The sequence below is a fragment of the Macadamia integrifolia genome, unplaced genomic scaffold, assembly GCF_013358625.1.
Source record: "Macadamia integrifolia cultivar HAES 741 unplaced genomic scaffold, SCU_Mint_v3 scaffold1194, whole genome shotgun sequence".
NCBI lineage: Eukaryota > Viridiplantae > Streptophyta > Magnoliopsida > Proteales > Proteaceae > Macadamia > Macadamia integrifolia.
In genome coordinates this window covers 12,069-84,157 of record NW_024868116.1, presented here as the reverse complement: position 1 = coordinate 84,157, position 72,089 = coordinate 12,069, and the positions used below count along the sequence as shown (strand labels likewise).

At 37.6% G+C, this 72,089-nt stretch overlaps 3 protein-coding genes across 5 annotated transcripts in view; 1 reads left to right on the top strand and 2 right to left on the bottom strand.

Annotated features, from left to right (window-relative positions):
• The window catches only part of LOC122063116 (translocase of chloroplast 34-like), a 31,002-nt gene extending 16,761 nt beyond the window's left edge, over positions 1–14,241 (bottom strand). The window contains exons 1-5 of one of the 2 annotated variants that reach the window (XM_042626801.1): positions 14,108–14,241; positions 13,895–14,005; positions 13,670–13,777; positions 13,422–13,546; positions 12,978–13,242 (exon numbers count right to left, since the gene is read on the bottom strand). In XM_042626801.1, coding sequence (XP_042482735.1) covers positions 12,978–13,242; positions 13,422–13,546; positions 13,670–13,777; positions 13,895–13,993 — 597 coding nt within the window. In that variant the 5' untranslated portion in view covers positions 13,994–14,005; positions 14,108–14,241. Of the gene's footprint in view, positions 1–12,977; positions 13,243–13,421; positions 13,547–13,669; positions 13,778–13,894; positions 14,010–14,107 lie in introns of both variants that reach the window. The other variant, XM_042626802.1, reaches the window with a different exon arrangement.
• Positions 14,242–31,157: 16,916 nt separating this feature from the next.
• LOC122063106 (zinc finger transcription factor YY1-like) lies at positions 31,158–59,870 on the top strand. 2 transcript variants are annotated; one of them, XR_006135200.1, is made up of 8 exons: positions 31,158–31,423; positions 31,982–32,040; positions 37,204–37,415; positions 55,280–55,369; positions 56,614–56,757; positions 57,944–58,469; positions 58,867–58,918; positions 59,023–59,870. XR_006135200.1 is itself a non-coding variant. In XM_042626781.1 (6 exons), the coding sequence occupies exons 1-6, from the start codon at positions 31,338–31,340 to the stop codon at positions 58,466–58,468; spliced, it is 1,116 nt and encodes a 371-aa protein (XP_042482715.1). In that variant the 5' UTR covers positions 31,159–31,337; the 3' UTR covers positions 58,469–58,716. The 2 variants fall into 2 exon arrangements, 1 of the variants encoding a protein (XP_042482715.1); XM_042626781.1 differs by lacking the exons at positions 58,867–58,918; positions 59,023–59,870 and having other exon boundaries at positions 31,159–31,423; positions 57,944–58,716.
• Positions 59,871–69,608: 9,738 nt separating this feature from the next.
• LOC122063110 overlaps positions 69,609–72,089 on the bottom strand; it is a 3,278-nt gene continuing 797 nt past the window's right edge. Inside the window, exons 1-2 of the mRNA XM_042626789.1 lie at positions 70,306–72,089; positions 69,609–70,215 (exon numbers count right to left, since the gene is read on the bottom strand). The exon at positions 70,306–72,089 is cut by the window's right edge and continues 797 nt beyond it. Of these exons, the coding sequence (XP_042482723.1) occupies positions 69,719–70,215; positions 70,306–70,414 (606 nt within the window). The 5' untranslated portion in view covers positions 70,415–72,089 and the 3' untranslated portion in view covers positions 69,609–69,718. The remainder of the gene's footprint in view (positions 70,216–70,305) is intronic.

Sequence of the window (72,089 nt, the reverse complement as noted above, 5' to 3'; positions counted from 1 at the left end):
CCTACAAGAAAAACTTTCTAGTCTCCACACATGTTGTCGAGGGCTTGCTGATAGTAATAACACCTTCTATAATAAGTTGTTAAACATGATAGCATCTACAAAAGGTGGATCAGAAGTGGAAACACATGTGGACCAACTAGCAATGGCAACAACGGAAGACAAAAGGATCATCGATCAAGTAATGATGGACATCAGTGCAGTGCCAGTAGTTCACCATCATGAGTTCGTTCTCCCCCATGATTTTCCGGACTCAAATGCACCTCTGAAGTTTTATATCTTGGATTTTGTTCGTGTTGTAAACAATGAGCAATTCACCCCCCTCATGAGCTTTTATTGTTACCTTCCTACAAAACTAGTGGATGAGTTTTTCTCAACATAGGGGAGTTGATGCAAATGCACACCCGTGGGCCGATCCATATCCATCTAGGTATCCAGACAGGGATGAACCGGATCCATATTTGAGTTTTGGGTCTAATAGAATTTTTGTAGCATTTTTTATTTAGGAAAACATCTTTATTTTATTTTATTCTGTTTATTTTAGGAAGTTGAGTACGTAGGATTTAAAAGAGTAGAGTCGGTTTGCTTTGTTAGGTAGTTTCCTATTTCAGCTGATTTCCTTTTTTATGTCTTTATTTTCCTATATAATGGTTGTAACCGATGGACAAATGAGAGAATGAAAATATGAATTGAGTTTGTGTAGTTTGAGAGCTTGCGGGTTGCATGTGTTTCTCTTCCTCCCCCCCCCCCCCCCCCTTTCGTTGTGTGAGTCCTCTCTCCCTCCCCTGCAACTCTGAGTCATCTCAGGGAGTCTTCCCTACCCATACTGGCCCTACATCAATTCCTTTAAAAATTAGATCAGAAAATAGGTTGAAGGATTAGAAAAAAAAACCAGAAACCGAGAAATTCAATTTGATAAAGTCAGAGAATTCTGAAACTATAATCAATAGATTATTTCAGCAGTAGAATAAGCTTGAAAAGTTTGATAAAGTCCAATGGTTGGATTGTGAGATCGGGAACAATCCTTCTACAAGTAAGGAGACTTGAAAGTAATAACAGAACAGCATATTCACCCATAAAAATAACAGAACAGCAGTAACTCGATTTACCTAACCTGAAATCATATCAGTATTATTGGGAACTATTAGAATGACAGAACTGGATTTTATACATAGCGGCAGAACATGAACTAAGGACGAACAGATCTGAGAAAATTTGGTAGAACTAGTATGGCCGCAGGGTATGGAAGCTTTCAGATCTGAGTTCAGAAATTCAGACATCAAAACCAGTGACCAATATAGTAATTTGGAAGCAAACAGATCAGCAATAAGGATATATCAGTAGTAGAATCAGAATAGTAATCATAGATATCACAGGCAACAGAATATGGGACACCAATATCACCTGAAACTTGATTGAGAGATAGAAGGATAGAGAGATAAGTTAGAAAGCAGGCTAAGAATCCACCTGAACCACACCTAGAATCCATCGGGTAAACACTCCTGAATCCACAGAAGTAGCACTGAATCCAAAGCACAAAATTTCAGAAAACTAAGCCGCTTGGCTCTTAAAATTGATGGGATGGCCTGATTGCCTGAAGGCCTTGACATATATTTATAGCTTCTCCAAAAACCAATGAATGACTGATTAGAGCTCTTACATCATCCAACTCATACGAAAACAGCTCCAATCCAATCTATTACATCACCCAGCCAATAAAAATCTTAATGCAATCTGGTTCCACAAATCTTAATTAGAAGAAGTATATGAAGTTAAACTGCAGAAATTGATACAGGTATGAGGAAGAGAAGAAAGGTCCAGCCAGCCCGTCCAAAAAGAAAAAATTCAGATATCTTAGGGGTGAGATGGAATACAGCTTATGGTATCCTAAGACTAGAACTTTACACTCACAGCATTCTCAGATACGGATTGGGTGGGCTGTGTGGATGACAGGAAGAGCACTAGTGGTGGTGCGTTCTATTTCGGGAAGAGTCTAGTTGCATGGCACAGCAAGAAACAGGAATCAGTTTCCTTATCTATAGCAGAGGCCGAATACATTGCAGTTGCAGGAAGTTGTACACAGGTGATATAGATGAAGAGACAGAATGTTATGCTTTTAAACCCAGCCTTTTGTCCACTATTGTAGGCTAGTTTTAGGCCCATTACTACATATTTTTAGTCTTCATGTGGGCGACTTTAATAGCTTCTGCTTTATTGTAGATTCTCTATGCAGTAATAGTTGTCTAATTTAGTGATTGTCTCTATTTTGTTAAGTACTGACAGCTACAAATTAGATTCTGTTTTCTTTTCAGTTTCTAAATTGAGGAGATCTCCTTCCTATAGTTGTCAAGGCATTGCCTAGGCGACGACTAGGCGTCCAGATGGTTTTCCTAGGGCCTAGGCGACAGTCCATTTGTTGCACTACATGTCGCCTTGTGTTTTGACACTATTTATGCTAAATATCATTTACGTATATTATTCATAAATAAGCAAATACCCCCTATTTGAATCCAATAAAAATAGTTTAAAAATCAAATTCCAAAATGATAAAAAGTCAACCTCCCAATCCAACAACAAAAACCTGATTTTGGTTATAGGGGCGATTTTCAACTTTTAAATGCTGGGGTTTTTCTCAATTATGAAAAATTTATAAATTCTATCATGTTAAAACATTGCTAGAAACCAAAAGTCCGATAAAATAATCTTTTGTTTTGATATCCATAAATTATTTTCATTCAGGCGATTTTAACAGTATTCGTGCACTTAAAAATAAGTTTGACTAGAGCATAACTTTGTCATTTCAACTCAGATTTAAGTAATTTTAGACTTGCTGAAAAGCTGGTTTTATGTTATAACTAACACAAAAAGTTTCATGTAAAAATTAAATCATTTGACCAGTCAAACTTATTATAGAAGTTGATTTTTAAAACAATAAAATCATTTTACAAAAGCATTTCTCTAAATGTTGATTTTTTATAACTTAATATGAATTAATGTTAATTTCTTATGATTTACTATGGCTAAATGTTGATTTTTAATGACTTGATGTTGTTTAATCTTGATTTTTTATGATACAAGGTATATATAACTTACTGAATAATGTTTGAAAATAGAGAAAATAAAAAATAACACTTGGTCGCCTTGGTCGCCTTGTTCACCTTAAGACGAGCGCCTTATCGCCTAAGAGCTTAGACAATCCTCCACCGTGATGGGATAGCCTTAGGGAAGAAGGGAAGAACTAGAATAGAAGGGGAAGGAAGGGATCACACAATCAGATATTGCACAAATCCAACCAGGGAGGGGGAAATCGCATAAAGAAAAGGGGAAGGGGAGTCACACACAGCCCTAAGGCTCTCAACATTAACTCAATTCATCATTCTTCAAATATGTCCATTGAAAGTACATATGCTCCTCTACATAGAGAGAGATGAATAGGAATCATAACATAATTAGGAGCTAGTCTTTAAGTAGGACTAAACAATACCTAATAGGAGTTGGACTCCAACATGGAGTAGGACTACAACTCTAACATGGAGTAGGACTAATTAACTAGTCATTCACTAATAGGGAAACCTAAATTGACTAGGCAACTGAAATAACAAAGGAAATAGACTCATAATAGGACTCTAACTAAGCTAATGAATTAAATCCCGTTTTTTTATTTTCTACACATATCTTAGGCCCATTAAAATGGTTTATTACAAAGAAAACTCATAGGATCAAAGGCCCAACACATACATAACCCAACCCGAGGCTTATTTATAATAAAATAAGCCCATTAAGTGACTTATCTACATCAATTCCCCCGATGTTGAGAAAAACTCAACCGCGAGTTTTGTAGAACGGGAGAATCAACACCAATCGATCAATATCCATCTTAGTCTGTATGAAGTCACCATCAAAACCAAGATCGAATGCTATGAAATCCATGATGCGAAGTTCATAGGTGAAGTAGTGACTTGAAAAAATAAAATCGATTGGTTCATTGAAGAGATCAACCGATTTAAATTTTTCCCCAAGTTGATCTTTAACTTCCAACGGTGTCATCTTATCTTCTACCATTGGTGATTCATCTTCTGGTTCGTCTACTTGTTGTTCAACGACTGAGATCACATAGTTGAAGGTAGAGTGGGCTTTGATATCCGTGCAATGAGGTTGAGCCTCATCAAGCTTCTCTTGCATCAATTGCATCTGTTGACGGATATGATCACAAGAAACTAACCCGCACAATTTATAAGCCCCAAAAAAGACAAATAAGACCACGAAACAAGGGAATAAGACCCTCAAATAAACCCCCAAGGATACAGTACCAATATAAGAGCAAAACCAACCCAAAACCCAACCCGATAGGAGAGAGAAAAGCCTACAATATGGCTGAAGAGAGAGAGAGATGCGGCCAGGTCTGTAGGACTCCAACTGAGTTGCACTTTTACGCGTAGGTAGCCCCTAGGGAAGGTAAAAAAACCTAAAAATTTGAGACTTTTAACTGATGGTTAATGAGATATTTACCTTCTTGATTTTCAGACCTAAGATAGAGAATCTGAAGATTTCTACAGGAATAGCAACTGGGTGATCTGAACATCTTTAAGAAGAGGATTAAGTAATCCTATCGTGCCTTCTAAACAACCCTTAGCAGTAGCTCCTTGATCAAATTCACAATAGAGGAGATAAGAGAGATCTCATAATGAAAAGGGGGAAGGGGAGTCACACACAGCCCTAAAGCTCTCAAACATTAACTCCATTCATCATTCTTCAAATCTGTCCATTGAAAGTACATATGCTCCTCTATATATAGAGGGTTGAATAGGAATCATAACATAATTAGGAGCTAGTCTTTAATAGGACTAGACAATACCTAATAAGAGTTGGACCCCAACATGGAGTAGGACTAGAACTCTAATATAGAGTAGGACTAATTAACTAGTCATTCACTAATAGGGAAACCTAAACTGACTAGGAAACTAAAATAACCAAGGAAATAGACTCATAATATGACTCTAACTAAGCTAATGAATTAAATCCCGTTTTCCTATTTTCTACCCATATCTTAGGCCCATTAAAGTGGTCCATTACAAAGAAAACTCATGAAATCAAAGGCCCAACACATACATAACCCAACCCAAGGCTTATTTGCAATAAAATAAGCCTATGAAGTGACTTATCTACATCACACCGCCTTGGTTCGCCTTACCGCCGTGACAACTATGCTCCTTCCCCATGCAAGTTCTTTCCTCTATTCTGTTTGTACTTTCTTTGCTTTTCTGTTCACCAATTCATGTACCTCTTCATCAAGGTACAGACTTATTGTAATGCAGGAACACCTTTCTAAGGTCCTCCTCCAAATCCCCCCCCAACCGTCTCAGAGGCAATGTATTGTTCTGTTGAGGACTTCAGAAGTAGTCTATTGTTTGCTGCTAATTTCCCTTTGCTGATACAGATCTGGAAAATTCATTAGACTGCATACACCTCCCATCGATCCACTGCTTTGGGGTAGTTATTGCTGCCACAGCCCTGCCTCCTTTACTTCCTATTTCTTGTTTCTTTTCATCTCCCCAGCCACTTGCTATTTCTGTCCTTATTAAAGGGAAGGGAAGTGAAATTTTCATACTTTAAAAAGAAATGTTTATAATCATTACCCCATATAATTATATAAACTACTTATTTTTTAACCATATTTAGTAATGACATATATTACATGTAATTTTTATTTTACATAATATAGCAGAGGGTTTTGGATGCAAAGCAAAGTGAAATTTTATAACCATATATGGAATGATTTGAAGTTAATGTTAAAGTCACATGGATAATGATTACATATGTTTCGTTTTTAAGTATGAAAATTTCACTTCCCTTCCCTTTAATTCCCCTTACAATCAAACATTGCCTTAGTTTCTCACTTTCTAAACTTGGATTTTCATTGGTTACTTTTCTAAACTGTGCAACTTTCTATTTTGATCTTGGGCAAAAGAACCGTGCCAGTCTGGCACAGGAAACACCAGTGACCAGACTTGCAGGCCAATGAGAGCACAGGCAGGAGAATCTTCAGCACACACGGGTGGGGGCAGCACGGTCTGCTGTGTCTGGGCATTTCCTGCGCCAGACTGGGTTCTTTTTCCCTTTGATTTTTTTTATTTTATATTAGTTGTCATTCTGTCTTGCAATAACTGTTTATTCCTTATTTCTAAATCGGCTTTGGAGACTTTCTATTTTCATATCAGGGCCTCAACTTCAGATCCAGCCATTGGATCTTGACCTGATTTTGAGGGTTTGTTCCCCATCTCAACATGGACACTCAATCAGAGTCCTGCCCTCGTCAGGTTGAGCTGCTGCTGGATATAGAAAATCTCTTAATTCTGGTTTCCATTTGGAATCCTAATCTCTACCTTTGAGTTAACTTAGGATCCCATTAGAACAGGCCAGGACATGAATGTGATAATTATGCAACGACTTGACATATTTTGAAGAACAGAACAAGGTCCAGAAAAGAGAACGATGACTATGAAGCTTGTTGGCAGAGGGGGGGAAATCTGATGTACCCAATCTAAGAACAGAATCTGATGTACTGGTCATATAACTTAACAGAGACTAAAAAATACCAACAGAAACAAAGATGAAGCAATAAAGAAGCAGAACATAACTGATTATGATACTTTATTTCAAAACAGACTAGTAGATGAGAGAACCAAACTCAGAATGCATGGTCTCATATTTCCGCTACCAAGAATACAGTTTTAATGTATACTGACCTGTTATTGATACCCAGTTGCAGGAAAAACTCTTCAGATCCTTGCGGGAGGTCTAATCTGGATTCTGGACAGCGAGCAGTCCACTGTATTGTTGCAGAAAATCAAAGAACAGAGGAGAAAAGGGCAAGGAGAATCCTGCTAAGTGCTAAAAGAGGCATCACAGGTTGGAAAGAAAACAGGGAGAAGTATGGAGAGGAAGGGGGAGGGAAAGAGAGAGAGAGAGAAGGGGGGATGAACAGTATTGTGAGAGGAGAAAGGATGGTCCAGTTGGTTCTTAAACTAAACAATCCAGATTCTCATTACAATCGATGGGGGTTGTTCACACTCTTTTAAATAAAAAATGGAATAGAATTCTAACTAGTATTAACCAGAAATAATAAAATAACACTCCTAAACTTGATTTGGACCAAAACCAGCCCCACTTTTAATGGCAGCTAACAAAAGAAATAAGACTAAAAATTGCAAATAAACCCCCTGAACTTTTAAGAATTTCAATCCCAAAAAAAATTACTTTGCAACTTATCCCCAATGGACCTTGGGCTTGGGAAATGGACTGGAAAGTTTAGGCTTTGGCTTCCAAAGATTAAAATTTGCGAATAACCCCCTAAAATTTTAAGAATCACAACTGTGTGAATTGAATGTGTATATGTTGCTTGTAGTCAGCTGGCAGAAATCTCCAGTCCATGGGCCTCTCTCATTTCAGCTTAGATTTTAACCAACTCAATAACTTGGAGTCTGATTCTGCTGTTGGTATTTTAACCACCAAATCCAAGTTATTCCCTTCAATTTGGTTTCAGCAAACAAGAGTTTCCTGACCTCACTAAGGCCATGCCATCAAAAGAACTCTAAGCTATGAGTCCAGTCAAGAACTATTATGGACTGTCATCCCCATAACAATCTGGAGGGTCCAGTTTGGCTCCTCTTTCAGCTCCAAAAGGAGGCTTGTCAAGAGGTTGATCAATCCCATATAGCAGTGGTGGTGTAGGGACATTGTGAGATGCACCTTGTCAAGAGCCTCCCTTTGAAATTTTTCAGGTCACACTGGTTAGGAGGAATGGGAGTTGTTGGTAGAGGTTAGCTGTGAGGAAAGCTAGAAGGCTGAGGAATGGAATTGAGAGAGTCCACAAACTGAATTGGACTCTTTCCATTGTTGGGAGGTGCTAGGCTATTAATGGTAACTTAAAGGGATCTCATCATGGCCTGAAAAGAGATGACATTAGTGTTGAGGTTGTCAACACTAGCCCGAAGTGAGCTGCTAGTTGCTTTTTGGGAGCTAACCCATTCTGTAAGATGGGCCATTTCAGCCCTCCTCTCCTACTTGCAGGAGCTAAGCTGTTGATTTACCTCACTATTGACCACCATGGTTAATAGGTAGATTTTTAGTATTTTAGCTCAATGCCGGACAGAACAGCACATCAAAATAAGAGTACCAAACGAAGAAAAGAAAGAGGGGAAGAATGAGATAACCAAAACAGCAAGGTGACCAAAGGCTCTAATACCAAATAATGCAGTCTGGTTTCACAAATCCTAATAAGAAGTAAGTGAAGTTCAACTGCAGAATAGGGCCAGGAAATGAATGGGATAGATATTCAATGGCTTGACAGATTATGAAGAACAGAACTAGATTCCAGCAAAGAGAACGATGACAATGAAGCTTGTTAGGAGAGAAAATAGATCTGATGAAACAAATCTAAGAACAGAATCTCATGTACTGATCTTTATAACTTAAACACAGAATAAAATAATACCAACAGAAATAAGGATGAAGCAATAAAAGAAAGAACAAAACAGAATATGATATTTGATTTCAAAACAGATTAATAGATGAGAGAACAGAACTCAGAATGCAGGGTTTCAAATTTCTTTTAACAGGATAAAAGGAGGTACCCAGTGCATGAGGCTCCTGCCACTGCAGGGTCTAGGGAGGGTAATAATGTACTCAGCCTTAGAAGCAACCTTACCGTTGCGCCGAGGTCCACCCTCTATTTCTGACAACAGAATAAAATCTTACTATATACTGACCAGAACTGGACCTGACCTTAGTTGCAGCTAACAAAAAGATACGGACTAAAAAATGTAACTAAACCCCCCCCCCCAAATTTTAAGAATTATAATTAGCCTTACAATTAGCCACTCAAAATAATAACACAAAACCCCAAACTGAAATTTACTTTGCAATTTGCCACAGATGGGCCTAGGGCTTGGAAATGGACAGGAATGTTTAGGCTTTGGCTTCTAAATACTGTCATGCCATTCTTGGCAGACCTAGGCTACTGCATCAAGCTCTAAACTGACCTAAAGATTAAACAACCAATAAGAAAAAGATAGCTAACTCGGACTGGGATAAATATTCATGATCCAAGATAAGCTTCCGAATTTTAAAAATAATAAATAAATAAACTTCTAGAATCTGACAAGGCTTCTAAGATAACGATGGTAGAAGCTGGAAACCTCAATAACCGCATACTGTCACGTGGGCTTTCATGCTGGCTGTGGTGGCTGTGATGTCACAGACAGATTTAAAATCTGATTTCTGCATCCAGAACCTTTATTCTGCAGCATATAAGATTGAATTTGGCTCTGAGAATTGGTATGTGGACCATCCAGACCTTACCGTATCTATACAACAGTCGGAATTGTCACACCATTCCACCATGTGGGAGAATAAAGGGGACGTCATCAAGACGATTCTCTACATTGGTCTGTGTAAAAACGACCAAGCATCCCACCTAGCTTAAACCATGTTTAAAAATGACTAAGCATCCCACCTATTTTCAGAAATTTCATTTTTTTTTTTTAACTGAGTCGAGATGACCTATGAAATACAAAAAGGGAATTATCTCGGTCGAAATTTCAGCGAGATACCGAAATGTACCACCCATGCCTTATAAATACCCAATCTCATGAGTCAAAATTTCAGCTCCACCTCGACTGTCTTGGAAAAATTTCGGCTCCTCCTTGCTTTAACTCACAAAATCACTCCATTGTCAACTAATTTGCCACATCATCACATCTATTGCCTTGAAGATCACTCCAAGTTGAAGATCTACACATTTCAAGCTTTGGAAAGGTAAACCACTTTTCCCCAAAACCATCTTTTTTAATTAGTAACATAAATACATATTGGTTAGGGCTAGATTTTTATATGTTAGACACGAGAGACCGATCTATGACCTCCCAGAGTCGATTTTTTTTTTTTGTTCATAAATATTTTTTTATTTTTCTGGTTTAAAAATATATTTTCCATCAACATAAAATGTATTTTTTTTATGGTTAACATAGGCTTGATGAAACTCAATTATATATATGTTATCACCATTGGCTGATCTACGACTCTATCAGATTGAAATTTTTTTCCACCCAGCAAATATTTATTTTAATTTTTGAAAAATATGATAAATAGATTAATAATTTTAAAAAAAAAAAAAAAAAGGAAAAATATTCTGTTTTGATTTTAAAAATAAAGGAAACTAATATGTTTGGGACTTGGGATATTGCCATTTGAGACTTTGAGATTAAGAGTAAGACGCTCAGTGGATGACTTTAATTGGGACTTGTGAGTTAGGGAGTTGAATAGAATATTACTCTAGTACTCTAAATATTAGTTAATTAATGTTGAGGTATTTTTTTATAATGGCTTAGATGCATTATTTACTTGTTTTACCATCAAATTATATCTTGTTCAAGCAATATTTCATAAAATCTCTAAAACAGTTCGATGGTTGCTGCCAAACAAGGGTACAACTCTAAAACACTGCCATATTCTAATATTTTTGCAAATTTTAAGTTCTAAGCATGTTTATTAACCTTAAAACCAACTCCCCACCAAGTTTCAGGTCATCATATGGCCGTTTGACCACCAAAACAGGCAACCGAGTCACAATACAAAAAAAAAAAACTCGCCGAAATTTCGGTGTTTACCGATATGAAACGAGATTTCGAACCTTGGCTTAAACTGGAATCCCACCAGCCATTATTGGCATCCCACCAGTAGATTAATGTATCTCACAGCAGCATTTTGAATCCCACAAAATATTAAAGTAGCAAAAAACCAACTTATTCAAGAGTAGAACCCTTACCCTTTTACATTCTTTTGTAGAGTTGAGTAGTTCAGTTTCAAACTCTTTGTAGTAAACATATGCTAAGAAGGAAATCAAAAGCAAGAAAGAAAAAAGATGCTCTCCGAACTGTGGGTGTGATGCAGATAAATCACTTAAAAGGTTTATTTCATTGGAAATAAGCCTTGGGTTGGATTATGTAGGTTGGGCCTTTGATCTCATGGGTTTTCTTTGTAATAAGCCACTTTAATGGAGTCTTATTTTCTTTGTTAAAAAAAAAATGAGATTTAATTCATTAGTTTAGTTAGAGTCTTGCTTTGAGTCTATTTTCTTTGTTAGTTTAATTTCCTAGCCAGTTCAGATTTCCCAATTAGTTAAGGATAGGGTTAGGCCTTTTCTTTTTAGTGTTAGAGTCTATTTTGAACCTTCTATATAAGTTTGTAAAGGGCTACTAAATAGGACAAAAATTTCATTGAATGACATTTTCTCTTGTTGTTTGCAAAGATTTGCCTAAGAAATGTTGTATTCATCAACTGGGATAGTTGAGGGTGAGAGACCCAGACTGAGATAGCCATTCCCCTACCCCCATTGTTCCCTCCCTTCTTTCTTCTTCTTCTTCTTCTATTATCATTCTTCATCCATTACCAAGTAAGCATTATTCTTAACTTTATTCAACTAGAATCATAATTTCTAGAAGGTTGGATGTCGCATGTTTTTCGGATTAAGCAATTCAACCATCCGATCATCTTGAAATTTTGATCATGCGTTCATCATCCTTAATCTGGAACCCAATTCAAATTTGATTCAATTCCAATGGTCGGATCAGGAGATATTTTGATTATACCAATACTGCCCCGACCGTCATTAGAACACTATTTGGGCCTTCAATCTTCCATAACCGATTCTGTTAGCAGGTTCTAATTAAGCTACTGATATTGAATTACGCCATATCTTAAATAGAAACTTAATTTCATATTCTGAACCCTAATTTATGTGGTTAAATTACTGTTTTACCCCTTCCCTAGAGTAGTCAGAATCCCTCCAGAATCTGGAATTTTATTATCTGTTTTCAATCCTGTTTCGTTCTACTTAGACAAGTAACTATCAAAACAACTAGATATGAAAGAGAATTAAAACTCCTAAAGTAGCGAATGATTTCTGGTTTTTAGTGAAAAAAAAAAAAATCATGGGCTTGATCTGAACCAAAAGAATTGGTTCAATGAAGAACCGCCAGGCTGAGTTAATTCACTAACAGAAAGACTCAGTTACCGAGTCAGCTTGTTCTTCCTCCGTTGGTACTTTTTTAAGTACCTTCCTTGTTGCCAATCTGAATCACGTATACACTGATAACCTATGAACTAAGGGAATTAACTAAGATCCTATGTAGATGGGTTCCCTTTAGGCTATAGCTATTGTAGCTACCATGAAGGATGAGAAAGGACATCTAGAAAGGTTATAAATGATGCTAAATCTGGCTGTACCGTTAAATGACATTACATCTGCACCAAGGATGATTTTCCAGCCTTGGACATTATATACACAGTTGCTACAGGGAAAACCAACTACAAAAGATCCAGGTCCCAATCACATACTTGGGACCACCACTAAGTGCCTACAACTTAACCAAAAGACCTATTTACTCAACTTAAACAACTAAAACACAGCCTTAATATGAAAACCCAAAATAAGAAAAACACCCTAATGCTTTAAGAAATAACTTCTTCTTTGACTCCCACTAAAGATTGAGCATAAGAACCCAAATAAGATCCTAGGAATGAAGGATTTGATACTTGGATATTCCATTTTTCTTTGTTTGTGACATCCAAATTGTCTGATGTTTATCAGCCAAGTAATAGCTGCTTCATCGTTAACACAATTGGTCGTGTGCAACAAAGATTGCACATTTTATTGATAGATACACTCCAGGCATGCTATGCATCAATGCTTTTCAGTAAGGAATAAAATAGAGAACTTTTGCACATCCCGTTTCATAAGTTATTCAAGACATTAGTCAATGGCAATGTGACATTTACCATTATAGACTAAACCAAAGATTACAGAGTTTGACATGTTGAAGATCATGGAGAACGTGGCTGTCCCAGAGAAAGAGCACTTTGTGAAAAGCAAGAAATATCAACTGAGTCACTGACATTCTGAAGATTTAGAAATACAGTACCTGGACCTCCTGTTTTTTCAAGCGAGCACCCAAACGAACAACTTTTAGAAGAGCTTCTGATCTTCTAGAGAAGAAGTCATCATAATTTATTCCGTCCGGTGGTGAAAGCTGAGCATGCGTGAGGACAATCATACCTCTACTCCATATTCCTTTACCAAAACTATCCGTGATTGCTTTAATAACCTGCCTGTCCAAATTGTCCACTCTATAAGCATCCAGTCGATCCACATATAGCAGAACATCAATTGTTTTGTTCAAAAGGAACCTGTTGATCAACGATACACGAATCAAAGTCAAAATCAATAGGATAAAGAGAGACTAAAACAAAACATAACCTTTGCACCATAACACGATCTCCCATTTAGAGATACATTTATTAGATTTTAAAAAGAGCCTTTAAAGAGTAACACAAAGACTGAAGTTTAAAACTATGCTAACACCAACCGCTTTATGATCTCAAGAGCATGGTCATTTACATATCCCCCTTCTACAAGGCCCGGAGTGTCGATGATGTTCAATGTAAACCCTGCCCTAGAGCGCGAGACCATTACTGGTCTAGGTCCCTCTGACTGCAAAGGAAATTGAAAAACCCATAAATAAAAAAACAACTAGACACATGAAAACCACCATAACTGTTTACAACAATAAAGATAACCCATAAACAGTTCCACCAAAGAAGCCACATGACATACCTGGAACGCACTTACTGCAACAACCCGTTCTCCAATAATGGAGTTCACAGTTGAAGACTTCCCAACCCCACCTTTCCCCATTACAAGGATTGTCAAGGTACTCACATTCTATAAGCATATCAAAATTAAGAGAATACAAATATCAGAAGGAATCAATTAAAGCATATTTGAAATAAATGCATACATTTCTAAATTTTTTCTTCAAGTAAAATAAAAGAATCAAACCTCTTGCTTTAATTTTCCCAATATTTCAAGCAATTTTGTCTGCGTAGAAGGAGGGAACTGTTGAATACCAGTCCATTCGCGGATTATCTGAGATGCCATTGAGCCCCTTCTCTAACCACCCAAAATGTACAAAAGAAGCAAATAAAGAAACATATAAAATATGCCAATAAGGAAGAAATATACACAGAATGACCATCCTCTTTGCCGTCTCACCTTTCTGGAACCCACACAGTCCCTGCTTCGTTGTTGTCACAGGCGTCTGCTTATCCCCCAGAGGCTTGCTCCCTCCCGCACTAGAGCAGTCGACGAGTTACTTGACCCTCACCGCCTCACCTATCCCTTATTCTTTTATCCCCTCAGTGGTGGGGCCCGCCCACGTCAGCACGAGGCATTTCTTTTTCCCTCCCCGTACGTCTTGGACCCTGCACCGAGCGCAGCCCCTTCTTTTAATCCCTTCTTTTAATGGACCTTCTCCATTGGCTTAGCCGACGAAGTAAGTACCCCAGGATGTCAATTCCAAACTCGCATCGATAGGTCCGATCAAGCCCGACATATTTATGGTCCAACTTAGATTGGCCCGATTATAAATAGATAATATATGATACAGCCACCTAGCCTGACGAGCATCCGACTGGCTAACACATTTACAAGCTCGACTTGAACTAACTCCTTTAAGCCTAACCTAACCCAACCCCTTTAGTACTGCTTGCATTTTTTTTTTCATACTATTTGTTTTTAGTGCTAAGGCTATGATTAATCTTTTTCAAGCATAGTTTAATTGACTTGAACTTGCTAAATTTGGGTTGTATAGTTATAGTTTAATTGATTCGAGTTCCATGGGTGAAAGACCTAGTACCTTAGTAACTTAGTTGTTTTGCCCATCTTTAACTTAATCCATTTTAACTATGGGATCCTTCTTTGCTATGCCTAAGGGCATCAATTCCAGGCCCGACCAAGCCCGATATGTTTATGGCCCAACCTTAATCGGCCCGATTAATAAATGTGTCAAGCCTAAGCCCAACCCTAATCGGCCCGATTAATAAATGTGTCAAGCCTAAGCCCAACCCATTTATAAATAGGTAGTACTCGATGCAAGAGGTAAGCCTGATGGGCCTCTCGATCAGCCCGGCCCATTTACAAGCCTGACTAGAACCGACACGTTAAGCCTGACCATTTATATAGGTATTTTGATTTTTTTGAAATATAATAGGGAATAATATTGATATTTTTTATCAATTATCGACTGTAATTATGTATAATGTTTTTTCAATATTGTTGATGATTTAACAAAACAAATTAAAATATCTTAAATCTAAGAAAAATAAAAATCGTTTAAGGCTTTATTGGTACATTACCCCATTTAAGGCCTAATTATAGTCTGATTTGCTCGATTATGAGAAGTAAAGCCCATAACCTGACCAAGCCCAACACGACACCGATCAAGACCCACGTAGGTCATGGTCCGAGGACATAACCCAACTAGGCCCAACTGATACTGGCCCGGCCCGACCAATTGGCACCCCTAACTATGCCCACCTTTGATTTATTTTATTGGTAAACATCTTCAAGCACATTTAAGAGACCAATTTTAAATATGACTTGTTTAAAGCCCTTTTAAAGTTAAATATGTCTATAGCCCAATTAAGGCCCGTTTATAGTAGCCTAAGACCGACCGGCTCACCTGATTATCAACCGTACCATGCCCAAGTTAGCTTAACCCGTTTCGCTAAATGAGCATTCAGGTGCAGCCCTAGAAATTGGTCGGGCCTAACTAGGCCTAACTGAGACCGGCCCAGCCCGATCGCTTGACACTCCTAACTCCCAACACCCATTGTCTCTCTTGCCCGACCCATCAGGTCCAACCCCACTATCCCTCTTTGTTGGGTTAGCTCACCCATCTTCTCTCTTGTGTGACAAAAATCATTCCTTTGGAACTAACTCTTCAGGTCTTTGTCTATCCTGCAACTCCAAACCCCTCTCCCTCTTTAGACTCATCCTCGTGCCCGACAACCTCTATCCCCCCCCTCTTAGGGAATATCGTTGTGAACACACCCACACCCCTACCCTCCTCTACCCAACTTTAACGAGTCGTTGATGCACACTCCCTTGTTCTCTCTAATGACTTTATGTGGTATCTAGAATACTAAAAGTCTTAACAACTCCTTTAAACAATATGATTTTCGATCCCGTATTAAGTCCCTCTATATCATATATTTTTTCTTCTCTGCTAAAACCTCAATGTCGAATTTTGCTGCCTCATTGAAACAAGAATAATAGAGCCAAATGCCCAACATGTTGCCATAGCCATTGCCCCCCTTGTCCTTCTTCTTGAATTACACCCATCACCACCAATGGTCGTATTTGGTGTTTTGGGATTCCACCATCCTCCCACCTATAGCTCCTTAATTCCTCAATTTCAAAATCTCTAAACCCTAAGGAAGCCACACCTTTTTTTATTCACAAAGCATCTATACCTCCAACTGTTCTTTGGAGAGATATTCCCTCTGGGCAAACATGCGTCATTTGACCTCCCAAGTGGATCCCCTCCCCTAGTTGATGCTTTTAATAGTTGCGTTGAAGATATTGGGGGTGAATGATTTAAGATGGTCTGGCCTGAAATTCTATTGGCATGATAGGAGAATTGGATCTTTCAGGATTGGTCGTAAGCTTCATAGAGTTTTTGGTGAATGCGGCCGAGTTGAGCTCCTTTCAATCCTCTTGTGTAATTCAACCTCCAGGTTTATCAGACCATAGCCCCATCCCTACTTTCTTTATCATTGTCTCTAGAGCTTAGGCAAAACCTATTCCTCGTTAGCTTTCCCTGAGCCCCTTATCTCCCATGCCCAAAAGCTCTAGAATGTTAAATGTGCTTTCAAATCATTGAACTCCACCACCTTTGGTAATATCTCTTCTTATTACTAATTGCAAAGCCACTTTGTATAGTATTTGGATTCACCTCACTTTGATGTCCACAATGCACTTTTGACTCAACGAAAAATCTATTCTCCAATCTTCTTTCCCTTATGGCCCAAAAGGAAAGTTTCCTTAGAAAAAAAAAAATCCTGCATTAAGTGGTTGGATCTTGGGGTTGAATTCTATTTACTTCGATAGATCCTTGAAAGTCAGGACCAATATCAATTCTATTGTATCCCTTTACTCTCCTCAAGGTCCACCTCTAAAAAGTGTGTGAGATTAAATCTGCTGCTATGGATTTTTTGTTTAACTCTTTAGGCGCTTATCTCCCCTCCCCCTCTCCCATTATGGATGGTCTCCTCAGCTAAGTCACCCTCTCCTCCCATTACTTCCCTAAGCTTCATCAATTATGAGTCTACAATTCTCTAGGTTGTCCTCTCTCATAAGGTTAACCGAGCTCTTGGTCTTTATACCTTCAGTATGGGTTTCTTTTTTTCTTTTTGGGATATTATCAAAGTGGACCTTATCAAAGCCCTTCATAGCTTCTACTTTAACCCTAGTTAGATAAAAGGAATCAACTGTACATTCCTCTGCCTCATTTCCAAGAAAGAATGAGCCTCTTTCACGTTTGACTTCCGTCCTATTGCCCTCTGTAACCTACTCTTTAAATTAATTGTTAAAGTTTTATCTAATTGGCTAAATTGGTTGTTGATTTCCTGGTTCGGCAAAAACCAATAAGCATTTTATTTTGTTGTATTTCTGACGAAAATCTCATCTATTATGAGATTGTGAAAGGCTTTGATATGAAAACCATTATGTCATTAGTCTGTCCTCAATCATTGGACAATTTAATTGAGTAATAAATACTTTATGGAAAAATAGTGTTGCATGGTCTCATGCAACATATGCTTAGACACAACCCCGTGTATTGTTGCAAGGCCACGCATTTAAAATGATGAAGATTTTATCACAAATTTTATCATGAGTGTGGTTTCAATTTTCATTTGTTTCAAGTTGGACATGACATCAAAGTTTTGATTTATTGATCTCTATCTCATGAGGAATGGAAAAAGGTTTATGTGGGATGGTGAAGTCAGTTTATACCATGGTTCTAAAACTTGAATCAGATCGATCGGTATTGATTGGATTGGATTAGTATTGGTCACGATCCGGATCCACGATTGATACATGGCCTTGTTAATGGATTGTGCTTTTGAATCTCCCGATCCGATACTGTGAAAAATATTATTCTCTGTTCTTCTATTAGTCTGAATCCCATCAAGATTCTTCTGCTTTTAGCCTCCTATGTTGAACGTGATACCAGCTCCTGCTATGAAAAATAGAGCTTCTTTCATTGTTGCAATTCCCACTAAAGTATTTTTTGTAGTAAACAGAGGGTTTTCCATTTGTTATTTGTTATAAATAAGTACCCGATGTTGAGAAACAAGACTGAAATGATTGAGATGTATTCATTAGCTGATGCAAGACGAACTATTGACGAAGTCTGACACCAATTGTTGAAGCCAATGAACCAAACAGGTTGAGTCGTATCATAAATACATATTCTCCTTAAGGTCTGAGACGCACCCTACGAAAGTACAATTGGGGATATGTGGGTTTACCTCCAAGACCAAATAACCGTTTATCATAGTCTGATTGTACACAACCTTTTGTTCCTTTGGGAGGGTAAGGCTAGGCCCAATAGTTCAGAAATACAAAAACAAACAATAATGGAGAAAACAAGAAAACAAAAGAAAAATCATTTTTTGTAGTAGGGATTATCTCTTTTTACATAAGTGAAGAAGGGACACCTCCAACAGGTGTTCCCAAAAGCATGTTTCCTCCATAAGACATGTATGTTGACCATTCATACATGCTTTATTGGTCACTTAGTTGCTTGATTAGGAAAAAACAAACCTCTCCAACACACTTTTATAAAACAGAATAATATTTTGAACATTTAATTTATAAAATGATTAAAAAAATCCAACATTCTTTATTCTTAGTCTCGCAATAACAATCTACACTAATTTTGAGTATACTTGGAGTTACTTGGGATGATTATGTTGGGGTTTACGGTATACAACACTTAGTAGCGAAGTGCTACACTGATTTGGCATGGGAATCTCAATTTTTTTAGTCATCTTTAACCTTTGCTCCCAAAANGTACGGGTGAGATCCAGTGCGAATCGGGTAGGATTTGGTGAACCTAACATAATTGAGCGGGGTTAGTACTTCACCATTTTAGGATCAAAATTAATGAGATCCGATGACAAAATCATGTTTAGAACGTCAAAAGAAGGTCACACATCCGATTTGGGTCCAATCGGACATAAGGATCACCCTCGGGGCCACACGGGTGGGTCAGACAAGTGGGCAGTCTGGCCAACCGGTCCTACCCACCGGTTGGGACCGGCGGGTAGGGGCCCGCCGGTTCCACCCGCCGGTTGGGCCAGGGGCCCCTGCTAGGACCGGCGGTGGGATGGCCCGCCGGTTGGGCCCGATGGCCCCCCTGCCTTCTCAGGTGGGTGCCCACAGGTGGGTAGGGGCCCACCGGTTGCACCCACAGGTCTTGGCAGGAAACACCCTGTTTCTTCCCCATTTTCTCCCTTCTTTGGGGAATCAAAAAGGGGGCTTTTCTCATCCATTCTTCACACCTTCAAGGTCTTATAGGATGGTTCTAACCTAGATCTAGGTTAGATTCAAGTGATGGGAAACCATCTTACCTTCTTTGCTCAAGAACAACCTCAAACCCTCCAAATCACTTCAGACTCACAATGCTCCTTCCACCTTGCCAATATCTCTTCTAATCCTTCAAGATCAACACGTAAATCATCTATTAAACCTTAGATTCATCATTTCAAAGGGGATTTACAAGATCTCGAGAAACCATACTCGAATCAGGGGTTTAAAGCTTGGGTATGGTGAATGTTCACAAAACCCAACTTTGCTTACCTCTAACTGTAGATCTAGAGTTGAAGATCACTCTCCCGGCGCCGGAATGGGGAGATCAAGCTTCGGCGCCGCTGAAATCCCTATTTTCTTCCTCTTCCTTCTCTTCCCTTCTTCTTCCCTTCTTCCCTTTCTTTTCTCTCTCCTCTTTACTATCCTCACCAACGTACGGGTGACATAAATGGAAAGAAAAGAAAACATAAAGCTTTATATACAATTCCTAATTAAGTGAATAGTACACATGGGTGGGTCACTCAGGTGGGTGGGTGCACCCACTTGTCCTACCCACCTGAGGGCCAAAACTTGGGATTTTGACAGGGTTCGGGCCTCGGCACGGACCCCACCCCTGGCATACGATGTAGCATATGTATATACCTTAAAATACGGATATAATACCTGTTTTATCCGTACATGGCCTTATGGTAGGTGCATGTACACGGCTTGGGCACTCCCGTCTCTTCTGGCACTGGCTCGGACTTGTCGAGCCAACCGGTGTTTAAGGTCACCCGTGCCATCATAGCCCATAAGGAACCCGTTATAATTTCCTCCGGCTCGGTTCCTGCATGGTTAAATCGGTTCGACCGCGAAATCTGACCGGGTTTAAGAAGCAGGGTATTACACCTAACTCCCAACACCCATTGTCTCTCTTGCCCGACCCATCAGGTCCAACCCCACTATACCTCTTTGTTGGGTTAGCTCACCCATCTTCTCTCCTACGTGACAAAAATCATTCCTTTGGAACTAACTCTTCAGGCCTTTGTCTACCCTGCAACTCCAAACCCCTCTCCCTCTTTAGACTCATCCTCGTGCCCGACAACCTCTATCCCCCCCCTCTTAGGGAATATCGTTGTCAACACACCCACACCCCTACCCTCCTCTACCCAACTTTAACGAGTCGTTGATGCACACTCCCTTGTTCTCTCTAATGACTTTATGTGGTATCTAGAATACTAAAAGTCTTAACAACTCCTTTAAACAATCTAATTTTTGCTCCCGTATTAAGTCCCTCTATATCATATATTTTTTCTTCTCTGCTAAAACCTCAATGTCAAATTTTGCTGCCTCATTAAAACAATAATAATAGAGCCAAATGCCCACCGTGTTGCCATAGCCATTGCGCCCCTTGTCCTTCTTCTTCAATTACACCCATCACCACCAATGGTCGTATTTGGTGTTTTGGGATTCCACCATCCTCCCACCTATAGCTCCTTAATTCCTCAATTTCAAAATCTCTAAACGCTAAGGAAGCCACACCTTTTTTTATTCACAAAGCATCTATACCTCCAACTGTTCTTTGGAGAGATATTCCCTCTGGGCAAACATGCGTCATTTGACCTCCCAAGTGGATCCCCTCCCCTAGTTGATGCTTTTAATAGTTGCGTTGAAGATATTGGGGGTGAATGATTTAAGATGGTCTGGCCTGAAATTCTTTTGGCATGATAGGAGAATTGGATCTTTCAGGATTGGTCGTAAGCTTCATAGAGTTTTTGGTGAATGCAGCCGAGTTGAGCTCCTTTCAATCCTCTTGTGTAATTCAACCCTCCAGGTTTATCAGACCATAGCCCCATCCCTACTTTCTTTATCATTGTCTCTAGAGCTTAGGCAAAACCTATTCCTCATTATCTTTCCCTGAGCCCCTTATCTCCCATGCCCAAAAGCTCTAGAATGTTAAATGTGCTTTCAAATCATGGAACTCCACCACCTTTGGTAATATCTCTTCTTATTACTAATTGCAAAGCCACTTTGTATAGTATTTGGATTCACCTCACTTTGATGTCCACAATGCACTTTTGACTCGAGACGAAAAATCTATTCTCCAATCTTCTTTCCCTTATGGCCCAAAAGGAAAGTTTCCTTAGAAAAAAAAAAATCCTGCATTAAGTGGTTGGATCTTGGGGTTGAATTCTATTTACTTTGATAGATCCTTGAAAGTCAGGACCAATATCAATTCTATTGTATCCCTTTACTCTCCTCAAGGTCCACCTCTAAAAAGTGTGTGAGATTAAATCTGCTGCTATGGATTTTTTGTTTAACTCTTTAGGCGCTTATCTCCCCTCCCCCTCTCCCATTATGGATGGTCTCCTCAGCTAAGTCACCCTCTCCTCCCATTACTTCCCTAAGCTTCATCAATTCTGAGTCTACAATTCTCTAGGTTGTCCTCTCTCATAAGGTTAACCGAGCTCTTGGTCTTTATACCTTCAGTATGGGTTTCTTTTTTTCTTTTTGGGATATTATCAAAGTGGACCTTATCAAAGCCCTTCATAGCTTCTACTTTAACCCTAGTTAGATAAAAGGAATCAACCGTACATTCCTCTGCCTCATTCCCAATAAAGAATGAGCCTCTTTCACGTTTGACTTCCGTCCTATTGCCCTCTGTAACCTACTCTATAAATTCATTGTTAAAGTTTTATCTAATTGGCTAAATTGGTTGTTGATTCCCTGGTTCGGCAAAAACCAATAAGCATTTTATCTTGTTGTATTTATGACGAAAATCTCATCTATTATGAGATTCTGAAAGGCTTTGATATGAAAACCATTATGTCATTAGTCTGTCCTCAGTCATTGGACAATTTAATTGAGTAATAAATACTTTATGGAAAAATATTGTTGCATGGTCTAATGCAACATATGCTTAGTCACAACCCCGTGTATTGCTGCAAGGCCACGCATTTAAAATGATGAAGATTTTATCACAATTTTTATCATGAGTGTGGTTTCAATTTTCATTTGTTTCAAGTTGGACATGACATCAGAGTTTTGATTTATTGATCTCTATCTCATGAGGAATGGAAAAAGGTTTATGTGGGATGGTGAAGTCAGTTTATACCATGGTTTTAAAACTTGAATCAGATCGATCGGTATTGATTGGATTGGATTAGTATTGGTCACGATCCCGATCCACGATTGATACATGGCCTTGTTAATGGATTGTGCTTTTGAATCTCCCGATCCGATACTGTGAAAAATATTATTCTCTGTTCTTCTATTAGTCTGAATCCTATCAAGATTCTTCTGCTTTTAGCCTCCTATGTTGAACGTGATACCAGCTCCTGCTATGAAAAATAGAGCTTCTTTCATTGTTGCAATTCCCACTAAAGTATTTTTTGTAGTAAACATAGGGTTTTCCATTTGTTCTTTGTTATAAATAAGTACCCGATGTTGAGAAACAAGACTGAAATGATTGAGATGTATTCATTAGCTGGTGCAAGACGAACTATTGAAGAAGTCCGACACCAATTGTTGAAGCCAATGAACCAAACAGGTTGAGTCATATCATAAATACATATTCTCCTTAAGGTCTGAAACGCACCCTACAAAAGTACAATTGGGGATATGTGGGTTTACCTCCAAGACCAAATAACCATTTATCATAATCCGATTATACACAACCTTTTGGTTCCTTTGGGAGGGTAAGGCTAGGCCCAATAGTTCAGAAATACAAAAACAAACAATAATGGAGAAGACAAGAAAACAAAAGAAAAATCATTTTTTGTAGTAGGGATTATCTCTTTTTACATAGGTGAAGAAGGGACACCTCCAACAGGTGTTCCCAAAAGCATGTTTCCTCCATAAGACATGTATGTTGACCATTCATACATGCTTTATTGGTCACTTAGTTGCTTGATTAGGAAAAAACAAATCTCTCCAACACACACTTTTATAAAACAGAATAATATTTTGAACATTTAATTTATAAAATGATTAAAAAAATCCAACATTCTTTATTCTTAGTCTCGCAATAACAATCTACACTAATTTTGAGTATACTTGGAGTTACTTGGGATGATTATGTTGGGGTTTACGGTATACAACACTTAGTAGCAAAGTGCTACACTGATTTGGCATGGGAATCTCAATTTTTTGAGTCATCTTTAACCTTTATCCCAAAATCAAGACTGAAACATTTCCCCACTATTTCTTTCATAGAATGTATGATTTTCACTATGTTTTTTTAAGACATTTAATTCAAATCAATTAAGCCTTGGGTCAAATAGTCTTCCCTTCAGCGCTCATTTTCTTCCTTTTTTATTTTTTTTACTTTTTATTCTCATTTCTATCTCGTCAACTTTTAGAAATATAAATGTTGGATTGGGCCTTTGGAGCATATAATTAGCTAACGATGCAGCTTATAGATCCAATATTCATATATTTATTATCATTATATGCATTAATTTTGGCATCATTGTGGTGAGTGGAGTCCGTTATTTTTATGCTACAACTTCTTGGCTATTTGCTTATGCTATCTCCATAATTCCTAGTTAATTTTAACATTTCAATTATTTTTGTTTATTTGTTTTTCCCTTAAATTTGTGTATATTCAGTGATAACGGAATGGGCCCTAGGCTTACCCTTTTTCATAAAATATGGTAATGCATGGCAAGCATATTTGAGTATACAATGCTTAGCAACAAATATCTAAACTTATTTGGCACGTGAATCTCAATTTTGTTGTCATTTACAACATTTATTCCCATATTCAACATTAAAACGTTTTCCCTCTCTTTTTATCACATAAAGTATGATTTTTTGAGCTATTGGTAGTTCATTTTCTCAATCATAAATCTTGCTTTGAGATTGCATCTTCTCAATCAGATCTATGATACTATTTTTCATCTTCTCGTTATTGTTACTATTGTTTTACTGTCAATAAAACTCATTTGAAAGTCTATGAAGTTTAATAAGAAATACCTCATCCGAAACCAATTTCGAGGCATGTGATTAATATAAAATTTCGCATAAATGGGGTGTCAATGGTTAGTTTTAGCTGATTAATGTAAAGTTCTTAAGTTTTGTGTAGTCTATATTTTGTTCAATAATTTGATTCTTTTTGAATTTTTATTATTATTGATTTAATTTCTATTATGTTCCATCTTTTTGAATCATTATTATTAATTTAATTTTCATTTTGTTCTATCTTTTAATTATTTTTATATATAAAACTGCTACTTTATTTTGTTTGCATGTTATTTAGATATTATTAGATCAAAATAGATGACAAACATAGATCGGAGCAATTTAAGATGGGCTTTTAGAGTAAAAATAAGTAGAAAAAAAAGTAAAGTGTAACTTTTGCAGAAAAATAGTTTATAGGGGAATTACCAGATTCAAGCAACACCTTGCCCATCGAACAGATGATGTGGTTCCATGCTCCTATATTCCAATCCAGGTGATGCAGTAGTTTCAGAAGCATCTGGTTGCAAGAAAAGTTGCATGTATAGCCAAACATAAACAACGAGGCTTGAGCAAATGGTTACCAGGCTGGGTCCGTTAATAGGTTCCCAAAGTATGAGCATCTGACTCTTAAAGGTAGACACTTTTACATGCAAACATATAAAAGAGGCGACTAGATGGAATATGACATGAGTGATAGCAAAGTCAATTTTGAGGCCGATGAGTTAAGATGGAGATCCATTTCCATTAATGAAGCAGGGTCGTCCTAGTGTATAAGTGGAGGAGGTATTAGGGTCATGTCAATGCAGCAGTCAACTTAGTTAGGGAGAGGGCACCATTCGAATGGGTTGAGGAGCAGCCCAACTTGATGAGGGAGGGGATTGTAGATCGTATTATCTAACCCAATAATTTCAATCTATCATCAGTCACATAGACAATGATTGATTAATATACTAAGTGGAAAAATAAGAACTCGATGTTAATAAAGTATGGTATGGCATTTTGCAAGGTTATGGCTTTCAATGGGTTGGCATTTCATACTACTAAGGGACCACAAATTCATGTACCGTTGGATGTAGCAATAGAGGAGGGTAGATTCAAGGTCCCATCTATATATCATATTCGACATATTTTTTATTTATTTTTTTGATAGGAAATATGAAACATTTCATATTAATAGGTACCATAATTACAACCATTGGCTCTATTTATATTTACATTGTGGATATTTTCAATCTTATTTGTAGCTATTGCTACAAAGTACGAAACCAATTCTGATTTGGGTTTTAGTTTGCAGTTTACTTTCTGCATGTTTTTTTATACAAGGACAAAAAAGCAGATGCCACTGATATAAGCAAAAAAACATTATCCAGTTCAAAAGTTAAACTCTTTATGGTTTTTGAATTCGTCTAAATCTCCTTCACATTCCACCCTATCCTCTGTGCCTGCTCTGCTCCTCTCCAAATAGGAGAGCCCTAGTGCCTCCTTCAATAGTGTCTCTTGTCATTAGATAATTGGTCATTAGAAGTTGTTTTGCATTTTTATAGGAAATCCCAACTGCCAACCTGTTAACTTGGAAATTTGATTTGTAATAACAACATAAATTAAAATAGGATTCATTATATTGCAGTTTTTCGTGGGACTCAGACTATGATAGATTTGGGTTGATGGGATTGGAATAAGCGACCCACTTAGGTTTCTCCCTTTTTCATGTTTCCGGTCCTTGGTAAAGGCTTCCCAATTCAGGGCAGGCTCAAGGATTTTGTGTGGATTAGGAACCTCCTTTTGATACTAACCCAATTCATGTTGTTCAATAAGAAATAATAGATTATGAAAAACACATAAAAGAAATGGTTCAAATCATGTTTATGAATTATGTGAAAGAAATATATAATTATTTGCTGAAAGGATGATGCTCTGAGAGCTGTAGTATTAAGGCCCAATGGGCACGCTGCTCATATGTGTTTAGTAAAGTCGCATAATAGGAAGATGCACCAAATAGTTTCAGATTTAGAGTTGCATAGGGCACAAGTCTGCTCCACTGGGATCCATTTCCCTAAAACATCCATTGTTGGCAGTCTTCCATGGATTACTTGCCAAGAGAAAAATCTTAAATTTTGGATGTATTTGGGTTTTCCAAAAGAAGCGCCACCAGTGTGAGCAAGGTGACAAGCATATACACCTATTGGATAATCCAATGACATTAGTATTAACGTTGTTTATAAAACGGGCAGCCAACTTAGAGGTTAGTTTCCCTGTTGATGAAAATTTGTACCTCCAATGGTCATATTCGACACATTTAAATACTGCTTAAGGTGAAAGAGTTTGAAGTCTACATTAAATCCCTCCGACCAAATTGGGTGAGGAAGAGGGTTACCATTATGTGTGATGGGTGGATTGGACCATTTAAGAAGGCACTCATCAACTTTATGGTGTATTCCAATGAGAATACCATATTTCATAAGTCCATCGATGCCTCCATATACCGGAAGATGAGTGACTTGTTACTCGCGTAGATGATATCGATTGTTTAATATATTAAAGTGGATCATATAGTCGACATAGTCATGGAGAACGAGGCGTCAAACAATTCTGCAAGACAACAACACAAAATTGTTTTAGGTGGCTTCTTTTATTTTCATTAAGAAGTTTAACTATTGGTTGATGTCCATTTTAATTTCTTGAGTTTTGCTTTGGCATTAAATTCAACAGTTTTGTTGGAGTTCATATATTTAGTATAGTTTCCTGAATTTCTTGAGATAAATGATTCACTTTTCCTTTTATGATTTTGTCTTCTTTCATTATTAATTTCCACCATATGATTATTTGATTTCATTGATATAGAATGAAAATGCATCCCCCAATTTACATATTAAAGAAAGGAATCTTGTTGAACAGTATGAGATTTTTTCTTTATGAATGTTATGTCTTGAAAATGTTGGTTCGAGAACTACTTAATGGTTGTTTTGCTAAAACCCTTTTTGCTTATTTATTGGCTCTAAGGTTCAGAATAACATTATAGATGTGGATCCCACTCACTCCAGCAGCAACGTACTTTCACATGATAATTTTCACTATAAGAGTGGAAAGAGAAAAACCATACATGCCCTTTAGCTTAGACAGAAATATAGCCACTTTCAAGTTTCCCCACACTTCCAACAGTTGACAGGAACAAACATGAATTATCTCCTTCAATCTCAAGGGAAACTCCAATTATCAGCAACTAGGAATTATATCTAAATTTTTATTGTTCCTATATTTATAATGCAAGTGTATGATTGACATGTAAGGTTATATAAAAGTGAAATTTTAGACTAGACATGACCCTGCTTTAAAGTGTCTTGGTAACAAAGATTATTCCTAGGGCAAAAAGAAAACACTTCATTTCAAGATTTATTTATTTATTTTGATAAGCAGAACTTCTTTCAAATAAAAAGGAAAACAAAATAAGGTTAAGATACAAAATAACCAAAACTAGGGAAAAGAAAGACGTGTTACACAAGGTTTTGAACACAACATGGCTCACAAACCAAATAATGAAATATGGTCCTATTGTACATGTCATTGAAGACCAGTCGGGGTAGGGAATGGGCAAAGCTAATAACCCTAGAAAAAGAGCTATAAGCCTAATTAATAGAGCACAAAGATACAATTAAATTATCCTTCACGCAAGATAGAGCCATCATGGAAATTGGAGTGACGGGCTTGACGGAGTGGAGCAGCACATAAGCTTCATGCAAATAATAAACCCCATTTTTTTTTATGATGCATGCTAGACAAACAACCAGTTCCTTGGTAACCCATGCCACACCAGATAAACAACTGGCACATCAGTAGGAAGATAGGGAGTGTCACAGTTTGCATGTGGCCTAATGTATGACTACCAATGAGGGACATTGCATTAATTCCCAATATGGTTCTTTCTCAATGAGGTGCAAGGCCGACAAGCTTTTTCTAGTGAGGGGTTTTGCATCGAATCTTGTGCCTCGATTATGAGTATCTATATCAGAGTCGATGACGGAAAAGAGATAAATGGAGATGACACTTGACTCTTCACACTTGAAAACGAAAGCAAAACAGAACTAGAAGAGTCTTTGCATACTGACCAACAGACCAAGGAGAACCAGAACCTCGAGAAACCAACAATGAACTTGTCCAAACAAACTTCATCTTCATAACTGACCAAGTCCATTACTTTGCCATCAACATCTCCATCTTTGTCTAACACAACAGTGTTGTCGGCCCCATCTTGGGACCTCACCAAGTGTAGGAGTTGGAACTTGGCCCGACATCCCATAACACTGACGTAGCAACAGAGGCCCTTGGAGCAGCCGAGGTCAGGAAAAACAATAGCAAAGGCAACATAACCTTAGTGACCGAACATGTGACCCTGGTCATTTGCACCCATCTTCTCAAGGTGCTTGGTGAAGTTTTCATGGATACCATGAGCAAAATTAGGGCTTTGTTGCTCAAAGTTGACTAGGACCTTGCACTTGTCAGCATTAAAACCCACATTGTCAGAAAAAATCCGATTGTATGGGAAGTATCATGGACAATCTTCTCATATTCTATTATGGCCTTGGTAGTGGTCTCCCCAAATGCCATGACCACGTTGGTCTTGGTACATGTCTCGGATGCCACTTTACTTTCGGGGTCCTATTCGAGGTAGGCACCGACTATGGCATAAGAGATAAAATCGCACTTGTCAGGGAGATCCTCATTCACAAATTCAAATGTAAATAGGAAGGTATCCATGCTTCAAGCTGAACGAGAAACATATGCAACCAGATGGAGAGGGTGGGCTGCAGTAGATAGGGGTTGTAGAGGGACATAATGGTGTGTACACTAGAAAGGGGAGGGGTGATGGCGGTTGAAGAGGAAGCAGGAGTTGCAGGTAAAGAAGGGGGGATGGTAGAAGGAGAGGGGGTGGGGCTAGGCGAGATGTGGAGGCAAGGATGGGAGGGCAGGGTTGGGTCTTGAGTAGCGCTCAAGTTGCGTCGTCGTCCTTGGTGGCTTCATCACCATCGCCAACTAGACTACAACTCATGACAAAGATTCACATGGGGTAAAAGGACATGCACAAAGGCAAAAAAACCTAATAAACATTTCTTTCTTGGATACTTCAAAGAAAGAAAAGACAACATAAGGTATCACGTGATGGCCAGCAACAAGCCAACGATGGAAATCATTATCAACAACCAACATTATTAGAAATTAATCAAACATCATGGTGATGAGCATTCTCCCTGCACTTCACATCGTCCATCGACTCCAATCCCTTTTTCCTGAAATTAAAACCCATAACCTCAATGTCATCAAAGAGTGAAGCTATCTTATGACTACTAATGTATTATCGAACACATAAAGGGGGAAGAAGAGAAAATCGGAGAACACAACAACATCAAAGACATTTTAAGTGTCTTTTTACTTAAGTAATTGAGTATTTTTGGTCAATATAACAATTCAAATAAATAAATAACGAAATAATTAATTTTGTTGTCTAATATGTGTTATTTTTGCTTATTATTTGATTTTTTTTTCTTTTGAAAATTTTAATAAAATTTTGGACCGATCCAGATAGATCAAGGAGCCCTTTCCATGAAAACCTTTTTTTTTCTTTTGTTGGGATTTTACACCAATCTAGGGCTAGATTGACCAATCCGAATTGATATCGGCCTTGATCGATTCCAAGTTTTAGAACCTTTGTTCAGACAATGAACTTTTGTTTTTGTATATATGGAATAACGAGGTGGAGTTAAGAGTTTGGCTTAGGTGCATTTGTATCAAATTGGTTGAGGAAGGACAATCCTCAATTAATGTTACGGTTAAGATAGTTTATGGAATATGAATTCTCCTATACGGATACGAGCACGTATTAGATAAGGATTTTTGAACAGAAAAGAATATGACAAAACAAAAGCTCGACAAAGGCTGATGTGGCAATACCAACAAAGGTTGATGTTGAAGGATCCGAATTGAAATTACAATGGTACTGGTGCAGGGCCATGCGACCGTCCATCATTTTCTCGTCCCATTATACATTCTCTCGGTCTCTCGACTCTCTCCCCAGTCCCCACAGTCCAAGAAATTGGTAGCAGATAGTCAAATAGGCCGATCCGACGACATTTTGCCGATTCTAGGTCTCGTTGAAGGCCAATCCTCGCCGATTCAGATATCTTGAACCGTGCTTATCCTTAAATCTTATCGAAAAGTAGAAGGCTGCTTTTGGTAATGTTTCAGAAAAACACATTTCTGGAGTTTTTTTTGTTTAAATAAAGCGTTTGGTGCATTTATGGTGTGTTTCGTTTTTTCTGAAACAAAAAGTGAATTAAAAAAATAGTAGAAACGAGAATTAGCGGAATGACAAAAAGTAGTTCCATCGTTCTAGTTTCATAAGAAAAAAAAATGATATTTTAACACTGAACTGAAATTTTTATTTTTTGATACAAAACGCCGTTTCTAGAACAAAAACATTCCAAACGCAGCCGAAGTCAATGGAAGACCCGAACTCCCGATTCGAAGTTGTTCCTGACTTCTTGTGATGCATCGTTGGTCGTTACCGGTTTAACTATCAATTTTCAGATAGGTAATAAAATTCCAGGGATGGCTCCGGGTGGACCGGTTCAAGAGGCTGATCGGGAGCCCGAGCCGAACGGCGGCGACTCAGTTCCCGACATGTGGCCGTAGGCCCGTAGCACAGTAAAAGACAACTAAGCTTTGTAAGGCGACCGCTCCGTCTTCTGTCCGCTGTCCTCTGTACACTCGCCAGTCTTCCATCTTTTTCACTCATTTCTTTCTCCATAACGTTTCCATCTTTGATTTTTTACCTCTCAAAATCCTAACCCTAACTCAAATTCATCACCATTTTGCGATTTCTCGTTGCCCTTGCAAATCTTGACGAAGTGAAATGGAGTTGCAGACAAATTTCAATCTCTTCGGGAAACGTCCTATTTTGAAGTGTAAGACTCCTGCAATCAGATGGTACAAGGAATGGTAACGCTTCCATCTGGTTCCCGAGTAATCTTCTATTCTTCTTATATTTTATTGCTTTTTTTTTTTTTCTTCCCTCACCCTTCACTTTTAGCGTTGCATGATTAATCGTGATTGAGATATTGGCTTTTTTACTTTGCTGGTATCATTCTTCATTCTTTTCGTGGTCGTCGAGTTTAAACTATGGAATTCTTTGTGATAAGGTAGAGAAGATCATTATTACTATCTTGGTTTCGTTGTCTGTTTACTGAATTGATTGTGGTTGGATGGGGCCTACGGTTTTCTTGAGGATTGGTGCCCGTGGGGGAGTATCTAGGAACATTTGTGATAATTCTTGGAGTTTTTTGTTTCTCATTTTGATGGCATGATTTTGAGGATATTGTTAGGTCGAAAATTAAGAAAATTCATTCTCAGTTTGCTTGTTTGCTTGTTTCCTGTTTTTTGTTTTTTAGTCGTACATTATTTTTATTATGCATCTTAGTTCAAATTTTCATGGTATAATCTTGCTGAATTCAAGTTTTGATGGTATAATCTTGCTGACTTCGTAGTTTTATGTTTCAGGGTGCCTCAGGATGTCGTTTCTACTGGTGGGAAGTGCTTCCTTTTGAAATGGGTTTCTGGTAAGTCTCCTGCTTTTGATTCATTTGTGAGAGTTATTTGGTTTTCACATGCATTAAGCTTTGGGCCCGTTTGATAACGTTTCAAGAAATGCGTTTCTGTCATTTCTATAACGGCAGAAACGGAACAAAAGGCGTTTGATAAAACTGTTTCATTTCACTTGTTTTCAGAAATAGAAATTAAAATTTCTACCTATTTATGGTTCAAAAAACGACCCAGGAGAAAAGTAGTCATTTCTGAAAACGACTCGTGGCCATTCTTTTCGCTGGTTACCATCGACTTCCAGAAACATGACTATCAAACACCTTCAATTTTGTTTCTGTTTTTAGAAAAAAAAATTTATGTTTCTGCCGTTTTTGTTTCAAGAACGGCAGAAACGTTATCAAACGGCCCTTTGTGTAGGTTCATTAGAATTGAACTAATTTTTCTGTAAAATTTCATTCAATCAATTCAAGTAAAGTTTTCTCTCTCTGGAAAAGGTCTGCATATAGCTATTGTTTAAGTAGGTTTTCCACCCTTCACATATCCTAGTATGGCTTCAGTAAAGGACTACATAAAGCTGTCTTCTATGTCTTCCACCCTATGCTTATTTTGTTATTATTTCTTCATTGCCTTCCTATGGTTGGTAGGTTGGCTATATAGTGATAATGTTCCTGAAATTCATTATGTGATAGGGAAAGGAGGTTGCAGACTCTGCCCTCTCAGCTTACACTAGCAAACTTAAACTTGGGTCAACACCAAAAGTAACATTTTGGGTGTTTTTATTTTAAATGAAGCTAATTCATGGATTATGTTGGAAATGTCAAAAATAGGCCGTACACAAAAAACCAGAAAAGAAGAAGAAGAAGCAGAAGAAGAAGAAAATCCATTTCCACCATGCCAGGAAAAAGTTATTGGTTTCTTTGAAATTTCCCAAGTTTCGATCGAAATAGGGTCGAAACCCTAGATTTAGAACCTTGGCTTGTATTACTGATAGAAGTTGGTGAGCTCAATGACAAAGTCTTGGATAACGAACATGTGAGGAAGGGAATCATGGTGGAGGGCTTGGTGGTGTTAGTTTCGACGGAATTGAGGCACGTCACCATGTTGCTGCCGTCTATGTTGATGGTGCATGAGCCGCAAATGCCTTCCTTGCAAGACCTCCTGTAGAAGCTGGAGGAGTCCTCCAACTTTATCTTTTGTAGTGCATCGAAAACCATGGTTCCACAAGTGGTGAGATTAACCAAGTAGGATCGAAGAAGGTAGGGCTGGTTGTGGGGATGTTGGGGGTTCCATCAATAGATCTTGAACTCTTTCTTCAACACCTGCGTGGGCCTCAACCATAGTTTTTAAGGCGCTGATGCGGTCTAGAGATGGTAAGGCAGTTCTCCGCCTTATGTGAAGTGGCGCCTTATGGGTTTTTTTTTTTTTTTTTTAAACACATTTTAAAATTACTTGATGAAGATTCCAAATATAGATTTTTTATTGGTAGGTGTATGGTTTTGTTAACACTTGAGATGTATGGGATCAACTTTACTCCATCAAAAATAACCAAAACAAACAAAACAAAAACACGATTCACAAACAGGGTTTGGATTTTGTCAAGGGTTTTAAGAAAGGGCTTTGAGAAGGAATCAAGGAACAAGGAAGAACCATTGATCCAGGCCACCATTTTGCTCCGGCAGCGGTGAGCTTCATTCTTCTTTGACGGGAGTAGAAATATAGTGGATTACCTTAGGACTTAGGCTCTCATTTTGGCATCATAGAGGTAAGTATAATAAATACTTGTATTTTTTATGTCTTCTTTTCATTGTATTTATAATTTTGTTTCATAATTATGTATTTATATTATATGTTAATATGTTATGATAATTAATGATTAATGATTGATGATTGATGATTGATGAAGATGAACTTAGTTTATTCACTTTATTGATTTGTTTTCTTGATGAATATCTTACATTGGTATGAGTATGAACATTTAATATTTATTTAACATATGAGTAATAGGATTCAACTAGGATTTGAGCCAAATAGATTGGTTTTATAAAAAAATTACATAGAAACGTTTTAGTGTATAAGGCGACGCTTTATGCCCATTTTATCGCTAAGGCACTCTGAAAGACCCTCAAACGGCTCCGTCGCCTTACCACCTTAAAAATTATGGCCTCAACTGCTGCTTCTGCATGCTCTTGTGATATATGGCGGCCCTTGAAGATGGGGAAGTTTTCAGTTTTCCTTGGCTTAACCCACCTAGGTAGAGCTGTTGGATTGAAACCCCCGAAACCACCACTCATGTTTATAAAGAGATGGAGAGATGGATGGAGCTATAGGGATGGAGAAAAAGATAGGGGAAAGAACCAAAGCACACAAAACAAATTAGCAGAGAGAGAAGGGGGAGATAGGTCTATGGATAAATAAAGGAAAGAGGAGTGATTTTGGGGGTTTGAATTTATTTGTTAACTTTGTGAATAAAATAGCAGAGAACAGGTCAGAAATGCTGCACTGCCATAATTTTTATAATCTGATAGAAAGCTTGGTTGATCAACTTTCCCATGAGATCAAAATTGTGAAAACAAGACACAACTAGAGTAACTTACACCAGGTTATGGCTGATCCATAATGAGTTCTAGGAGATACTTTTTATTGATTAATAATGAAACTGATTTGCATTTGTTTTAGAAGAAATATGTTATTTCGATTTTAGAAAATTCAGATTCGTTAATTTTCTGAGTTAATGGTGAGAGACCTTTATTGGCAAAGTGATGGAGGGGGCTTGGCTGGAGAAGCGATAACAGGGAAAGGGGAGGGGTGAAGGACTGAGGATGGGGAGCACAGAGCAGCAGAGACTCTCTTCGTCTCTCCTTCTCTGAGTTACTCTGGATTCTGAAATTTGGGATGAAAGATTTTAATTCTTTTACCAGGAACAAACCAGTTGTTATCAGTTTATTCAGTCTCCTTGTTGGCTTAATGAATATTAAGTTTTTGTCAGTTTGAAACCAACAGTTAAAAACTAAACTAAGCCGATACTTCATTACTCAAAACCGAAAGTGAACTGATTTTCGGTCCAATTCGGTTTAAACGGTCAGTTTCAGTTCAAGTTTAGAATTGACACACTTAACTACATCTGATAGGCCCTACTCTTAGCTTCACCGAGCGCCTTATTGACACTGAGGCCTATATCTGCCAAGTTCTTAGTGGACAACTTAAGCAAGCAAGTTCTTTTTATTCCATGTTTTCAAATTCTGTAACCACATGCTGATACATCTGCTTTTAGCCCACTGGTCAGCAATCTATATTCCCCCCCCCCTCCGAACAATGAACATTGGATGATGCTCATGCTATTATGGTAGTGGAGTCTACCTCAACTATAATGTCTGCAAAACTTCCTCTGTCGGCAATCTAGATGTTGTACCCGGAATCTTAGCTCCTCCAATGTATTCTTTTCTTTTAAATCATTATTATTCTGGAAAGATAAATATACTCCAGTTGAAGCATACATGCAAAGAATATGTGTTTGTCAGGGGGATTAAAAAAGTAATATTTTCTTAAAATAAAGTGAATCCTGAGTTGTGATGAGTTGGAGAAGTTCATTCAACTGAGAAGAAAAAAGAAAAAGGTTTGGGGTTGTCAAACTAAAGTTCCTGATCTTTGCATCTGAGAATAATTGAAAAAAGTGCAAAAATTTGATAATGTGTGAAGAGAGTTGGTAAAATATCATCAGTAGTTTCTTGGTACAGGGTGGTGTACTATTTAAGGGTGAGTGACAAAAATGTCTAGGAATGGGTATCAGTTCTGACTGAAACTTGATGTTGAATTCTTTTACATCTTCAGGAATTGGTGCAGCAACGAAATTGGGTTGGATTTTGGACTGAGGAGTGAATCTCATGCTTCATACAAACAGAGCTTTCAATATATAACAAAGTATAAAGAAAATGGGCATTCTTTTGTCAGAAATGCTGCACTGCCATAATTTTTATAATCTGATAGAAAGCTTGGTTGATCAACTTTCCCATGAGATCAAAATTGTGAAAACAAGACACAACTAGAGTAACTTACACCAGGTTATGGCTGATCCATAATGAGTTCTAGGAGATACTTTTTATTGATTAATAATGAAACTGATTTGCATTTGTTTTAGAAGAAATATGTTATTTCGATTTTAGAAAATTCAGATTCGTTAATTTTCTGAGTGAGTGAGTGAGTGAGTGAGTTGTGTGTGTGTGTGTGTGTGGGGGGGGGGGAGGGGATGGTTAATAAGAAAAGTAGAAATAAAAGGATAGAGGCACAATCACGCATGAGGCTGTCTTCAACCTAGACAACCTCATGCAGCCAAAAACCAGGGGAAAGGGTTTGGATCTCGAAGAACTCCCTTATGAAGCCATGGTGAAAACCCAAATTGCAAATAACAACAACATCCAAAACCTTAGCCCAACTTAATGGGGTCGGCAAAACCCAACTAGCAAATGAAACCTATTTAACTAGGAAACAAACTTTAATAAGGTAATGAAGAACAACTGGGAAACCAAATATTTTACATATCTAAACTTAGAATATTACATATTTCCTAAAGAAAATATCTAATTATCCGACTAGACTAAAAACCCAGTTTTGGACCTAGTTCTCGGTCTGGGTTCCCAAACAGGTTTGGGCTGACCCATGACAGCGCTACTGCATCATTGGGAGTGGCAATGCAAAAGCAATTATGAGGTAAAACCCTGGATTGTATCATAAGCCTTATCCCATATGCTTTGGGGTGATGGTTGTCTGAACACTGGCTACTAGTCTATGTATCCACCTTCCTATATCTCTTTCTTTGGGATTGGCCGTGCAAAAACAATTATGAGGTACCTGATAGCTTCTGAACATTCTCCTACGTAATGTCTTGATTCAGCATTAGGAACTAAACTTTCTCCCGCAATTCTATATTTACTAGTGTGCATATTATTGTTCTAGTTTGTGTTCTTTGCTGGTTTCCATGAGCATTTCCTTCCTTATGATGCATTTTATGAAATGGATCTGCTATCCCTTTTTCATTCTAGTTATTCAAACATACAAGCTTGGTCTATTTATTCTACAGATATGCTTTAAGAGGATGACAGGCAAGAAATCTAGTAAGCTTTGAGTGGTTGTTTTGTGATTGTGGTTCGATGCCTCACCTGATATTTTTATTATTTTCTGTTTAGACGACACATTGAAGGCCTTGAAAGAGAAGTCTAAAGAGCCTGAGGCTGAAGAACCAGAACCAGAACCAGAACCAGAGCCTACTACAGAAGTTCTTTTCCTTTGCAGCTATGAAGGCTGTGGAAAAACTTTTATTGATGCTGGAGCATTGAAGAAACATTCTCACATTCATGGGGAAAGACAATATGTTTGTCACTATGAAGGATGTGGAAGGGTAATGAACGTTTTTCATTATATGCTTTTCAGAATAGTATTCATAACTTGGTTATAAAATGAAGGAGATAATATTACTCGTAAAATTATAATAAATAGATTCTCTCTTGCATTTCAAGAGCCAGTGGAGATATGGGGCTTATTATGGTTTCAGGTAGGGGTATTGATTACATGAATTTTAGTATTGGTTTGACTGAAACAGATGTAGAATGGAAAAGATGGATAACTTGAAGAGTGAAAACAAATTAACTTGTGGCGATGGGATGATTTATTAGTGGGGGGTTGGAGGTTCAGACCTTGGTGTTACCATATGGAGAAGTTTTAACTTATGCTATATGGGATTTCTGGGCGGAATTTTTAAATGGGTAGCAATGTTAGGTTATGGTTTATCATTATTACTACGAGGGATGGTCCAGTTTTTGGTAGATGGTCATTTGGTTGGGTTCTCTCTTCTCTTTGTCGGGAGCTCCTTGGTGAACTGTTTGGCAAGGGTGCAGCATCCGGACTGTCCAGGTTGCCTCTTTTGAATTTTTATACAATCTTTGTTTACCTAAGTAATAGGATTGGTGAAGCTTCTTATCTTTGAAGCAAGGTATGTAATCTTAGTAGACTAAGGTTTGGTCATTCATTAATGCAATACATTGTGTATGCATGGAAACACTACATGGTGAGATTACTAGTTAATATTACTTAAAAATTATGAACAGTTCAAAAGAAATATTAATTCATTAGATCACCACAAATAAATCATCTCTAGGTGCTATCAACATAAACAAGTGAAATGCATATGTTATGTGTGACAATGCAGCCAAAAAGCAAGCAAGAGAGGGGGTGATGCAGAATCGAGGCTGAACCGGGTTGACCTTTCTGGCAATCTTGGCCAAGATGAACTGGGTCCGGTTTGATTTTTGGGTTCAGTAGGATATTTCAGGATTTTATTTAATTTTGGGGAAATCTATGTAATCTTTTTATTTTGGTAGATATTAGGCTAAGTAGGAATTTCCAATTTGAGTTTATTTTGTTTTTAATTTTATTAGCTTAGATCTTAGGAAGTATATTAGGAGATTTTTGTTTGGTTTCAGTTTTTAGGTTTTACTTAGGAAGCTTTAATTTGATTTTCTTATAAATAGGCTTGTAACCCAAGAAATTGGGTAGGTTTTGAGAATGAATTTAATGCGAGTTGTTTATGGTGCCTGGTAGGTACGATAGCTGCAAGGTCGTGTGACCTCCTTCCCCCCGGTGCAATTCTCTTTCTTCTCTCCCTTTTTCCTCTATTCTCGTTTCCCTCTGTTCTGGGTGACAATATCAGATTAAAAGGTGAGCTTTGCTGAAGTCATTGGGCTTGAAGGTATCCTCTACCTTAGGCGATTCAATCTCCCTGACCCAGATCCAAAAAGCCTCTTATATCTTGAGTCTGCAATCAAGTTTCAGACCTGCAACTACAACCGGATCTGAGAATATCACTAGGTTCAGTTTGAGAGTTTAAATATCCCTTATTTGCTTACTAATTGTGATGATTATTGTGAATCAAAAGATCCTCGTGCTGCGATCCTCCACCAGAAATTTCAGACTGATCTGAGGCCCCACCAGTGAGTTCTCTCTCACAAAAGCCCTGCTGGTTCCACCGCCTGTAACCTCTTCCCAAGGTTGAAGATGGCCCATGTTCTTCTCCTTATTTTAATTAATTAATGCCTTTGCCCCACCATTCAGATTGCCCTTTATTTCTTTAATATTTACACCTTGCCATTGAGTTTTGTCTATTCCAAGATCACCCCTCTCCCACCATACGTGCTTGATTGTTTCTTAATTGGGTTGAATTCCATTATTTACGAGTTTTCCATTCTTGTTGGAAGTTTGCCTTAATTATGAATCTGCCATTGATTGTTGTAATTGAACTATTGACCATCTAAATGGGTCCATAAGCGATCCGAGTCCGGTTCTTTTTAACCCGGATCCATATCAGGGGGAGGGAAAACTGCTTCTGTTTTCCAAGTGCTTCTTGTATATTAACAATAGGATATAGATCATACCTGTATGTCTCACCAATTAACTAATAGAAATATGTTTTCATGTTCAAAGTATCACACAATTCCTTTGGTTCGATCATCCAATTTGCTCCAACAGGGACTTGATAGACCCAAGTCTTCTATTATTCAGATTTATTGAAAAATCTGAAAATTGTATATAAGTCCACCCTCTCCATGGACCTTTGCCTCTATTGTACTAATTCTGATTTTCAAAGTTTACAATGATTTGACAAACCTAAGGATCTGTTACCATTTTCTGATTCTTTCATTGATAGCCGTTTGAGAGTTGTATTGGGTTTCTGGTTTGAAGAAGGAAACCCTAGTTCATAGAAGAAGAAGAAGAACTAGTGTTTCGTATTGGTTTTGACAAAGAGTGATGAGTGTGTATCATACCTGACTTGATTTGCTATTTCTTATGTTTTCTCTTCTGCGGCTACTTGTGTGGATGTTGATTCTTCATGTGATGACCTGCTGATGTCCTGCTGCATATATTTTCTCTCCTGCTATGGCCTGCGGTTGACATTATTGATGCTGCCTTTTCCTTACAGTGCCCTGCAGTTTGACAATTGGGTGGGTCCATAGTGAGCCCAAACAAAGTTGTTGAACCCAGGATTGCAAGGATTATTTATAGAATTGGCATTGGTCTGTATATGTGTACTTTTATGCTTTGGTGGGCTCGGATCGCATCAGTTTGGGATGTACAATTTTTGGAATATCGGCACTTGCATGGAGTGATGTATACTGTTGCTATTATTGGAGGTTATTTAATGTACTATCTGATATTTTATTTGCTACTGTAAGGGGGAGATTGGAGATTGTTTTATTGGGATTTATTTGCGGCTACTCTTAGTTTTTGGGATATAGAGTGATGGAATATTCTTTTGTTGCATACTTTGTATTATTTGTCTTTGTGTAATGCTATACGTGAGGGGGAGATTGGTGATTCTTATCTGCGCGGCACGAGATTATTATCTGCTCAACTCAAGTCATCAATTAAAGATTAACTATTAATTATTTGTTCATGTCATCTGTTCGTGTCCTCAACAAAAAATTTATCTATGAAGATGATATTCAGCAACAATGCAGTTTATCTGGTTTACAAGAACCTTATGTTGTCTGGTCCACAGCAACCCTATGCTCTCTGCCGCAATTTTATCTGGGACCTCTTTTGGGTCTCAGGGATGAGTCTGATATTTGCTAATCAGATCTCCAATTATGTGGTCTTTAGTGATCACATTATTGTTTTCCCTGTTGTTGGAGTGCCTTATTTGAGAAGGGCTTTTGTTGCTGCACTTTTATTTGTCTTCTTTGTGAAGATGACTACTTACTTTCTGCTTTCCTTGGGAAGAGCTTTTGATATTGATGTTGCTGCTATGATATTTTGATTGCGGTTGATTTTCACTACTGCTTCTTTTTGCTAGTTGCTATTTGGACTTATTCTCCAGGAGATTTTTATCTACTATTGCTGTTGATGATTGATGTGCTTGAGAAGATATTGTTGCTAAATTTATGATGATTGATTGAAGTTCTCTCTGTGTTCACTGGCTTCTATGATTGCTATAAGACTGATGTTGCCTTTTAATATATATTCTTCTAGCTTGTCAAGGGCTTCAGCTTGGATATGAATCACGAGTTGTGTTTTTATACCAACATTATATAGTTGTTTTATTTCTTTCCAAGTTAGATTAGATCCTTAGTTTCTTAAATTAGAGTTAGAGTAGTATTTCTTTTTTCTTAATTCTACAAGGACTATGATTGTAATTGCTTGGTTTTGTTTATTATAAATAATACAATGAGGGGGACCTGTCAAGCTATCGGCTGTTAGCCTCTTTGGCAGCCCCTTCTCTTCTTCTTCCTTAATCTCTTTCTCTCGTCTCTCCTCTCTTTCTCTCTTTCTCTCTTGCAGATACTATTTACAGATCCATACCATGTGACAAAACCAAGGATCTGTAACCTGTAACAAGCCAGCAGCAATCAAAGCACTGTCTTCAAAATCGACTTTAGCAAAAAATTAGCAGAACCAGCAGATTAAACAAGGGGTATGAGTTTGATCACTCCCTGGATGATAGTAGTCATAGAGCACAAGTCGATGCCGATAAACAAGTAAATAAATCTTCTGTCTTCAACTGAGCACCAACAACAGCAATCAAACGGTTGACCCTAGTTCGATTTTTCTTGTTCAATCAACACTGTTCCTGTAGCCTTTGACAGGAATGAGGAAACCTAGTTTGGGGGCAAAATGATCTTCAGCCGTAGCAGCAAACTGATACAAAAAATTGAAGCAGTAACAGATCGAAGACCAGGTAAAGCTATCATCATCAAATCAGCAGATCATCTTCATAATCGCAGGTATGTTTTTCATACCCATAAATATTTATTGAAACTCATAGAAACCTTGGTTCTTATTTTTCTATGAACTAGGGTTACACCAGTAACATGAGAACTTGGAGTGACTCTCAAAATTACTGGTTACAGCTCTGATACCATGTGCCAAACCCAAGGATCTGTAACCAGTAACTGCAGAAGAGAAAGAGAGGAGAGAAGAGCGAAAGAGATTAAGAGAGAAGAAGAGAAGGGACTGCTAGAGAGACTAACAGTTGATAGCTTGGCAGCCCCCCTCATTGCATTATTTATAATAAACCAAGCAATTATAACCATAGTCCTTGTAGAAATAAAAAATAGAAATCCTAGTCTAACTTTAATTTAGGAACTAAGGATCTAGTTTTACTAGGAAAGCAAACGACCTAGTCTAACTTGGAAAAGAAATAAAACAACTATATCACGTTGGGACGAACCCCCAACTCGTGACTGATATCTTAACAATCATCAAATGTCACAAATTGATCTAGCCATCCTTTACTCATTTAAGATTCTATAAAGACTGTTGATTTGTCTCTATCAAATTCATGTCTCCTCTTCGGACGAAATTTCCAGTTTCACCAGAAATAGCCATAAATTTGAAATCTTAACATTTTAAATACAAAACCTTAAGTTGTAAACCTTAAAGCACGAACCTGAAACCTTAAATTATGAACCCTAACCTTGAACAATTAAATCTTGAAGCTTGGGATGGGTGAATGCCAACAAGAACTGCCGCTGTGACTCATGGATCGTCACAATGGAAAGATTACTGGACCTGTGAAGATCCTCTGAAACAGTGCACCCCATTTTTTAATCTATATAAATTAGTAACCCAACATTTTTTGTAGGAAAAAAACAAGAATATTATTAGAAGTAAGCACAACAGATTCCACATTGGTAATAACTCACAAAACATAACATAAGAACAAGGCTGCATGTACAGATCCTCTAATGTTAGTTGATTTCTGTTGGAATATGTGTCCACGATAGGGGGAGTGTCCCCATCATGGCATGGCTATCTTATTACCTTTCCTAGTTAGATTAGATCTCTAGTTTCCTAAATTAGAGTTAGACTAGGATTGTATTTCCTATTCCACCTATGATTGTACTTGGATCTATTTATTATAAATATACGATGGAGGGAGACTGTTGAATATATCGGCTGCTCCTCTCTCTTCCTCTTTCTCACCTCTCTTATCTCAAGTTATTGGTTACGGATCTTTGGTTTTCTACATGGTGTCACAGCCATGAGGAAGAAGAAAAAGAATTTTTTTTTTTTTAAATTGATTTTTCCCTTTTATTTCTTCTTCTTATGAAGGTTTCTTGTTCTTGTTTTTCCTTTCGTTGCTGGTTGTCTTCATAGATGGTTCATGAAGGTACCTCCCACCTGGGTAGATTTGCCATCACCCGAGTTTTCACTGATTTTCTGATTTCTGGTTGTATTGGTTTCTGTCTCAATATCTTGCTGGGATCGATTCTAAACGAGTAAATTGGCTCATAATTTTCTGGTTCTCTCCATCGTTGTTTTCTGTTCTGATGGTTGGTTGAGTCTGTTACTGTGATTGAAGATCTGATACTGCTGCTATTTTGTGGGTTGCTGATGGCGTGATATCGTTGTCGTCTGATTTGACTCTGTTGGTTCGATCTTCTCGACTTGATGGGTCATCTGCTGGTCACTGCTTGCTGGCTGCTGGTTGTGTCGATTACAGCAGTGTTGGGCATGCAATCATGCTATTTTCTTCTGGTTTTATGAGTAGTTTGCTGGTATCGATTTACAGTTGCTACCACTGATGTTCTGCTATTGTTCCCCTTTCAATCTGCTGATTAGCTTCTTGTTGATGTTGTTTGCTGCCATGATTCTGAAACGGTGAAACTGACATCATCGAGTATCATAGAAAGGGATGCGAAAATATTGCCGCTGCTGATCGGCGTTTTCTGCTAATCCCTATTGGTGACCGACTTGGCTTCAGACTTGTGAGATCACCGCCCCACCTTGTGGTTACTGGTTTCAGAGATTATCTCGGTATTCCGATTGCTGGTTTTTCTCGTGCTAACAATTTGCTCATGATTAATCCTTATCTTTTCAGCCTCTATTTTGCCCATACTTTTATCTTTAATCACTTTATACCCTGTAGTTATTTTCCCTTCCAAGTTTGCCTTTATTTAATGTCCCTTTATCTTACCAATGGCCTCTTGAAAAATTCTAATTATTTACCAGATTGCCAGTCAGCCAAGCCACTCCCCATTGAGTACCTGATATATTTACCAAACTGCCATCCATTCCCTTTTATCTACCCAAGCGACCCTTGAACACTATGATTGTTTATCAGTTTGCCATTAATTCATTGTACATGGAGATATAATTTTTTTTGGGAAGGTCGTTGGGTTTCAACTTGGGCTTGTATAGTTTATTACAATATTCCCATTGGTTCTTAAATTAGAGTTATTTGATATTTGGATGGCCCCGTAATAGTGATCCCATTTCAATTTTGGAATCTGATCCGTATCTAACATTGAGATTAATTACAAGAGTGCCGTTCCTGTTTGCAATTTCAATTTATTTACCATCCTGCCACTGTCTCAAAGACTTCAACCTATTTACGGTACTACCACTCCCTTGTAAGATTGAGGGATTTACAAATTTGCCATTTAATCTTGGACATTTTGGTTGATTACGAATCTGCCATTGCCCCTTGTTTGCCTATTATGAACTTAGATGAGTCTATACCAAACCCAATTGGGTATTTTGACCTAGGTTCCGCATCAATTGGGGATTGCATTAAGTAATTACAGAATTGCCATCGGGCATATACCTGTGTCATATTATTGCTTTGGTGGGGCCGAAATCACATCTTTGGGATTGACAGTGTTATTGGCATATGTCGGTGCTTGGAGATTGTTCCGGTTTACAGCTGTGAGGGGTGGTAGAAATTATTTTATGCTCTTAGTTAAGAGTTTATTTGGGATGCTGATTATTAGAATTATTTGTTCATGTTTAATGCTACACGTGGGGGAGATTGGAAAGTTTTACCTCCTCTACATAATTCATCAATTGGAGATTTTTTGTCAGTGAAGATTATTTATCAGCTCGTGTCTTCAGTTGCGATTTTAGCTTTTGAAGGGCAACATTAATGAAGTGATATCTTAAGATGAGATGATCTCTTAAGGATCTAAGTTGTTGCCTTTCATCTTTACCTCTTTTGAAGGATGATATGGTGTGTTTTGAAGATTGACTGTCCACCTGGTGCGATTGAATTGATTCCTTTCTTTGAAGATGGAGTTCTTCCCTTATATTGAAGATTGTGTCTTCTTCTATTGGAAATCAAGTTCCACAATTATAGGAGAGCATCTGCCATTGTAACCTGTCTGCTGCTATGGTATTTTGGATTGCGGTTGATGATATCTACTATTTTTGTGATTTTTGGTTCTTCCTTTTGGATATTGAGTCTTCCTCAGACATTGAAGATCAAGTATCCTCCTCTTGAAGTTCAAATATTGCACATGTTGATGATTATCTACCGTCCATTTTGTTCATTGCTGATGGTTCAACACGACATTTTTTATCTATTGATGGTGGTGTACTTGATTGATATCGTTGCTGGCTTTTATGGTGGTTGATTGAAGTTTCCACTATTCTCATTGGAGTTTACAACTACTATTCAAGATTGATGTTACATTTGTTTTTCAATTCTCATGGGTCCAAGCTGGAGCTTTCTTTTGATATATATATACTTCGGCTTGAGGGGGGAGTGTTGGAATATATGCCCATGATAGGGGGAGTGTTCCCATCCTGGCATGATTCGTATTACCTTTCTTAGTTAGATTTTAGATCTCTAATTTCTGAAATTAGAGTTAGACTAGGATTGTATATCCTATTCCACCTATCATTGTACTTGGATCTATTTATTATAAATATACGATGGAGGAAACTGCTGAACATATCGGTTGCTCTTCTCTCTTGCTGTCTCTCTTCCTCTTTCTCATCTCTCTTCTCTCAAGTTACTGGTTATAGATCTTTGGCTTTCTACAATTTCTTTGTTAAATCATTCTCAAGTTTAAACAGGTTAGACCTTAACAGGCCGGTGTAGCAGGCGAGTTTGCTCCATTGGATTGCATTTGTGTTTGTACATGCCTTGAGACACCAGTGGCTATTTTCTATTTCTTTATTTTGTTTCAGACAAGAATGTGAGCCGAAGGGCCTGAATGTGGAATTTCCTTTGTGGAATGGACGAAGAATGCTGCTGCATTAGGTGTAGAGCTGCCAATTATATGGTTTCAGGAGGGGCTGGCTAGGTTTGCCCAAACACAGCCCAGAACCTATTTGAATGGACCTGGCCTAAATCTTGGAGCTTTTGGAGGCATGAGATTGTTTTTTAGACGAGTAAAAGATGGCTAATGATCAGGATTATAGTTTTCAAGGTGTCGCCTAGGTGGGTGCTTTGGCATCCAGCCACAATTTGGTACCCTTTGACAGCTTACCCATGTTACTTGGTAACCCAGCTAGACGAGAGAAACCTTCCACCATCAACCTTTCTAGCTTGTCAAGGTTACTTACAGACTCTTGTAACATATCAATAGCAGTCTAGGAGATGTCCAAGTACTGTATGTTTTTACACCCAGTGATGAAAAGACCCAGAAAGAGGAGAACAGTGACAAATCTTCAATGTTCTTAGTCTTTCCAGCCTAACCATAGACTCGGGTAAAGTTTCAATTGGAGTGTGGGAGAAGTCTAAGTAATGAAGCTCAAACAGTTCCCCAAATGTAGTTGGTAAGAATCTATTGAAAGCGTCACAAGAGGCGTAAGCATTCGAGCTTATGGATGTCATTGGGTAACCTGAAAAGCTTCCTATTATGACAGAGCTTCAACGTTTCTAGTCTTCGGAGTCCAACAAATGACTCTGGTAATTCTTCAGTGGAAGTTGTGGAGAGGTCAAGGTAATGTAGCTCAAACAATTCCCCAAATGTATTTGGCAAGAATCCAATGCTGGTGTCACTCAAATCCAAGACGTGTAAGCATTCGAGCTTATGGAAGTCATTGTGTAACCTGAAAAGCTTCTTATTATGACAGAGGACAGAGCTTCAACAGTTCTTGCCTTCAGAGTCCAACGAATGACTTTGGTAATTCTTCAATGGAAGTTGCGGAGAGGTCAAGGTAATGCATATCCCCTTGTATAGATATCTTTATGACTGAGAAACACATTCTTTCTTTAGAATGCTGAGCATGCTTTACTGTTTACAATACCCATATTCTTCGAGAGACACTGGATGGAAGGGTTTGGCCCTAGAAGCTAATGGGATCTTGTTGTTGAAATTCCAGTCTAAGGTCTAGGTAGGTGATTCTACTTCTCATTTTCCTGCTAAAGCTATTTCAGTGAACGGTTACTTCCCAGCATTCAATTCTGTGTCTGGACCTAGTCAGGAAAGTCTAGCATTATTTGCATTTTAAACTACATTCTCAACTTTACAAAATATGCTTATTTTGTGAACTGTCACCATGAAAAGATCACTGGAGTTGTGATGCAGTTACACGATAGGGGTTTTGCTTACTTTGGGTTTGGTAATTGTAATTTTTGTTGGGAAGTAGAGGGTAGGAGATTTGATTGAATTTATTAGTTAGTTTTTTGTTGTATCCTCTTTATATAGATAGGCATGTAATCTATGATTAAGGGATAGAATTGTATGAATTGAATTCAATTGGAATTGCTTGCCATAGTTTGGAGCCAAGACTGGTTGTGGGTATTCCTCCTCTCCATTGGTTTCCTCTCCTTCCCCATTCTTTTATTTGATACTCTTTATCAGTTACAACTTACAACCCATCTCTTTCTTCTATATTAGTTTTGGGGAAAAGGAGCCTGTCTGGGAGCATGGCTCCAATGCCCAGACACAGGCCCCTGCGAAATGACTGAGCCGCCCCCTATGAAAGATAAAAAATCTCATCCCTGAGGATTTCCATGAGCATGGGTCCAACGCCAGACACAGGCCCCTATGAAATGACTGAGTCGCCCCCTATGAAAGATAAAAATCTCATCCCTGAGGATTCTTGTATTGCTGCTCTCATTGGCCCCTGTACTGGTGCAGGAGCTGTGTGCTCCCGGACAGAAAACTCTCCCCCATTATTTTCTTTTTCCATTCTTTATTAATATTCTGTGTGTTTTTTAACCTTCCGTGCTCTTACTGAACTGCCCAGACTGAGAGATTGTCGATCTCTCTCAAGCCACTTCTTTTCCCTTCAAACTTGGAAATTAGAATAGCTATTTTTGGGTCACCTCCCTATAGATGCCCTGCCCAATAGATTGCTGGAAATAGGAGTTTTGAACTGAAACTCAGACTTGTTCTTTCTCCTGCCGGCAAGCATAATCTGCTGAATTTGTTTTGCTTCAATCTGTGACGATTGGGCCTGTTATTGTGTTGGATTTGATAGATTTGGGGAATTACAAACCTGTTCATAATTTCTTCTGTGATTTAGAGCCTTGGTTTGGGGTGCTGTGATTCGTTCCCAAAGAGTCTGTTGGATCAAATGGCTAATCTAAAAAGTGATTCAAAGTTGCATTTAATCACAAAATTGTCACTGCTTTTTTGTTTTAAATTTATTCACTTTGGTGGGCCCATAACAACAGGAAAGCAGTAATTGGGAAACCTAGATCGCATCAAGTTGTTCACCTGGAATGGTGAGAAAGGGATAAGAGATCATTGGTGGGAAGGGGAACCATTGTTTTAGAAAGATTCCTGCTATGGGAAAGAGATCACCGATGCTAGAGTCGCAGATGATCATCAGCCGCCTTGATTGCAGCTATTGCGCATTTGCTTACCATCTTTACAGTTGCAGCAGTGGTTGCAGAGAAAAGGGGAGAAAAATTGATGATGAAGAGAAAATGAAGATGCTTTTTCATTACTAGTTTTTACCCCTTAAATCCTCATTTCTTTCTCTATCTTTGGGTGGTAAATGTGTCTTAATACATCCTTGTGATATTGCATGAAATCACAAATCCTTGTTACAAGAATTATTATTATTATATTTTTTGGAAATTTTCGTCTTGACTATTTTTTATTGATTATATGATTTATGGGTCCAGACTGGTTTTCTGTTCATTAGAACATTGGCTGCTGGGAGATTCAACAAGAAGACCTTCACAAGGCGATTGTGGAATTCTTCATGCCACCATCATTACTTTAATCCCTAAAATAGGGGATCCTACTTCTTTTTCTCATTTTAGGCCTATTGGCTTATGTAAGGCACCTGGAGAAGATTCATTGTCTTCCTGGGTGGGCAGTTTAGTCGACAGCCGCGCATCAAATTGTGATATTCTTTTCTAGCGAGTCTCAAATTTTCAATTTTATCATATTCTCAAACTGGCTATAGTGAGGCAATTTGTACTATTTTTAGTAATTTTTATATCTTGGAATGATATTGGAGTTTTAGTTTATGTGGGTTGTTGAGATATAGGTCACGAGGATTCCTCTAAAGTAGGATGGATGAAATGGAGAGGGGCTGGAGTGTTATGTGATCGACGGATTCCTCTAAAGCTTAAGGGAAAATTCTACAGGACTGTCATAAGATCAACTATGATGTATGGTGCAGAATGTTGGGTAGTCAAGAAGAGTAATGTAGATAAGTTGAATGTGGCGGAGATGAGGATGCTGAGATGGATGTGCGGAAAACCCTGAGGAATAGAATAAGAAATGACCAAGTTAGAACCGATTTAGGAATTGCCCCAATTCAAGATAAGCTCAGAGAATGTCGGTTACGATGGTTTGGGCATGTTCAAAGGAGGCCTTTGGATGCCCCAGTATGGAAGAGTGACTAGATGTAGATGGATGGAGCTAAAAGAGCTAGGGGCAGGCAAAAAATGACCATTGATGAGTTAGTAAGAAGAGACATGCAAAAATTAAGTCTTCACCCAAGTATGGTATCGAACAGAGCTACTTGGAGGGCTATGATCCTGGTTGCCAATTCGTGAGTGGGATGTCCAAATGTGGTTTTTTATTTTTTTGGCCCATGGATCCATGTAGCCAACCCCATTCAGTTGGGATAAGGCTGAGTCGTGTTGTTGTTGAGATATGGGTCACGACTCAGGAGTTGGGGGTTTGTTCCAATCTAGTATAGTTGCTTCATTTCCAAGTTAGACTAGGTTGCCTGTATAGAGTAGGTTTTCTATTTAGACTACAACTGTATTTTGTTACACTGATTATAAATGAAGGAATTTGCCATGACAGACATATAGTCTGAATCTATCATGGGTTCAACAATTTCATCTTCTTTCTTTCTCTGATGGTCCTGGTTTGTCTATTTGTCACATCTTAGATCTGTTACATGGTATCAGAAGAAGGGTTTCCTATCTGGTTCATTTGCTGTTGTCCTTTGTCAGCTGTTTGTCAGTTCTAGATATAACTTATAAGCCTTCATATGTTGCTATCATATGATTGTTCCGCTCTGCTGGGTTGTCGTTGCGGGTTTGTTTCTTGGGGTTGTCTGCTACAGCCTTATTGTCACTGTTGCGTTTCAATTGCTTTGATTGCTGGAATTGAGGTTCCACTTGCTTCGTCTGCTTCACTATATCACTGATTTTTATTGCTGTTTTCGTACATGGAACCATATTCTTGCTGCTGGTGCTAGTTTGCAGTTGGTATTTGCTATTGGGACTGTTACAAACTAGAATCTAAGTTAACCAAACCAAGAGAAAACAGACCACCGAACTTGTGTGTTGGAGGCAGCCTGTGGTAGTGAAATTGTGTCCTATTGCAGGCTGCTCCTCATCTATGTATAAGTCCAAATAAGAGGTGGAAGTTAGGGGTATCCTACTTATTACAATAAGTAAGGATAAAATAAAATAAATATGGCAGAATACTAAGCCCTATAGGACAGAATTGCCCCTAGAGCTTTAACAGGGAATATTAGGGTTGGAGATCAGTTACCTAGTCCCTCAATATCTTCATGGTTTCAGATCAATTTGCTGCTATTAGGGTTAGTTACCACATCAAATCGATCTGCTATTTGAATTGGTCTCCGCCTTGATATTGGGCTTACGAAAGTGTTCTTTGCAGGAGATTCTGTTGTTTCCTTCTTTTGAGGTTCTCGTTTGCGTGAGTCTTGCGCTGTTCTGGTTTTATGAAGGAAGAAGAAGACGATTTCTTGTTTACTTCTTTATTTTCTTTTTCTACCATAAATGCTGCTGTCATATTACAAATTCACAATACCTTATATTCATAAGTCTTGTTTTGGTAAAAATTATATTCGTAAGTCAATGGGTTTCTTGGTTGATTTATTTAGTTTCTTCTTTCCAATAATGCCCCTCACTTCTTTTCTTATCATCCCTTGCCCATATTTTATCTTACCTTCCAAATTTTCCCTTTTGCATAGTTGGGCTTATAATTGGATTTCAATTTCTTATCATTCCTTTTAATACTAAAAATATTTACAAATTTACCATTCCTTCCTTTTATCTACTCAAGGACCCACTTGCACATTTTGATGAATTACCAAATTGCCACTATCTCTTGTGATTGACATCTTTCGAGTCTTCTTTTGCTTTTGTGGGTCCATAATTCTGGCCAGTGATAAGGTTTAAACCTGGGATTGCATGAAATAATTACATAATTTCCATTGGGATTATGTATTTGACATATTATTGCTATGGTGAGCCCTCGTTTACATCAGCTTGGGTTGCAATTTTTTGGACAATTGATACTTGCATGACATGCTGGTTGGAGATTATTTGTCTAGATTTGCTACCGTAAGGGGGAGATTGGAAATTATTGTGATGCTATTGATTATGGGATTATTTCTGATGTTCATCTTTTGATATGCTGATTATTAGAAATTATTTGTCCACATGTAATGCTACACGTGAGGGGGATGTTGAAGATTATTATATTATTTGCTCAAGTTATCAGTGATTGGAGTTATTGTCTGCTTAAGTCATCATTTGGAGATTCGTATCTGTTCAAGATTATTTTAGTTGAAGATTTATTGTTATCTACCTGGTCGTGTCGTCAGCAACAGTTTTATCTTTTGAAGATTTATTATTATCTACCTGGTTGTGTCGTCAACAACAATAAAATTTAGGGAAATTTACAGTGCCACCCCTAGAGAATGCCACTATTAGAGAGAGACCCCCTGCATAATTCCAAATTACGCTTACACCCCCTACTGTCAGTCTCTGTTACGGAATATACCTTGAATGCTGATATCAGCTGGTACATTCTTTTCTAAATACCAAAATACCCTTCTAAAAAGTGAAATCCCTAATATATCCTCTCTTAACCCCCTAATCCCAAATCGAAAAGATCTCCTTAATCCCCAAATCGATACTGTGCTCCTTCATCCCCAAATCCTTTTCTCTTCATGAAGAGCAGCAGCAATGACTACAAACCAGTGATGAGTGGCGATGGGAGAGGAGGACTGCACTGCTTCTTCCCCAAATCGAGACAGATCTGTGCTTCTTCTTCGAATCCTTCTTCCATTCTTCTCAACCCTAACCCCTTTGTGCTTCTTCCCTTAAAAATTCCTCTTCTACTAAGAGGTATTCAGTCTATTTATTGTCTGTTTAATGGAACAAACTGAAGGGAATACTGGTTCAGTCTGCAGGTTTTGCCTTAGTTTTGTGCCCGTGCATTTGCGCGTTACATATTGTTTTGTTTGGAATTTGTACTCTTATTTGCTTCTCAAAACAGTCTGAATAGTCTACATTGTGGTTCATGGGGTCACACTGCCTGGCCCGTATCAATCTAGTTTTTGTTCTCTAGCATTGGCACACAAAGTGACGCTATTTAACTTTTTAGAATCTAGTGGGTTATAAATTGATTATAAGTTGTCATCTTTTGAGAATGTTTTTGTTAGCCCGTAAATTGAGTTCAAGGTGTCCCATGCGATAGTTATTTCAACACTTAATTTAACTTGTGATCCAGTATTGCTGATTATATATTCCTTGGCTAGCTATTCACTATCAGTTTATATCACAATATCTTCAGATCTTCTTAGTGCCCATTTTTTTTTTTGTAGTAATCTAGTTGATCAAAGGTTTTGTCTGCTTTTTTCCAAATTTTGGTTGCTTAACTACACATGTAGTTGATATCATTAAGTTGGGATAAGGCTCAGTTTGTTGTTGTTGTTGTTGTTGACTACACGTATGGTGCTGAATGTACCATGAGAATAGAAATAGGTGCCACTGGTATGAGAGGTTATCACTGCATTTGGATACACTACCGAGAAGAGATTTTCAAGTGTTATATGCTATTGAAACCGTTGCCATAGTGAGGATGAAAGTTTGGCTGATAGAAGAACACTGTTAGAATTGATTATTGGACTGGAAGAGTAGATTCTGTGGGATTTTCGGGTTTAATTAGAAACAGAAAACTAAAAGTGAAGAAATAGGTGGAAGAAGATTGGTTTAGAGCATATTTTTTAAGGCGGTAAGGCGACGGAGGCGTTTGAGGGTCTTTCAAAGTGCCTTAGCGATAAGGCGGGCATAAAACGTCGCTTTATCGACTAAAGCGTTCCTGTGTAATTTTTTTTATAAAACCAATCTATTTGACTCCAATCCTAGTTGAATCCTATTACTCATATGCTAAATAAATATTAAATGTTCATATTCATACTAATGTAAGATATTCATCAAGAAAACAAATCAATAAAGTGAATAAACTAAGTTCATCTTCATCAATCATCAATCATTAATCATCATAACATATTAACATATAATATAAATACATAATTATGAAACAAAATTATAAATATAAAGAAAATAGACATAAAAAATACAAGTATTTATTATACTTACCTCTAAGATGCCAAAATGAGTGCCTAAGTCCTAAGGTCATCCACTATATCTCTACTCCCGTCAAAGAAGAATGAAGCTCACCGCTGCCAGAGCAAAATGGTGGCCTGGATCAATGGTTCTTCCTTGTTCCTTGATTCCTTCTCAAAGCCCTTTCTTAAAACCCTTGACAAAATCCAAACCCTGTTTGTGAATCGTGTTTTTGTTTTGTTTGTTTTGGTTATTTTTGATGGAGTAAAGCTGATCCCATACGTCTCAAGTATTAACAAAACCATACACCTACCAATAAAAAATCTATATTTGGAATCTTCATCAAGTAATTTTAAAATGTGTTTGAAAAAAAAAAAAACCCATAAGGCGCCACTTCACATAAGGCGGAGCACTGCCTTACCATCTCTAGACTGCATCAGTGCCATGGCGCTGCTAAGGCGTCGCCTTACCAGCGCCTTAAAAACTATGGTTTAGAGTATGTTCTTTGCATAGGATTAGTGTAGTGGAATTTAATCCTAAACCATTAATGGAAGAGGTGGGTGTGGTCAATTCCTCTTCCTAACACCTCCCCACCAACCAAAAAAAAAAAATTTTAATCTAAACCGTAACTGGTCTCTTATGCAGATTTTACAGCTTGAGAAGCGATTACAGGATCAATTTGTGGTATGGGGTGGATTGGAAAATAGAACTACCAGACCAGAAAACAAAACTACCATAACAACCTTAGTCTATTGACACCATTGACCAAGAAACATGGCTTGAATCATGGAAGGATCTTTGTATCTCTAATCAGAGTTTGATCCTACAATAAAAACTGAGAAATGCAAACCTGTGTTAATTTTTTTTCTTTCAGTTTGATTGTGATCTTCATGAAATCATTTTGCAGGTTCTCGAACTACTAAAAGAAAAGTTTTTATAAAAATGTTGAAGGCACCTTCCCAGTTAAATATTTTAGATCTTGAAATTCTCTCACTGATTGTTCAGGGTAATGCTGATTCTGTTGAGAAATCAGCATGGACAGCAATTTGAGAGAACTCATCTAGGCTCAACCAAAGGACTTGTAATTTGATGGACTTGTAGTTGACCCTATTAGAAGTAAACAGAAAAGTTTCCCTGCATTTGAAGATTGTTTGACTAGGTTCTTTGACAGTTGATTTGATCTGAGCACTGATTCTCTAACTTGGGTATCATTTTCATTGGATGGGGGGTTTTTGGATCCATTATCCTTCTCTGACTTTAAGATACATGGATTTGATATTTTAATTTTTGTAAAGGAGTAGATTGTCATTTCATAAAGTTTCCTTGCATTTATATCTTGTTCAATTAATCTGGTTTTGATCCTACAGGAAAAAGGTTATAACAGATTTTCTTGTAATTGACTCTTAATGCTATTAGTAATTTGTGAGGAAAATCAAAGTCTAATCCTTATCCGAAGAAATTCTTATTAGTTCATTGTCAGCTAGGGCCCATTACCTGGTGGTTTTGGGGCGGCTCTATACCCATACTGATTCATATCCAATTGTGAACCATTTTTCTTCGGGTTGGGTTGGGGTTGGGGTTGGGGTTGGGGGGTTGGGGGGGGGGTGTGTGGGGGGTGGTGGTGGTGGATCGTCATACTTCACCCTTGCGTTTCCAAATCTTATTTCGTTCCTGCAATCATTGCAGTACATTCTTTTTCAGCACAATCAATTGACCATGTGTTTCTCTTGCAGAAATTTCTGGATAGTTCCAAGCTGAAAAGACACTTTCTTATTCATACAGGAGAGAAGCATTTTGTGTGTCCTCATGATGGCTGTGGCAAAGTAATTTTCCTACCCACTCTAAACTACATGCTGGAATTTGTTATGCTATGGCAGGGGCCATTTTAATTTGTTCTTTGTCAGTATTTGTGCCAACTACCTCATAACTGCATATGTACTTGTTTCTTCTTTTTCCTTTTTTTCTTTCCCAGCGCTTTCAACCAATGACATTTTGAGTGTGGAAATTCTTTAAGTTTTTTGTTTTGGAAATGTTCCGACTTCCAAGGGTATCAGAAGCTGTCTCTGTGGGGCTATTAATAAAAAAATAAAGAAAGGTTGTCCACCTTGTTTAGAAGCAGCCATTCAACCGGTGAAAGGGATCATCATTGGTAAAAAATTTCAAGGTCGTGGTTGGGGTTGGGGTCTGGGTCTGGGTCTTGGTCGAACCTTTTCCTTCATCCACCAGAAAAAGGTCAGTGGAACATTTCTGTTGTTGAAAGTTACAGTGGTCACTTGTTTTTGTCCAAACTGAAAAGGGCCCAGGTGACAGACCAATGGATAGACCAAGCTGGGTTAAAACATTGCCTGTTTCTTAAGTAAAATGTATCACAATCTCTGTGAGAGTAACAATTAAATTGACGCACTCTCTCTTTCAGTAAGAACAGGTCTGGGCACAAATGTTTCCAATTCACGAGAGACATTGTCAGCGAGGTTTAGTTGCAATTCATATGAAAGATCTGTCCCAGTGTGGCATGAAACATGAGTCCTGAGTCAGCATGATTCACAGTAGTATCAAACCTTTCTCCTTCGGGGTTCTATAGTTTCCGCCCCCCCAACTCGAAAGATGGGTATTTTGAGGAAAGAAGTCATAGAACAGATTATTTGGTCAATTAAGAAGGTTGACTAGTCAATTCTTCTTACGTCTTTGTCTTTCCCGCACTGATTGGTTATTGTTCAGATTATTTCTTTTGACCTTTATATTCTTTCCACTACCATGTAAGTTCTAGGTATTTTTCTACAAGCTTTGCAATAATTTGGGGAGATACATTGGTCAATAAGTCTTCATGTTATTTTTGTTTTGTTAAAAATTATTATCCCAAATATCATGTCTTGTAGAATTATCAGTTAACTCGTGGTTAATCTGTAGTTTATATATATATATATATATTTTTTTGTGAATTTTTCTTGAAATATAATGACTTGCAATCTGCAAATTTGCAGGCTTTCTCCATATATATATTTATATTTTTTTCTTTTTTTGTGAATTTTTCTTGAAATATAATGACTTGCAATCTGCAAATTTGCAGGCTTTCTCCCTGGATTTCAACTTACGGGCACATATGCGAACGCATTCACAAGAGAACTATCATGTCTGCCCATATGTAGATTGTGGAAAGAGATATGCTCATGAATACAAGTTAAGAACTCATATCAAGGCTCACCATGAAAAGGTGGTTCTACCGATTCTCAATCTTTAGTTGCCTGTTGGTTATTTCACTTTCCATTATCCGGTTGATTTCTTGGTAAATAATTACGTGCAAAGTAATGGTTTTGAATAATAATCTGGGGCCTGTCAGGTAATTCACCTTTAAGGTGTAACCAAGGCTCGAAATCTCGTATTGTTTCAGTGGTTTCAAAACCACCAAAATACTGAAATCTCGTATTGTTTCAGTGGTGTCAAAACCACCGAAATTCTGAAATTTCGCCGAGTTGTGTATATATATATATATATTTTTTGACTCAGTTGCCTGTTTCGGTGGTCAAACGGCCATATTATGACCTAAAGCTTGGTGGGGAGCTTCTTTTAAGATTAATAAACATGTTTAGAACTTAAATGTGCAAAAATATTAGAACATGACAGTGTTTTAGAGTTGCACCCTTGTTTGGCAGCAACCGTCGAACTGTTATGGAGATTTTCTGAAATATTGCTAGAAGAAGATATAATATGATAGTAAAAAAAGTGAGGTCATCGATCGCCCTCTAGTGTCTAACCCCTAACCAATTTGTATTTATGTTAAAAAAAAAAAAAAAAAAGTCTTGGGGAAAGTGGTTTACCTTTCCAAAGGTTGGAATGTGTAGATCCTCAACTTGGAGCGATCTTCAAGGCGATAGATGTGATGTGGCAAATTAGTTAACATTAGAGTGATTTTGTGAGTTAAAGCAAGGAGGAGCCGAAATTTCGACTCCCCTGCACGAGATTGGGTACTTATAAGGCATGGGTGGTGCATTTCGGTATCTCACCGAAATAGTACCGAAATTTCGACCGAGTTAATTCCCTTTTTCTATTTCGTAGGTCATCTCGACTCAGTAAAAAAAAAAAAAAAAAAAAAAAATCTGAGATCTTGGCGAGATTTTGAACCATGGGCATAACTCATCTCTCTCTGGTTTGGGCAAGAGGGTGGTGGGTGGGGGCATGGGGTGTTTTGTTCTTTGCTGGAGTTAAAATGGCCTGTTAAACACTTAAATATCTGGAGATTTTAGGGTCGTAACTCAAAAGTTTCAAAATAAATAACTTCTAATTGTTAGCACTTGTACCAGTGTGGAAATGAGTTGGTACACATACCTATGATGTTATTGATCTTTAGCTGCAGAAGAGTGTTCCTGAATTTAAAAAAATTATTTCCTTAATATTTTCAGAACATGGCGATGGATATGATGAAAAACAACCCACCTTCAGATAAGCTACCCAATGCTACAAAGCCTTCTGCGGTGAATTATGGGTCTGCTTCCACTGACCGGCCTTATGCCTGTCCTTATGAAGGATGCGATAAGTGCTACATTCATGAGTATAAGCTGAACCTTCATTTGAAAAGGGAGCATCCTGGTCATTATGCAGAAGAGAATGGCAAGAATGACCTTGATAATGATCATGAGGTGGATGAAGCCAGTGACCAAGATGCTTATGGTGGAAATGGGAAAAATTCTAAGCGAAGAAAGCCCAACAGACCCGTGTTGAAGATGCCACCTTTGAAAATCCAACTACAAAAACCCTCGAATGTGGCTGCCCCAAATTTGAACATGGTGAAGAAACAGTGGCCGACCAAAGAAATGTATGAGGAAGATGATAGTGAGGAAACAGAAGAGGATCGTGATAATGTTGAAGATGGATGGAGATACACAGAGAATAATGAGGATGACGAAGAGACAGAGTATGAGGATTAAGGTCAATTACATTCCATGGCAACCCGTACATGCACCATCTTTTATGCCAAGATTGGCTTTTTTTTTTACCAAAACAGTAACCTCCTAGTGATCATTGTAATTTCTTTGACTCTTTTTGTTAGATTTTCTCCTCAGTTCTGGATGAGATGCAGTAGTTCAGCAAATTTGATATTCTATTCTTTGGAGTTGAGATGATTCATCCATGTTCTGTACCTCAATGCCAATTCTATTTTCATGAGATTCTTGAAGATTTTCTTTTGTGGTGTGTGCGCGCTTGTGTGTGGTTCATTACTGCTTGTGATTTATTTTCGTGAAATTATTGAGATCTTGTGGGCGTGGTGTGGTTTCTATTCTATCTGAATTTTGTCCTTTGATGCTCTTTGTTTTTCCCTCTTCAGCAAGGACCCAGTGATGCAGGAAATTTTAACAATTCTGTGATCGTCCTTTCAGGTTCGTATAATTTGCCCAGTTAACCCCTTTGCCTATTACATGAAGAAGTTGGCCATTTTACCCCTTTTGTCTGTCCTGTGTTAATCATTCTATCTTTCCTGCAGGTTGTACAAGATGGAAACTGCCAGTTTTATTCAGCTACATGGTCTGTGCTGGATTCTCGTAACTCTCAATATGAACATTTCATAGAGTGAAGTTTCAACCCAAGTTGAATAGATTTTCTACGGTTCTGGATAGCAAAGATCTTATCCTCCTTTGGATAATCTGGAAAGTCAGAAATCAAGCGGTTTTTCATCACTTGTTCAGACCTCAGTAGCACTCTGCGGAATTCAAACTCTTTGGTTGCTGAATGTTGATAATTAGCCATGTGTTAGTTGAGGTCCATGTGTGTTCCTGTACTGCGTTTCTGCCATTCCACCAGTTTTGGACCGGATTTCATTTTTCAATCTTGGGATGGCGCGTGGACTGAAAAACACTTGTGTGGACTGTGGAGGGCTTTGTTTGGTTTTGGTGATTTTGCGGGCCTTTTTAATGTTGCCAAGTGCAGATTTAGCACCAGTTTCTCTACTTCAGTTATGGAAGTTGAGGTTTTACGTGACGGCCTCCTTGCCAGAAGTTTTCTGATAAACAAGCTGATTGTGAGCTCGGACCGTCAATCGGTGATTGCTGCTCTTAATCATTCATCTGCTTCTATTGATTGGGTGACTCGACTTTTGGTTGATGATATTTTTCTCTTAGCAGATAAAGTTTGTTTCTGTTTCTTACCGTTATGTTCCTCATTGTTGTATCTTTGAGGCTCATGGGCTGGCTGCTAGAGCTTCATCTTTGTTTTAGTCACAGTTTTGGCGGATTGTCCCCCATTCTTTTTCTTTCATCCTTTGTATCTCTCTCCTGATGGGAATTTTCCGATCATGGCTTCAGTTAATAAATAGCATGTCAGTTTTTTGATAAAGGAAAAAAAGGGTTTCATTTGGCTATGAATCCATCTCAACAACTCAAATCTAATAGATGAATGTGCTACTATATATAGGATGGGAAAAAGACAAGAAGCCTGAAAAGCAGTGTGAGTGTTAAGTGATCACCCAGACAGACCCCATTAAAGGTGATCTCATCCCTGCCGCATATGTGTTCCTATATGTTGTGAATGGAATATTAATAGCAAAGGCTGTTAATCTCATGTCTTGGTCTTCAAAATCAGAGCTTGAAATTTGAAATCAAACTAGTACATACATAAGTCATTAGGGTACAAACCTTCCTGTTTTTATATCTTTCAACGAATAATCTCTACATTCTTTTTATGGTGGACTACTAGAATAATGAAAAGAGCATTTCAGACCTTCGGCAATAGAAGTGAGAGTAATGATAAGGACACTGTGGTGGGTGAAGAGAGTTCGTGGGTGAAGGAAAACTTTCCTCTCTTTATAAAATCTTAATAAAACTTTGGGTAGGGAATCGATATGCTGCTGGGGTGGTATGGATTGTTCTACATCAAGCCAATGAGAGTATGGAGGAGCACCGCAAGGTTGGGTGCTTGACCATTCAGAGAACCCTTGCCCTATAATAAAATAAGGGTGGAGAGAGTGTGAGAGGGATCATAATACCGGCAGCGTGAGGATCATTTTCCCTACAATTTCTGTGTCATTATAAAGTAATGATTGTATTTTAGATTTAACTACATTGATTTTTGTAGTATGAAATACGCATATTCAATAGGTAAACGAAAAAAAAAAAAGTATGTATGTACATTGAACCATGGCAAGAATGATTGCTAGTGACTTCCAAAGAAGGGGAATATAATAAAGCAAAAAGCATCTCTGGGCTGCCGATATATCCTATGCCTCCTCACACAGATGAATTAAAAATATAAGAAAGGTTGTGGTGCATATCACCCTCCCACGTTCTCTCTAGTCCTTAACATGTGATCCATATCTTCATTGGTTGGGCATGTGGATTTCCACGTGTCTGTCGGGATGTTGATCCCCTCCCCCCTTTCAAGGGAAGAGGTTTGTGCTTGATCAACGAAGGCGATCAATTGATTTGGTGATTATCTCCATCTAATAGTTTTGTGTATGACTGTACACCATCCATGGTGTGCAAGAAACCTTTGCCTTTTTATTTAGCTTTTGGAGTCAAAATGGTATACAAGAGTACTATCTAAATATGACAGATAGACACGTTTGAAGTACAAAAATATGGCTCATTCTTTTTGATGAACACTTGAGCAGTTTGGAATTTGCTAATGAACAACGAGTGAAGTGACTGAACAAGCAATGCTCCTAAAAGGAGTGATCATTTTTTGTCATACTGAGATAGCTACTACCGCATGTACTCTTTTGCTGAGCGAAGCAGTGGATCTACTTAGATTAGAAGCGAGCCTACTTAAATAGCTTATATCTGCTAATTGAGCCTAGTCTACTAAAATAGGGTTACGACTTACAACAAACAAGTTTTCCCTCTGGATCATAGTGTATACGCTTAGGATCGACAATTAAATGGGTACAAATAAGTATGACAATTAAATGGATTATACAACAATAATACTTTTAAAAAATCTGACTGAATAAAATATGTATGGTTCATTTTGATACTACTGTTGTGTAGGTAAAACTACGGACATATACTTACCATAACAATATGCACACACACCCTACCTTGAAAAAAAAATAAAATGCACACCTAATGTAGTTGGAATATCAAGCCAAAAACAACTTAAAATAATCTATACATCGTAATAAGTAGGGATTTCAAACCAAAATCTGTTAAAAGAGCATCCTTGTGATTAGGGGTGTCAATTCCAGGCACGTAATGGTAGACCTGATCGAGTCCGACACGTTTATGACATAACCTAGACCAGCCTGATTAATAAACGTGTCGGGCTCACGATGCAGGTAGTACACGATGCAGCCACTTAGGCTAACAGGCGCCAAACCGGTTTGACACATTTATAAGCCTGACTTGAATCGACTACTTTAAGCTCGACCTAACCTGGCCCCTTTAATATTACTTGAATTTTTTTTTTTTTAATACTACTTCTATTTATCGCTAAGGTTATTGTGATATGTACAGTTGAGATGGTGGTGGTTGTAATATGAAGATTCATCTTTTTCAGGTATAGTTTAATTGATTTGAACTTGTTAATTTTGGCTTGTGCAAGCATAGTTTAATTGATTTGAGTTCCGTCGATTACAGGCCGAGGACCTAAATAACTTCGCTGCGACATCTATCTTTGGCGTAATCCGTTTAAACTATTTGATCTTTCTTTGCATGTCCATCTTTGCCTCATTTTATGGGTATTCTCCTTCAAGCCCATTCTAGAGACCAATTTTAAAAAAGATCCATTTAAAGCTATATAGGCCTGTAGATCAGTTAAGGCCCATCAATGACAGCCCGATTAAAGCTTGAGACCGATCGGCCAGATTTTCAATCGTATCATGTCCACCCTAGCTAAGCCCGTTTAATTAAACGGGTGTTTATGGTGTAGCCTTAGAAATTGGCCTAATCCAGATAGGCCCAACCGAGACCAACCTACCCAGCCGCTTGACACCATTACTTGTGAATTATGATCATTGAAACCAATCCTAAGGTAAAATAGTGTTTGCCTAAGGAAGAGTGTTATACATGATCACACACAGAAGTGGATCCCAAAAATTTCTTGATGGTGATGAGAAATTCTATTAGGAGCCTTCGACGGATGATCTCTTCTCCATCACCTTCTTCTTCTTCTCAATTTTGCAGATAGTTCCAAGTACTATTGGGTGTCTTATTTCTGAAATGCAGCAACCCTCGTTCGAAGCTTCAAGCTATTAGAGAAGAAGCACTCTCCGTTGCTATTTTGCTAACACAAAGGAAGATGGATCCCATGCCATTGCCTCGGTTGCAGAATGAAAGAGGAAGGGTCAAAAGAATAAGAGGGTTTAGGATTTAGGGTTTAGACTTATTTGTCATATAATATTGTCTTTATAAACTGTGCATATATATATATATAAATATATATTTTTTTTATACAGACAAATACACAATAATATGTGTATTATATACCTTTCTTAAGGTATGGAGTTTCAAGCCACCCGCACCCCCCCCACCCACCCCCCCCCCCCAGCCCCCCCCCCCCAAAAAAAAAAAAAAAAAAAAAAAAAAAAAAGGTCTAGATTAGCCATGTCTCCTCTCTTTGCATGACTAAATTAAGGAAATCTTGTCTGTTGTTGAGGTGCATATTTTACCATTTATATATATGAATACACGATAATATGTGTATTATACACCTTAAGGTATGGAGAGAGTCTAGATTAGCCATGTCTTTTCTCTCTTTGCATGACCAAATTAAGGAAATCTTGTCTCTTGTTGAGAAAGGCCGACCGATCTAGAGAGCATTTAGTCACAAACATTTTCTTCCTCTTTTATTGGCATTAAAATCATTTGCGGTGAGGCGGTGAAGTGCAGTGAAAATTCAATGGCTGGGGTGCATGGTTGGTCCTCCCAACCGTTAGATGCTCACTGCACCTCATGGCTCACTGTAAACAATTTGGACTCATCTTATTATAGTCACGAGGAAGGATAATTTGGATTGTCCCATACACCACACCAATATTACACCATCTTTTTGATTTCCCTTTACTTTTTAATTTAATTAATAAGTTAATTAAATTTATTATATTTTTGGGTTACATTTTTACGGGACATCTTTATAATGGGGTACTGTTGGACTTTGGATTTGCATTTGTTTAACACGCTATATGATCCAACTATTGTTGGAATCACCATCAAAACCAGCTGTCAAAGTTGATTTTTCTTTTTTTTTTTTGGATTAAAAAAAATTCTGTCAAATATTATGCTCATCAGAACTATGAAAAATATCTTCAAAAAAAAAAAAAAAAAAAAATTATATATTAAATATAAATTATGATACCTGGGCAGGGTTGGACTCAACCCAAAACCTCATCTCAGGCCAACTCCAGGCTAAAAAAGTTTTGGTCTGGCTTTAGGTGGGCTCGGGCCCACCGGCCCAACCTTTCAACTCTAAATTATATTTCTGGCACATAATCAGTCCTTCTCTGGAAAAAAAATTTACAGAAGGATGAACATTACAATTAAATAAAAATTTTTGGGGTGGAATTCTATTAATATTAAGGGCCTGTTTGATTTTGTTTCTAGAAATGGTTTTTCAGTTTTTTCTGTGCTAAGAAATGGAAAAGCGCCCCAAAAACCGTTTGATTTTTCTGTTTCATTTCACTTGTTTTTGGAAACAGAAATAGAAATTTATGCTTATTTCTGTGTCTAGAAACAGGAATAGAGAAATAAGTTAGACTTGTTTTTCTTTTTTAGAAACAAGTAGAAGTGAAAAAAATTGCAAAAAACCTAATACTTCACTCAACTTACCCAAACCCCTAACCCATTGTTGAAATTTCTCGTTATCTAAATACGGCAATTCCAATTTAATTGTACAAAGCTCATAGTTTCGGATTGCCTTAATCCTTCTGAAGCTCATCTCTATAAAGCATATATGCAACTCCAACATTATGCCTTCATTCGTTGTGTTCCTATAACGTTGTGCCTTCACTCATGTCTTGAACTTGACTATATTATTGAAAACGTTTTGGAAAATAGAAAAATCAAACACCTTTTTGTATTTTCAAAAATCATTTAGCATGAAATGACAAAAATTGTTTCTTAGTCAAGAATAAGAAACGACAAAATCGTTTTTACTATTTCTTCACAGAAATAAGAGAAGCAAAATCAAATGAGCCCTACATGTACTAGAATTAATGAGGGGAGTTAGGCAGCTGGCAGCACAATTCATAAAAATAATATTTATTGAGGTCCTTTGATGGATAAAAGAGTTGTCGGTTGGTAGAGATCAATTATTATGATTTTTTTTTTCTTTCTCCTCTTACTCTCATTAGATATTTTCTTGGTTTTGTGCTTGCACATTTTTTCACAGCCCATAATTTGGTAAAACTTAGCTTTCTATCTTTTGACTCTTCACAGAGAGAGAGAGAGAGAGAGAGAGAGAGATGGATATTTTCTCTTTCATGAGTTGTGTGGACTGTGGAGGACTTCTCTGTATGGATGGGTTTACTTGCACTGTTTGCCTTTCTGAGGAAAAAAAGGAGAGAGAGAGAGAGAGAGAGAGAGAGAGAGAGAGAGAGAGAGAGAGAGAGTTTTGAAGTTTGAATGAGGGACTTGTTGGGATTAGACTTTAGAGAGTTGTTGAGAAGGGACAGAGGTTGGTAGGAAAAGATGATGAGTGGGCTACCATTATCTTACAACTTTTCAATGGTCACAGTAAGTTTTGATTTTGAGATTTAAGTTGCGGTTGTGTAGAAGGTAAGGATTCTTAACCCATCTTCTCTTCTACTTCCAATTAAAATAGAAAGGCTTAACTTGAGAGAAAATGCCAGCCGTCCTTAGGTAAGACTTGATAAATTAATCTATACAGACAATATTGATTTAAGAATATCTGAAAACCCCTTTTATAGATACAACTATCTGTTCGTTGTAGCGATAAGAGTTTTGAGTTTTGGATTGTTGTGGTCAAGTCTTGGATTGAATTATTCTTTTACCCTTTTTCTAATCCTCCAATCATTTCCTAAAAAAAAAAAAAATTAGATTAAAGAAATGAACATGGCACAGAGCTCAAAAGGGGAAAAAAAAGGGGTGGGGGGCGCTTGGTTGTGATTTGTTGCAATGTAGGACTTCTTGAAGGATATAGTGAGGACTTCATACCCTAAAATGTGGTAATTGTTGTTTCATCATACTAAAAATAGCAAAGCAAAGTACATTGATTCGCAGATAATATAGCACATCATATGATCAATATTAGAGTAGATGTTGAAAAGATGAAGACTATAGTCCCACAATTATGTAAAGTTTCAAGCTCATTTGTTCTTCCAACAGAGAGATGAAATTATCAAATTAACGTACTTATCTTTTTTATTGTTTATTTATTTATTTATTTATTAATTTTAATGGAGTTAAAATTATGTACTGTAGAAAAATTCTCAATCACAAGTTTATACTCCCATCAACTGTAGAATTTTTATCCGTAAAAACATGAAGAGTGCATGGATGACGAATAACATTGCTTATGTACCCATGGATCACAATGGGTCAAACTTTCACGAATGTCAATGATAAGTTCTATTTTTCAGGGAATTAGCTAAACTACTAAAATCTCACGTGAAACAGAAATGAAAGTACAATACCCAAAATAGGATTGCAAATGTCATCCATGATTGATCTAGTAAGTAAAGACGACTTCTTGGAAACGTTTTGGAGATGGGAAATAACATTCTTGTTATCCGACTCAACCATTAATACTTGACAGCCCTCCGAGATAGCCTCTAGCATTGCAAAGCGTGTCTTGCAATGCTTATTATTATTATTATTATTATTATTTTTTGGTGAAAATTCTTTATCTTGTTTGAATATATAGATATTAAGTGTAACTTCATAATCGTTGGAGTTGGGTTCTGGACAACAAAGCATATGCTTGTATCATCTTTGACTAGTTTTACTCTAGATCAATCAATCTACTACTATATCAATTCCTAGTAGCTTGGATTCATGTATAAGGTCTAAGAAAATTAAAGCTCTAATCTCATGTTTTCCTACAGAGAAACTAGAAGAAACAAAGGGGTATCTAGTTGCATGTTAAAAAAGATGTACATAAAAAGAGAAGAAGGAGAGAAGCGTCAAAGTTTTTCAATATTTAGTTGCAAACAGAAAATCAAATAGGACGTTACAGAAAAAAATGATTTTCTTATTGAGACTTCTTAAGGTGTTACATAATTTATAATCTTACTTTTCTTCTTTTCTAGTAAAACACATTTTTTTCCCTCAATGAGGATGAATCAGATTGTTTCATATTTATATTCAAAAAACGTGCAAAAAATAATAACAACTTTTGATAATGACAGAATGATAGGTTACTTTTTTCAAATTATTTTGAAAACCCATTTTTTACGCTAAATTAAAGAACTTTTTGAAAATATAACAAGTGGCAACCAAAAGTAGGTGTCGAGTCCTACATACACTTATAGAATTGTCATCTAAACAATGCATAGAAAAAGCCACTAGAAATTCCCATCTTTATTGTATAATTTATTTTTTTATTTTATTTTTTGTAAAGCTTCTATTTAAATATTACAACAAATAAAATTATATCTCATTCCCTTAAATAAATTGTTATGGCATCATATTCTTATCATTAACACATTCGAGAATATGATGCCATATCTCTAATGTAATAGAACAACAATTAGTTTGTTACTGAGACTTTCTTTCTCAACCAAAAAGATTTATTCATTTATTGGACTGGATGATCTCAACTCCTAAATCAAACTCAATGTACTATTTTCCATGATAGAGCTGTCATTTCCTTCCATATAGAATCAACTAATTAAGGTCATTGTAATTTTTATGGTGTATAGAGTTTGTAATCTTTTAATCTTATCCTCAAATATTCCATTTGGTCTAGCCATTGAAGCAGACAGAGCATTAATTACCAAACAATACATAATATTGTAGAAGCCCACTTGAGCCCGACGAACCTATGGTGGCCCGACCCAACTTCAGCCCAATTCAAGCTTTGTTCAAGGTTGGGCTGTACAAGTTAAAGCCCAAGATTGGATTCAGTCTTCATACAATCCAGAAACCAACGCAAAGCCTTATGCTACATACAACTTGATAGAATTACAGATTAAATAAAAGATAATAGCATATCGGAGAGTTTTCCCTTTGGCAGTGTGGTCCCTGTGCCAGTGTGGGAGTCAATCGAAGTGCACATGGAAGCATCAATAATGGTGAGACTTTTTCTTTTCATTGGGGGTGGAGAGGTAATTTCACCTTATCCTGTGTCTAATTGTATGCACCACACTCCCAGACGGAGTCGTTTTTCCGTAACATATAATAATATATATATATATATATATAGAAGAAGAGGTCTAGAAAAAAGAAAAGGGGAAAAATTAAGAATAAAAATCTGAAGAGAAGGTAGGTATAGAAAAGAGGTGCATGAGTTTCCTCTTAACCCTTCTTATATATGGAACAAGGTGAAGCGTATGGCCAACCTTAGAGCCGAATGAATGTTTTAAATGAAGGAAGCCTTAAAAGTTGTTTATCCAGATTAAGAGATTTACAAAGTTAATTAAGATTTCTTAAAAAGCAAATTAAGTATTATTTTCTTCCTTTCCAATCTATTTAAGCCCTAATTAAAAAAAAAAAATCTACCATTATTTATTTTATATTACTAGTGTCATTTGCTTTCTTTATTCACACATATATTTCAAGTAAACATTAGAGCTTACTAGGGAGATAACCTTGTGAGTTGTGTGCAAGAAGCACCTGATTTTAAGCTACTTTCTCAACAACCTTAGCGTGCTTGGTGCCTCATGCAACCCATCAATTTATTAAAGGTTGTTTCCAACTACGAAATGTACCACAGATGAAGGCCTAACCTAGCTAACCTCTTACCCCTTTGGTGGGTAGTGACTGACAACTGATTTAACCCGTTTTCCCACGAATCCTTGTACCACGAAGTTGAAATACAGAGTTACAGACTAAGCCGGTCACTGTGATCAGTTTTCCTAGAGTGTGGGGAGTTGGAGAGTTTAGTACTTCAATCTGGATCCTCTGCAACAAGCTATACCTTAGGATTGTAAATCCACGAAACCATGTGTTGGTAACTACAACAAATTCATACAGTTAAAGTAGTTAAACCAAGGGGTAGGCTATTTACGAAAGAACCTCAAAATGCCTCTTCCCCGCACTTGGTTGGTTGTTCGACGTATTTCTTTTTTGGCTAACGACAAGTAGCTAGACTTTCGGCTTGATTAGTCCTGCGGGTCCATACATAACCCACAACTACATGGATCAGATCCTATTGGGATGAATGAAAACCATTAGAATTTCACCAAAAATAGTGAAGAGTACTAAACAAGCCCATATGAGTATCCCCAGTGTGATAATTGGAGTCAAAACTCAGAACCACACGCTTCCCAACGCAAAGGTCAGTTGCCAACTCTGTTATAAAAAAATGCAAACTATAGGGCAAAAGTTTCCAGGCAGGGCCTTTGTAGGAGCCAATGGAAGAGTACAAGGAGGCATCAATAAGGCAGATATTTCTGCCTTTTATGGGGTTGTGTGGTCATTCACCCTCTTTTGTGTCTAGACACAACAGGCACACTCTTGGACATACTCCTTTTTCCCTAAATATATTTTTTAATTAAGAATGTGGATGGCATTGTGCTCCTGACTATTTTAAATAATTTCCCTTTGATAAGAGGTGTCTGGCCCTAGTTTGATAGTATAAAAATAGGAAACTTTTATAAATCCTTAAATTTACCTTAACTTCCCGATCGAATACGTCTCTTCTAATTCTCAAATAAAGCAAACTTTCACTTCTTTCTTTTCCTTTGACATTTTAAAATACTTAGAGGCCGTTTGATTTTGTTTCAACCGTTTCTGTGTCTAGAAACAGCAGAAACGATTTCTCCCGTTTCTGTTCCAAGAAACAATTTTTTTACCTCAAAAAAGTGTTTGATTTTTCTGTTTCAAGAAACGGTTTCTTATGCATGTATCATTAATTACAGTTATGCCATTAGAATTTTGACAAAATTGAATATGTCATACATGATTAAAATGAAAAAAACCCAATGTGATAGAGATTCAATAGGGAATATTTTTTTAAATGTCACATAAGTAAATAGAACATAGAGTTTTCTATTACGTAACATATACTCTAACAACTAACATAAAATCATTAATGGTAGCAACTAACATAAAGTCATTAAAATCAAAACATCAAGGCCCATCAATTGGAATCATAGGCATTCCCTTCGATATAGCCATTTGATTTGCTATATTTATCCTCAACATTGACATCTGTCTTGCCCCTCTCTGACTTGTGCTTGTAGTTGGAGCAATGAAGTCTTGATGATTAGGAGGATTTAGTTGATCAATTACATTCTGTTCACAGCCATATTCATCAAAAAGATCATCTTTAATAGCTTGCTCTTTGATGTAGTTGTGAAGCCCACAACATGCAACTACGATGCTGGCTTGGTCCTCGATACGGTAACCCTTCATTTTTTGTAAAATTTGAAATCTATTTTTCAATACACCAAATGTTCTTTCAATAACATTCTGCAAAGAGGAATGTCTGTGGTTGAACAACTCCTTCGGCGTTCTTGCACCCCTTCTCTCCCCACTAAAATCTGGTAGGTGATACCTTTCTCCTCGAAAGGGTGTCAAATACCCAAGTTGACTTGCGTAACCTGAGTCCACAGCATAATACTTGCCTTCAAGTATTATGGATAACGTTTATACAAGTGAGTATATTAGTCTAAAAAGACACTTAACGTACAAGTGATTTGTTTGTTGTAAATTACCTGGAGGAGGATGAGGAAAACCTAAGGTAGCATTTGATCTCGCCTCTTCAAAAACCCGAGCATCATGTGCACTACCTTCCCAACCCGCGTACACAAATGTAAAACGCATGTCGAACGAACAGGCACATTATCCAATACTATATATAACATTTTAACTTAAGGTTGCTCCTATGATAAAACATCCATGATCCAATAAATCTCATTATCATCATAAGTTCAAACCTACCGAAATGAAAAGTTACAAATTCGATCAAATACAATCATACCATACTACAAATTTAAAAAAAGTAGGGCCAGACTAGAAGAAGCAAAGCCCCCTTTATAACTTGACATTTCACTTCATAGATACTTAGAACTAATATAGAAAAATAAAAAAGGGTCCCCAACAAATGACACAAGAGTTTGATTTTCCATCCCATTTAATTACAACCAAAGGAAACAACAGAAAAATAATAAAGAAGTGGTAGTACAGCAGCAGCAGCTACAAAAGAGGGCAGGGAAAAGTGAAACTGTCTAGTCCAGCCATTCCCTTCCCACCCAATTTTCCTTGGAATTAATAAATAATAAAGAATAACAAACAACATTAACAAAAAAAACTTAATAGAAGGAGTGACCGAGTGAGTGAGTGAGAAACTGAAACAGAAGTCCTTATAAGATATATGATCTACTTTCAAAATCTTCTTTGGACTTTGGTACTTGGCTTCTTTGTAGGATCTATAAGAGTGAGATCTTGTGATCAACTTTGTTGCAGCAATTTCTGCTGGCAAAGTTCCACTAACAGCGGTTCAATTGCTGTGGGTGAACCTGATCATGGACACATTGGGTGCTTTGGCTCTTGCCACTGAGCGACCCACAAAGGAGCTAATGGAGAAGCCACCTGTGGGTCGGACTGAACCACTCATAACCAATGTCATGTGGAGGAATCTCATGGCTCAAGCCCTGTATCAGGTTTCTATCCTCTTGACCCTACAGTTTAGAGGTGAGTCTATCTTCTCTGTGGATACAAAGGTTAATGACACGCTGATCTTCAACACTTTTGTGCTATGCCAAGTGTTCAATGAATTCTTGGCCATTGGTTGGATTGTGAAGTGGATACCAGTTCCAGAGAAACCATTTCTCTGTTTTCTCAAGTGGCAGGGCTACAGAAATAGACAGTAATGGTCACACAATTAGAGCAATTAGAGCAATTACCTTCTGGCTGCTGAAGGTAATTGGATTAAAGAACCTACCAAGAAATTATAAAGAGTAGAGACTCAGAACTCAGCTCAATAAGTAACAGAAATATGGTCACACAATTAGAGCAATTGAAGCATATTGTACAAATAGCTAAAAAATTCTGAGAACTTGAAAGAAATATTCACTGACAGAAAGATGAATGATTCGGAAATTCAACACATCAACTAGAAATATAAGCAGCCCAATCAGTAACCATTAGAAATAGCAGCAATAACACTCCCACTGAAAGCTAATCTCCTTGATTGAAGACCCAAAAGACAATTAACAAAACAGGCTCATAAAAAACATAAAAGCCATATTTCAAGAAATTTAAAGAAGTAAATGAAAGGCAACAATTTTTTACAGAACAGAGAGAGAGAGAGAGAGAGGGAGATATCCTCAAACTTGCCGGCCATACTCCACAACATCCAGAGCTGTGGAGTTGCAGAGATCAATTCTAATTCATCCACTACGATTTTCCCTTCCTGAAGAATGATTGGGTTATATATGCATAATACGTAATACGGTAATAGTTTGATCCAGAATCACTCTTCATTGACTTAAGAACT

What these genes read in the sequence shown, in the direction of transcription:
- LOC122063106 (XM_042626781.1), top strand. Translation starts at nt 31,338, where the DNA reads ATGGAGTTGCAGACAAATTTCAATCTCTTCGGGAAACGTCCTATTTTG. An exon ending in CTCATGATGGCTGTGGCAAA is followed by an intron (nt 55,370 to 56,613) that starts GTAATTTTCCTA and finishes GCAAATTTGCAG; the next exon opens with GCTTTCTCCCTGGATTTCAA. An exon ending in TCAAGGCTCACCATGAAAAG is followed by an intron (nt 56,758 to 57,943) that starts GTGGTTCTACCG and finishes TAATATTTTCAG; the next exon opens with AACATGGCGATGGATATGAT.